This window comes from Bidens hawaiensis, unplaced genomic scaffold (assembly GCF_021521415.1).
Source record: "Bidens hawaiensis isolate Kalapana, Puna unplaced genomic scaffold, B.hawaiensis_p1.1 tig00017574_1, whole genome shotgun sequence".
NCBI classification, from domain to species: Eukaryota; Viridiplantae; Streptophyta; class Magnoliopsida; order Asterales; family Asteraceae; genus Bidens; species Bidens hawaiensis.
This window is the reverse complement of record NW_027492659.1, coordinates 80,380-152,468: the sequence shown is the minus strand read 5'-3', so window position 1 is coordinate 152,468 and position 72,089 is coordinate 80,380. Positions and strand designations below refer to the sequence as shown.

The window sequence follows — 72,089 nt, the reverse complement described above, 5'->3', positions numbered from 1 at the left end:
ACCCGCAAGGTAATGGTGAGGTGGAAAGAGCAAATAAGAGCATCGTCGAAGGCATCAAGAAAAGACTCTTGGAACACAGATCCGGCTGGGTGGACGAGCTTCCGCACGTCCTTTGGGCAAACAGAACGCTGAAGAAGGCCAGTACGGGAGAAACCCCGTTCAGTCTCACTTATGGCACTGAAGCCATGGTCCCGGTCGAAATTGGTTTACCCTCACCAAGGGTCTTGATTCAACCAGAAGACAATGATGCGGAAAGACGGTTGGACCTTATGCTAACCGAGGAACGCAGAGACTTAGCCGCAGTGCGTGAAGAGAACTACAAGCGACAAATGCAAAAGTACTACAACACGCGGGTAAAACTCTGCAACTTCAATGTAGGAGACTACATATTGCGTAACAACGAGGCTTCGAACCAAGAACGCCCGGGAAAGCTGGCCCCGGTCTGGGAAGGGCCATACATTATCAAAGAAATCCTGGGAAAAGGCGCATACAGGCTCGAAAGGCTCGATGGCACTCCCATCCCAAGAACATGGAATGGAGCTCAATTACGCAAATGTTATATGTAGATCAATTCCAAACTTGTAAAGAAAAGGCCTAGAGCCACTTCTAATGGAAATGATTCTCCTTTCACAATGTGTTGATAGCCTTACCTTTATACTTATGAACTTCCCACACTGATGTGCCGGTATTCACCGCATAAATGGGGGAAGAAGTAAGTCGTCACGTATGGAAGACGGGAAAACCCGCATAAACACAACGCTAGAAATCTCAAGTTTTAAGGAAAACCTACACGCAGGTCAGATGTAAGTAAAGTTTAGCCATCCTTGTAAGTGCAAGTGACGGTCTTACCCGCACAATCACGAACAAGGAAGCAAAACTTCAACCTATCATCTACCACGTTCAAAGGTTAACTTATTCTGAACACTTAAAAAATTTCAAAGGAAAAGATGAGGAAAACTTCCACGCAGGTCAGATATAAGTAAAGTGAAGCCATCCTACTAAGTGTAAGTGACGGTCATACCCGCACAATCATGAAAGAGGAAGCGAAACAAACTTATAATTTACCACGTTAAAAAGTTAACTTATCTAAGTACTAAAGAAATTGCTAAGTTAGATCAAAACATGCGTAAAATAAACAAGGCAAAGAACTAACACAATCTTTATTCCATCAAACTCAAATATTACAAAGATAGCTATACAAAAGCAAAAATCTACGCTAATGGTGGAAAGGGATCTTCAGAATCAAGCTTCAGGACCACTTCCACTTGGACCCGCTCCATCGGTAGAGCGTGGTGGTTCAAGGAAAGCTTTAAGGATAGCTAGCCCATCATCAGCAGCAGCGACTTCGTTCACCTTCTCCACCACCGGATGCGGGAAGGCGGCATACTGGTTCACTGCTTGGTCATAAACAGCTTCAGTATCCACATCATACAAAGGGAAGTTGGAAGGCGGGATGCCTTTCTCAACGAACCCTAGACCAAGCAGGAAGCCGGCCTTTTCCCCATCCTCATGAGAAGCGTTGAGGGCTGCGCTCATAGCATCGTCATAAGACGTCTCTGAAAAGACCCGATGCACAACCTACAAAGAAAAAATACATCAGAACCTTTTCTATTTACAAAGAAAAGCGTAAAGACATGAAAAGCTTACCTGAGACAACGCTTCTCGAAGAAGCCATTCCTTGGCAACCAGAGCTTCTTGGAGGGCAGCTTGAGCTTCGTTACGGGCGCGTTCGGCTTCACTCTTGTTGAGGTTGGCAAGCAACACTTCTTTAGCCGCAGCCTCTTCGACGCCCTTTAGCTTCTGCTCAGTGTGGTCAAGCACCCCCCTCTGGTCCAAGATCTCTTGGAGCTTTTTGGCGTCTTTCATCGCCAAGGCATCATGAGCCTGCTGGAGAGCCTCTAATTTGGCTTTAAGCTCTTCATTCTCCACGCGTAGAGGCTCAGCAACAGCTTCAGCCTTGGTGGCCCTCTCGGTTGCGTTCCTTGAAGTTTCCTTAGCCAGCCGAAGCTGTTCATTAACAGCTTGGGCAGCCTTGGAACGGGCCTCGAGCCGGGCCTGAACTTCAACCTCGAGGGCCTTGAAGGCCTTCTCCTTTTCCGCAGCCACTGCGGTAAGCCTTTGGTTCTCCTCCCGGACAGCCCGCGCCTGAGCTACTTCTTTAATGCGAGCTGCTTTTAACTTGTCGTTTTCACGACAAAGCAGCTCGACGCGCGGCTGCATCCGGGCCAGGAGAACCCAAAGCTCATTGGTTAGCCTACCCTCCTGGTAGCTAGCCATGGCTTCCCCCAACGCACCACTGGGAGCAGCGTGACGAGCCCACTCCACGCACTCCACAGGGGTGCGAAGGGTTGTTACTCGGCGGATGTTCCATCGTGGAACATACACTTCATTGGAATCCGACACTGCAAAAAACATAAAGCAGTTAGGAAAAGATGATAAAAACATATAAAATAGGCCAAAAGAACCCTACGCACCTGTAGGGTCAATAACAGGCCGATAGCCGCCAAACCCATCACCTAAACCCAAGGGAAATCCATCCAAGAGGTCAGGCAGATGGGAAGGAGGCAGAGGTTGGCGAGAAGCCCCATGCATACCTGACGGATCGGCCGTCGTTGCCGATGACGGAGGCATGGTAGAAGCCGCCGCGGTCGCCGCCGCGGAATCCGCAGCAAAAGTAACCGCCGGCTTAGTGAAAGATGCGGTAAAAATAGCACTCACAGCCGGCGGTGACGTCATCACAGCTGGAACAGTCGGCTCAACGGAGTGAGCAACTGAACCAGTGGAAGCAGGCGCAGGCGCAGCCGCCTGGGTCGTCGCCTCAGGTAGGCTGACCAAGCCTACCGTCATGGGCGGAGGGGTGCTCCTCTGCGCTCCACCCTGGAATGCGTCAACATCCACGCCTGCACAAAGAAGACAAGTGTTAATGATATTAAGCTATGAAGTTAAAGATAAAGGAAGTTTGTACTTACGGGTTTTCTTGAGCCTGAAAGTGCGGACAGGCGGGGATGAACCCGATGGAGCCGGCCTCTTTGCGCCGCTCACCGTCGTCGTCCGGGGCTCTCCGGAGGTGACAGTCGTCACAGCCTCCGGAGCGGTGGTTTTCTCACCACCGGGGTTCCCCGCCACCTCTTCGCTCTCGGCCTCGGAGTCAGACCGAGGCACCGGATCGGCAGTGGAGGCCACCTTATCCTTCCCCTTCCCGCCGGCAGCCTTCTTCTTTCGCACCAACGGAGGACCATCTGCGGATTCCTCATCAGAACATAAGATTAGAGGAATTCCAGCAGAGGTTTCAACATTGAGGGGTCGAGGGTTGAATAGCGCCTTACCTGGCCGCCTGGCGCTCAGGATCTCGTGGCCTAGCGGGTAGACCTCCACGAACCGATCCGCCGTTTGTTCTAGGATGGGCAACTCGTTCTCGTCTAGAGCGCGAGTACCCATCCGAGCGGGACCGTCAGCCTCCCGCGGATACAGGAGCGACTGCAAGTCGTACCCCTCTGAAATAAACAGGAAAAAAGTTAGAAGAGATTCTAAATCAACAAAAAGAAACAGAGCATACCATAAGGAACAGAGTTCAAACCGTATTCGAGGATGATCGGGATCTTTCGCGCATCCGCATCCTTCCACACCCGGCTCATCCCGAGCATAACCATCCCGGACTCCGCAAACCGGTAAACCGGAGATTGGACTCGGGATATCCTCGAGAACCATTCCGCCTCCTGGTAGTTGGAGGCGTGAAGGCTGGGAAGTGCTTGCCCATTTTTGAATTTCATGGCAAGGGGGATGGCACGGGCGGAGATGAAGAAGAACTCCCGTTTCCACGCGCGAAGACTGCGCTCGGTTGCGCAAATCTTCAAACCCTTTATCCGGGTTATCAGGGTATACCACCCCTGGATGCACCTCCAAGAGTAGAAGGTCATCAGGCGGTCGACAAAGGGCTCAATGCCCAGAATCCGGCACACCCACTCGAAGTGCCGAATCTTGGCAATCGCCATCGGGTGCACCTCGGTCAGGTGCACACCGTGCCTCTCCAGGACACAGTACACAAACTTTGTCAATGGGAACCTAAGATTCCCATAAACAAAGAATGCAGCATATACCCCGATCTTGCCTCTGGGGGCATCGTACACCGTCTGATGGGGTTCAGGAAACTCAGGCTCGAGAGACTCGAGCATGAACTTCCTGACGACGTACTGATACAGATCGACAGGCAGAGCACACTGGCACTCACCAGCAGTACTCTTGTCATCGGCTGTAGCTTCGACATCGTGAGAAGACATCTTGCAGATGAAAGAAGAAAACGATTTCAAGAGAATGCTCGACTAAGAAAATGTGAGTATTCGCCGGAAATCGTTAAAGATGAAGAGAAGTGAAAGTGTGAATTGAAAAGACCCTCTCCCCCTTTATATACTAATCGCAATTAATGCGATGAATTTAATGCGGAAGAGAGAGAAATCGAAGGTGCAATGAAACTATGACACGTGGCAAAAAGCAAGCTGGCAACAGCTGTTGAAACGACGCGTACCATTAATTTCGCGGCCACGCGCCCGAAAAATCGCGCCCACGCGCCTGAAAAAGCGTCTGGAATGACCAGGTACTGTCACGTCACCATAACTTCCTGCACGTCCTGACACAGTCAGAAGAAACCGTCGCACGATGTTTCAGAGGTTTGGACTGTTCTTATCCTTTCACCAACTCTTCGAATTTCAAAAAAATTCAAAAAGATTCAAAAGTAAGCGGGAAAATACCCCTTACCTTGGCAACCAAGTAACCATAAGACGGGTGCGGGTACAGTGTCAAGGCAAAACCCTTCACATACTTAGCACCCGCAGGGAATTGACGCCAGGAATACCTTGGAAGTAAAGTAACCGTAAGACGAGTGCGGGTACAGTGTCAAGGCAAAACCCTTCACATACTTAGCACTCTGCAGGGAATTCAAACCAAGAAGGATCTTCTGGGCCATGCTTGCGGAAACGGGAATAACATCCCCGCATGACGGGAACGTCGAGAACTATATTGTTTGAAACTCCATGATGGGATTGGTGGTTTTAGCATAATTGATCAATATGTTGAAAACTACCAAAACCCCATGGAGAATCCACAAGTGGGACTCAACGCTCCTGACTTGCGAGGAGGTTACAAACCTACCCGCTTCACACCCAAAGATCAAGCAGAAAAGTCGGGAATTTCTGCGTGACATCAGGAAAACCGCGGGAAGAATCACCACGGAAAACCTAAAAACTAAACCCTTTTCAAAACCCCTTGCTAAGTCCAAAAGTTCACCTCACTTATTAATAATTCATGAGAAGAACATTGGACTGGGGGGACTTGAAGAGGTAGGTCCCAGCAGAGCCCAGTTGGAGCCGCAAGACTCACCTTGAACAGGGACGTCTGCGCAACGACCAACTGCTCCCGCAGGACCCACCATGCTCAGAGAAAACCTTACGCGCAGTACGCCAGCTCTACCCGCAGGGAAAGCCTCCCAATGGTGAAGTACCCCGCCTGTTCCTGCAGTTGCGGATACAAGCCATCAGGGAAGGCTACCCGCACTAACAGCAAGGCTACACGCACAAGGCACTAGCTACTTCAGTAGTCACATGAAGGAATGAGCAAGGCGGGAATACTCCCGCCTAAGTGAGCCAGTCCGTATGCTTCTGGAAGATCTTTTGTACTATACCTACTAAGGTATGGACAGAACAGACGATTTGACCAGAACAGCCCATGAACCAATCACAGGGTGACAGCTCACCGAAAACAGTACGAGGAGGAGCACCCTCTAGTACTGTTTGTCACTATTAGCCGCTGCCTACTCACCAACCCTTACGATGGGACGTGCGCAGCCTACAGTTGGTAGAACAGTGCGTAGCCGGCAGTAAAGGAACAGTGTACAGCCGACCTTGTTATTGTTGGCCGTAGCCTATCCACCAACCAGCATGGCCTGTGCGTAGTCCACTGTTGGTGGAACAGGAATACTATTCAGCCGGCTGTACCTTCTAGGAAACCTACCTTCGGCTATAAATACTCCAACGCCTTGGAATGGTAAGGACATCATCTGATATCTCATCTTATCTAGCAATCTCTTAATATACACTTATATTCAGAGCAATCTAGTCTGATTCTCACGCCGGAGGGTGGTCACAAGGAGGAACCCCCCTTCTCAGTGACGAGCTTACGGTGTCTGTTTTGCAGGTCATCTGAAGAACAATCTTCTCTGCTGAACCTCATCCTCGTCATCTGAAGAACAATCTTCTCTGCTGAACCTCATCCTCGTGGGAAACATTACTTAACCCCCAGATTATCTATAATCTGCCCAGGGTTCACTTAGTGTTTCTTCAGTTCCTTGTTTGATGCTCACTGATGCTTGTACCTCAGCTCCGTGTACTTATTTAGTTGAGTTGTGTTTAAAGGATATCTACTATTATAATAAACAAAAATGATAGTTCAATCAAATATCTTTTAGTTGGCTTAATATTTTACCAAGTGACACACCTATTTTTTCATTTTTAACTATTAATTATTTTATTGAAAAAAATCAATTAAAACATCCCATAACTTATCCATATATCACATCAAAGCATTAGGAGGGACAGGGTGGTCCGTGATGGCCACCCCATCACGTGTTATCACCTTTGGAACACCGCCGCCAGTCCTCCATCACGCACCGTGATGGCTATACACGTGATGGGCGTCCAGATGATTGCTTTTCTCATATTAATCGTCCAAATAAAAATAATAAAAAATAAATAAAAAACTTGTATTCAACCATATGATTGCGGGTGGTGTTTAATTGCTGCTGGTGTTCAGATGATTGCGAAAATGCCTTTTAGGACATAGTTAAGCTATGTGCTTTTATATTTTATATGGGCCTACAAATAGGCTTATTATTTTGGTTATCCATGTATGACATTTCAAGTTTATTGTTCACATTTTAAGTTCTATATCTATGTTCTAATAATAGGATTTAAGTCATAAAAAAAAATAATAACCAAACCATCACACTATCACCTCCACTAAATTTTCATCACTAGTGATGAAAAATGGTGGGGTGAGGTGGCACACCCCCATTGGGTGTTGCAAGTGATGGGTTTTGAACCACGACAACCCCCTTAGAATTCTAACATGTTTTTTTTATAATATTTAATTTTAACAAAAAAAATATTTGTTAATGATGTTCTTCTACAATAATTGTTTTAAAATTTTAATATAATATTCCATTATTTTTTACCATTTAATGACTTATACAAAATGTTAGTCTTAATAATTTCAAATAAAAAAAGTGAATGCTTTAAATTTTATACTTAATCTTATTTTTAATTTAAACTATAAATTACATTTAACACTTTAATTCTTGAAAACCTTTCATGATTTTAAAAATCTTCACTTTCTGACTATAATTATAACTTCTGTTATATTTCAAAAAAATATATTATAATAATAACATACTCAAAAGCTTAAAACTATTTTTTTATATAATTTTACCATCCTATATTTTTTTTATTAAAATTGGTTTATTCAAATAAAAAAACAAATGTTTAAATGTTATAAGTTTTGTACAACCATCCAACGACAATTTTCGTCGTCGGTCATGTGCTGTTACATGGTCATGTGGATCAAATCTAAATAAATACCTTTTAGGAAAATACATGTGAATATGACCAAAATATCTGAGATCGCTGCTATCCAAAACCTATAATGGTTTCATGTTGTTTAAGATATTTGCTGCTTTAAAAAAGTGAAGCTGTTTTTTATATTTAAGATAAATTTTTAATGTTTTAAAGTACTTTTTTCAATTTTTGTGTATTAACATTGTTTTAAACTCTTAGTATCCGGTGTTTTGCTTATATATATATATATTTGAATGTTACACAAATATTAATTTATATTACTTTATAATATAATATATTTATTTAAACTTCGTGTATTGTTTATTTAAACATTTCTATGAGTTGTATCAATCTTTTTTTAAACACTACTCTTCTGTAAAATATAAATCCCTTTATCAAATTAATATTATTATTAAATGATTTATTAGTTACAATCGTGTGTTATTCACAAGAAAAGTTAAATAAATTTTAAACATTATATACAAGGTAAGTTTTACAGATTTATGTCGCACTTTCTAGATTTGAACTAGAGATGGAGTCAATTTTCTAATATTCAATGAAGAAAGTAAACTACAAATGTTGTATACGAAGAAATTTTTTAAGATTAATGAAAATTTACCATCTAATTTTTTTTCTTTTTTATTTTACAAAATAGTTTATTTTATTCAATTCTGTAATACATATTCATATTGTTTCATATAATACCAAATTAGTATAAGTATTTCAAATTGTTTTGTTCTTTTATTAATATAGTTTACCTAACTGTGTATACACGGGTATTTAACCTAGTTATGTTAATATGTGAAGATAAAGTAGATACATGAAGCCATGATTTTTGGTTAGTGGGCATAAACGTGAGTATGTTAAAATTTAGAGATCAAATTATTACTTGCTATGCAAAATTGTTTTATTTGTTATATAATAACCAAATATGAATAATTTGATTAAATGTAAGTTCTAAAAGAGTGGTACAAACTACCAACTGAATACTGATCATGTGCCAAGTATTTAAGCAAGCAATTTCATCATTTTGGATGGGAAAAAGGGAAGCACGTGTGCGTTGATTTGACAGGCGTGTCCCTCCTCGTTGGGCTACGGGACCACGGGTTTGTGGTGGGTCATGCGATAAACAAGGCAGAGGCGGGTAAAGTAGCTAAGCACGAGAAAGCTTGCCTTGAGAATCAGCACGTGTTCGTACCGTTTGCTTTTGACACCTTTGGCGCTCTCGGCTCTGACGCGGTTCAGTTCCTTAAGCGGGTTAAGCAGGTGGTCAGTAGTAATTCCGCCCATGCTAAAGGGAACGTTGTGTTTAGTAGGATAGGGTTTGCTATTCAGAAGGGGGGTAGCGGCACAGCTTGTTGCCCGTCTATCTGCCGTTAGTCTGGAATTGTCCCGGTGTAAAAGTTTATGAAACATAGTTTTATCTTAAAAAAAATAAAACTTTTGGGCTTAACGTTTCAAAAAATTTAATTTAGTGGGCTAGTGTTGAGTCCCTCACAACTCACAAGTAGGGCTATTCACGAGCTGAGCCGAACCAAGCGAAGGCTTGCTCGTTGTCTGGTTCGTTTAAAACTTAACCGAACTGAACGGCTGAAATTGAACCGATCGAAAACCGAAGCGAGCCAAAATCGAATCGAGCATTTTTTCGATCGAACATCGAGCGATTTCGAGCATTATTTATTTTTTTTTTCACTTTAAAATTTTCAATAAGAAGCAAATTTGAAGGTTGTAAATAATATTTTATATAAATAAGTTAGTAGACAAACGTGCAATAATTTGTAAATTTTTATTATAAATAAGTTTGAAGTGAGATACAAAACAATGATCATATAAACAAACTTCTGGTATTCTAAAACTTGAAGCGAACAAATAAAACTATAAAATTAATGGAATATGAAAAATTTAAAGGGGTTGTAAGCTTATATTTATGTGTTTTGCCTATGTATTTATATATTTGTTCATACATAATTATATATAAAATAAATTTAGAAATATTCGAGTCGAACCGAACCGAGCAGACCTTTGCTCGCTGCTTGGCTCGTTTACAAACTGAACCGAGCAGAGCGGCTCGTTTTCAATCAAGCGAAAAAACGAGCGAGCATTTTCCGAACGAGTTCGAGCGACGAATGGTTTGGACGGCCCTACATACAAGTCACAATAGTGCTTCACCTGAATCCTCTCCTCCTTGAAAATATTTTCATATATGACAAGATCATAAAAATTAAAAATCAATACAAATACAAATAACTAGAATAACTATTATTATTCTACTGTTTTGAACTACAATTATTAAGCTACAAACACTATACATGTATGCCATAACAGTTCAGTCAAATTATTTATTTAAAATAAAAACCATATATCAACGTTCAACGGTTGTAATCATTAACATCGTATGTATAATGTATCAGTTTGGTACCAATGGTAACGGGAATTGAAAAATTAACGTTAAAAATAGACAGAATTACAAATTTTGTCCTTTAAAATAAGACGAATTACGGTTCGTGTCCTTTTCTAAGTTTCCTTGCAGGCGGTGTACTTTAAACTTTTTTTTCCTACAAGTTTTGTCCTTTACGCTAACTGGGTTAGAAAAAGTCAGATAAGTATGACATGTGCCAGACATGTGATGGGCATAATTGTAATTTTATCCTTTCTCTCTTCTTTCTCTCTAAGCCACCACCATCACCATAAACTCCGGCCACCATAAACTCCGGCCACCGCAAACGATCCCTATCACCCGAACCCGACCCATCCTTTTCCAAAACCCGTATCCCTATCACCCGAACCCGACCCATCCTTTTCCAAAACTCCGGCCACCATGAAGCCCAAACCCACAGCTACCGCCACACACCAACCAAATTCCGGCCAGCCACCGTCACAAATTCCGGCCACCAGAAACAACCACACCACCATACCGCAACAACTACTACACAACAGCCAACACCTGCAACTGCCACCACGAAGCCCAAACTTTTTAAATCGACCACGAAACCCTAAAATATTAACCCGGATCTCAGATTTGTTACCGGGTTCCCTATCAGAACCCACAGCTACCGCCACACACCAACCAACAGAACCCACAGCTACCGGATCTCAGATTTGTTACCGGGTTCCCTATCAGAACCCTAGGTGGCGGTTGTGGTGGTTGTCTGAGTCATTGGCGATGGTGTTCTCCGATGGGGCAAGTTCTGATGATCTTTTTTAAGGCATAGGAGGTGCTCCGGCGACCCTCGGTTTCCCAGTGACACCCCTTGCAGCAGCACTGGGTTTTTGAAACCACCACCGCCGCTCTGATTCAATTATCTGCATTGTTTTTGAAACCACCGCCGCCGCTCCGGCTCTGATTCAATACACGCACATCCACCAACGGCTCCATAGATTGATATATAAAAATTAGGGCTTGCAACTACAATGCAGATAATTGAGAATCAATAAGGGATTTGGGTTTGCAAACAGTGAAATGATTTAGGGTTTGGGTTTGGATCTTTAGTGGCCTCCCAAATCTCTATTCAATTTCAACCTTCTGCTGCCGGTGGAAATTAGTGGTCGCAACAGCAGGTGATGGGTGGTGATGGCGGTGGTGGCATGTGGTGGCTGGTTGGTGATGGTGGTAGTTCTGAATCTTATGAATGTTATAGAGAGAGAGAGTGAGTGAGTGAAGAAGATGAATGTTATAAGAGTGTGTTGAAGAAGTTGCAGGTACAGGTGAAAAGACAAAAATGCCCTCACATGCGTCTCACGTGAGGGCATTTAACTGAGTTTTTCTAACCCAGTTAGCGTAAAGGACATAACGTGTAGAAAAAAAAAGTTTAAAGTACACCGCCTGCAAGGAAACTTAGAAAAGGACACGAACCGTAATTTGGCTTTTTTTAAAGGACAAAATTTGTAATTCTGTCTTAAAAATATCAACAATTAAAATAATTAACATCGTATGAATAACTACCACTACCAATACTAAAAATACCAAATACCGAACTGAAAAAGGTGGTACCAAATACCGTACCGTATGTATCAGTTTGGCACCGGTATTCAAGAACAAAAATCCCATCCCTATCTCACTAAAAACCCAAATACCAGAATTGACTTGGAAACGAGATTACACATAAACAATCACTTCCAACATTAAACACAAAAACAATGTATTAGAAACTTGATCTTTCACTTACTATGATGATGTATTATTTTGATCTTGTATAATTAAATGTACATACAAAACTATTAAAAATTACAAAACACCGAGCTGCTCGCTCAAGTTGAATAGAAGCTCAGTTTTCGATCTGGATCAAAGATTACAAGCGTATGTATTTTCTTCTTAGCTACTTAAAATGTATTCATTCTAACCAGTAGCTTATAATTCAAGTAATAATTTTATAAGATTGAATTAATATTGTTACAGAGCAAGGGGAGATGAAGAAAAGAGACCATGAAGATCAACGTAATGATGGTTGGAAGGTTGAAGCAAGGAATAACCACCACTAATGTTTTTGTCTCAAACCTAGGCTTCCTGAAGGGGTTAGTGAATCATGCTTGAAGATGAATTTTGGTAGGGGTGGATCTTCAAAACCACATCAGTCAGGTGAATTATTTATCTATAAATATTAGAGGTAGGTAAGCCTGTTCGCTTAAAAGAATTCACAAGACATACTGGGGCAGCACAGCACCCCATTTGAGTTTGACTTTGTCGATGCTACGGGTAGATCAGGGGGGATTATTTCAATTTGGGATCCAAATGTAACGGATTTGGGTTATTTTTGGCGATTTTAATGCAGTTCGATGCCAGGAAGATCGTAAAAATTCAGCTTTTAACCCGAATGAGGCTAGGGATTTTAATGATTTTATTTATAATTCCAACCTCTCTGAATTTGCTATGAAGGGCAGGCGCTTCACCTGTGCCAAAAAGAAAGGGGCCAAGTTGAGCAAGCTTGATCGTTTCCTGGAGGAATGGTCTGATGCATGTCTAACGGCTCTTCCGAGATATTTTTCGGATCACTCTCCTTTGGTTTTAGCCATCAATCCTTTTGATTTTGGCCCTAGTCCGTTCCGTCTTTTTAACTCATGGTTGGAGAAACCGGGTTTCATTGATTTGATTAAGAAAGCAAATGATTCTTTTAGTTTCTCCGGGTTGCCTGACATTTTTTTATCAGAAAAAACTAAAACACTTTAAACGTGAAATAAAGTTTTGGATTGGGGAGCACAAAAGAAAACATGATAGCTTGTCTAAAGATTTGTTTCATATGGACGAGTTATTGGAGATCAGATCGCTTTCGGAGGAGGAAAATTGGATTCATTCGGAATGTTTGGTAAAATTGTTAGAGTTGGAGGCTCAAAAATTAAAGGATGTTAAGCAGAAATCCCGAGTGAATTGGGCTTCATTTGGGGATGATAACTCTGCGTTTTTTCATCGGATTATAAAAGCAAAATCTTTGAAAAACAAAGTTCATAGGGTTTTTGTGGAGGGCAACTGGTGTAATAATCCGAAGATTGTTAAAAGGGAAGCCCTCAAATACTTTGCATCTAGATTTAAAGAGCAATCTACTCGTAGACCGTCGATCACCTGCCAGAGCATTAAACGCTTGTCGTTGTCTGATGCAAATATGCTAATCGCTCCTTTCTCTCCTTCGGAAATTAAGGAGGCGGTTTGGGATTGTGGAATGGACCGCGCTCCGGGCCCGGATGGATTTAACTTTAGGTTTATAAAAACTTTTTGGGATATTCTTGGATTGGATTTTATAAACACGCTGAACCATTTTCACAGTTCCGGGAAGATTTCAAATGGTTGTGGTGCTTCTTTTATATCCTTGGTTCCAAAAAAGAACGATCCTATCGGTTTCAACGATTACAGACCGATAAATTTAATTGGTTCTATTACCAAGGTGATTTCAAAAGTGATGGCAAACAGGCTGAAGGTGGTAATTGGTTCAGTTATTTCTGAAAATCAATTGGGTTTTCTCAAAGACCAGAACATTATTGATGGCCGCTTATTATTAACGAGATCATTTCTTGGCTTAAGAAGACCAAATCCAAAGCGTTTCTATTCAAAATTGATTTTGAAAAAGCTTTTGATCACATTAGTTGGGATTTTCTTGACTCAATTCAGGATCAAATGAACTTTCCTGACCAATGGCGCATGTGGGTTCGTGGCATCCTCTCCTCGGCTAGGTCTTCCGTTCTTGTAAACGGATCCCCTACTTTTGAATTTACTTACCAGAGGGGGGTTCGTCAAGGGGACCCTCTTTCCCCTTTCCTTTTCATAATCGGTATGGAAGCTCTTTCATGTATGATAAATTGTGCAATTGACAAAGGAATTTTTAATGGCATTAAAACTCCAAAAAATGGCCCGATTATGTCTCATCTTCTCTACGCGGATGATGCTTTGATTATTGGAGAATGGAACAGTGAGAATGTGATTAATATGAACCGCCTGCTCAGGTGCTTCTTCTTGGTGTCGGGGCTTCAATAAATTATAACAAATCAAATCTCTTCGGCATTGGTGTTGAAGCCGATTCGGTTAGTATTATGGCACGTGAACTGAGCTGCAACCCGGCACAAATGCCATTTACTTTTTTGGGCCTAATCGTAGGGGCTAACATGAATCGTATTGCCGACTGGTCTAAGATCATTGATACGTTTGATACTCGTTTAGCTCTTTGGAAATCTTCTATTTGTCCTCAGGTGGCTGGCTTACTCTTTTAAAATCTGTTATGGAAACTTTGCCAACATACTTTTTCTCTCTCTACAAAGCCCCTCAAAACATTATTGATCAACTTGAAGCAAAACGAAGAAAATTTTTTTGGGGCGGAAATGCAGATTCATATCGAATTTGCTGGGTTAGTTGGGACAAAATCACTTCCCCAGTTGATAAGGGTGGTCTCGGCCTCACCCCTTTGCGGGATACAAATATTGCTTTATTAACAAGATGGTGGTGGCGCTTTAAGGTGGATCGTGAGGCTCTGTGGAGAAAAGTAATTTTGGCTATTCACGGTTCGAATAGAACATGGCCAGTCTTGCCACACGCTAAGCGTTTTACTGGTGTTTGGAATACTATAGCAAAACTAGAAAATCATTTGGCGGTTTCAATTTTGAATTTGGGAAACATGATCAAAGGAATTGTCGGGAACGGGTTGGATATCCGTTTTTGGATCGACCCGTGGTTGTTCACATAGCCACTCAAACAGGTCTTTCCAAATTTATTTAATAACGTCCAAAAAAAGAATTGTGTTGTTGCATATTGTTTTGATGTTCATGCGCAGTTTTGGAATTGGCAGTGGAAAAGGAGTTTAGACGGGACTGAAACGTCCGAGTTGGTTGATTTAGTAAATATGTGTAGCCAGGTGGTTTTATCTGGCCATAAAGACAAATGGGTATGGATTGAAGATAAATCAGAAAGTTTCTCAGTTGCCTCAATGAAGCGAGTTCTATTCAACACGATTGGTCACAACGCTCCCTTCGTTATGGCTTGGAACAACTGGGTCCCGGAAAAGGTTAACATCTTCGTTTGGCTGGCGGAGATGGATCGTATTGCTACCCGGGAAGGCCTCGCGTTTAGGAACATTCCTGTTGACTCCATTTCTTGTCTACTTTGTGAGGATTGCATTGAAAATGCAGGTCATCTTCTCACTTCTTGTCAGGTTGCGGTTCGGGTTTGGCACGTGATTAGCTCATGGTGTAAAATTCCTATCATTGAAGCTCTCTCGGTTCGTGATCTTTTATCCATTCACAAAACTGCTCCTTTGTGTACTAAAAAGAAAAAAGTTGTTCAAGGCATTATCATGACGGCGTGTTAAGAGTATTTGGAAAGCAAGAAATGATGTAGTTTTTGAAGACAAAGCATATTCGGTTTCAAAGTTGTTGGAGGACATCAAATCCTTGTCGTTTTTATGGATTAAAAATAGATCTTCGTTCCTTAGCTTAAATTGGAGAAAATGGTGTAATTTTTCGTTTTAATTTTTGTGTTGTTCTTTGGCTCTAGCTTCTTGCTTGGGTTCTTTTAATGAAAGTTGCCGTTCGAAAAAAAAAATTAATATTGTTACAACAACAATACACCATCTATTCAGACTTCTCAATCTCTCTGAATCTCCTATCCCATTCCTGCTTGTCATAGTCTTGCTCGAATAGGTCTCTTTCGGTTGTGTACACAATCCGATCCTGACCTATCACGGTCTTTCGAGACATGTCCCGAGCGCTAAGAATCTGTATTCGATACAAAAACAATATTATTAGCAATAATAATTAAATCCTTCGAATAACCGTATACATTAAAAAAGACTCTGGAGACCATTCAAGTTTCAACCCCTTTGACAGATTCTCCCTTTTAGCTAAATTTGTTTACAGTTAACACTAAACCTAGCAAAACGGTCCGGTAGGGTTGAGTAACAAACTCGGGCCAAAATGGGTTTGGGTCAAAACGGGGCGTTCGAATGCTCTATATGCAATTGTCTAGAAAAACATTTGTCTAGAAAAAGTGAAAAAACGACCCAATCATGGAGATTTCAGTCAAAGAAAGTCAAAATACTGAATAACCTTCATACATACCTTCCGTCTGAGGTTGACATCTGGCAGTTCAAGAGCCCGTGCTCGTTGTTCTCTAGCTCGGTTCCTCTTTTCTATTTCAGCATTTGTTCTTTGAGTAATAAACCATCGGACCAAAGGTATAGCAAAAAATGAGGCAGCATAGATCTGTAAAATTTATTATGTTAATTCAAATATAAGTTAAAGAGCATATAGGAAGTTGTAAACGCTTCATATTAACCCGTACCTGTAGAAGAGGAAATATTTCAGATACAAATGAAATGATACCACTTGGTGAGACCGTCATATTCCTTCAAATACAATCACATGAGTTCAGAGAACTGAGGTTGAATAACCACTTAATTAAATATGGATTGACTGGAATTTGATAATCGATTTATTATATATTAATATACGTACTTCAACATGTTACCGAGAACAATCACCCCGAATAGATTAAGAGCGCCCAAACCACCGACCATTGCCTTCTCTGTGTTACTAATTTTACTGCATGATGAGAATCAATGTTAAAAGGTGGAAACTTTGACCGGTCAGCCTGTCACGTGGACAAAATATGAAAGGAATTAAATGATAAGACCTGAAATCCCATTTTTTCTCCTTGAAGAATTTATCAACTCCTCCAACCCATTCACTAAATTTTCTCCCCACATATTCCTTCCTGCCACTTCTTTGTGAAGCAGCTGTACGTTGAAGTGATGGAAAACGATACAATATGTTTCCCTGAATAATGAATTGAGATTAGATTAAAAATATAGAAAAATTTTTAAAATTATAATTGGTATGTATCACTAGACAAAAAAAAAATCTTTCAGGACGCGTCGGGTCTGTCAGGCCTGCAATTCTGCATACACTTCTATTTCCTTAAATACAAGCTTGTAAACGAACCAAACAAACATGAACGGGTCATGTTCATGTTCGTTCGTTTAACTTTCACCAAACAGACGATTGAATACAAAAAGTTCAACGAACGGGATTTTCTTGTTAGAGTTCATTCGTTAAAAAATGAGTATGTTCATGTGCGTTTGTTAACAGTATAAACGAACGGTTCACGAACGTTAACGAACAAACACAACTGAACATAGCTAAAACCGGTTAAAGGTAATGCAAAGAACGTGTTGAGCCTAAAATTTTATTAAAACTAGACTAAATTGTAATGGGCCAAAAATGATTTAGACAGTTTCTTGCATGAAATTCTGTTTATAACAACTTTCAAATGCACTGTGCACACGGTTAAATAATTATTCATCTAGTAACATACCTCTTCATCCACTTCTGGTTGTCCATCGAAACGTAGAAGAACAGGTAATATGTATGAATCATCATCCTGTATCCAAAAAGACAAACGACTTGCTTTTTATAATATACTATGATTATGCCGTAAGATTTTTAATATTATTCTTATATCATAATAAAGATCATACCGTATTTTCTGTAGTTTCTACATCAAGATAAGGAGCAAGTTCCTCTGCTGTAACAACACCACCATTTGAAGCAATGTACTGACCAATCTGCAATAACAAGATACAATGTTATAAGATTATCAGTACAAAAACAAGAATATAAACTTATAATACAGACACAAAACACAGACCACTAAAATAGTGCTGAGTTATTACCAACTTCCACCTTTCTTCTTCAATACCTTCGTTTGGATCACCATCACCGAACACAAATGAAAAAACCTATAAAGATTGATAAATTATACTACTTCATTGTCCACATCAGCAAATAACTAACATAAATGAAATGAAAAGTTATTATTTTCTCCTTACAGATTCAATGAAATTCATTCCCTTATCTTCATTTCGAACCCGACGCCTTCTGTAGTAATATGGATCCCAATACCTATATGATATAGCAAGATTAATATTAATGTGACAAAACCAAACATTATAAAACAATGTGAAAGAAGTCAAGAACCGTTACCAAAACAAATCAGATGGACTAAGATAAAACGAGAAACCAGAATCAAAAGATCTTCCTCTGCGTCTTCCCCGATTATCTTCTTCACTGTCATTAGCAATAATATTTTAACTACCTCGATCAGAGACACCATTATCAAGTACATTCAAAGAGAAAGCACCAAGTACCTGCTACTTGATAGAATAGCAATGATTGTTGTATAAACAATAACAATGGAAGCAATTAATGCGGTTCCAAAAGTAACCCTGATCAAGTATTCACCAGCAGACTGTAAAATGATCACGTTATGATTAAAACAGTAAGTTTTGTGAATCACATTGATCAGTTAGGATTTGGAGATATAATGTCATATATTACCTACCTTTGCTTTCTCAAGATAAGGTTCTGTTTTTATCCGAAGCGATTTGGCTGCAAGCTTTGAACGATAATCTTTTGGAAAAACATACAGAACATCACCTTCATCTGAAACCTGCAGAAACAATCATGAAAATGACTGCACTCGTTAAAACCTCAAATGAACAATCTAAATGATAGTCTATGTATATCTATTACAGTAACAATTCTCAAGAACATAGAACATGCACATTGAACCCGAAATCAGAAGATTCAAGTCCTAAACATAGGGCTGCAAACGAACCGAACAAGGTCTTGTTCATGTTAACAAACACCAAACCGAACAAAATTTTATGTTTGTGCTCGTTCATTAAGGAATGAACTTGTTCAAACACAAAAGAAGAGAAACAAACTTTTTATTTGATTTAGCTAACCGAGAATGGTCATTGTCAATGATTCGGTCTGGCTACCAAGTTTATGTGGTGTTTTTTCTAGCAATCATACTCCTATGTTAACTCCAGATATAAATGACTCACATAATACTCCTACACATTTTTGTTTTATAGCTAATAATTTTGCTTAAATCTATATGATATGATAAGATTAGAAAAGTCAGTAAAAAGTATTAAAAAACCTTTAATGAAGAACATAGATAAACGACGTTAATGAACGTAAGCAAACACATTATCAAACGTTCACAAACATAGCCTCTGTTCGTGTTCGTTCATTTAGTTAACTGAACAAACTTCCTTGTTCATGTCCACTCATTTATAAACAACCAATCACAAACAAACTTCCCGCCGAACCGTTCGCCTAACGTTTTCAATTAACAAAACCTATATATACCTCCAGAAAACCATCACTATCAGCAGCAATCGCCTGCAACGCTTTGGAAGCTTCAGTCAACTTAATCCCAGCCTTACTAGCCACGTCACCAACCGTAACTCTCCGTCCACACTTATCCACCGCCTCCATCGTCCGCTTCCTCACTTCCGCCGGCAACTTATCACTCTCAATTATCCTCCCGGGTCTAACCCGACCCGCCGTTGCTTCCATATCAAATTTAGCCCTAATTTCCAACACAAAACGCCTATTTCCACTGCTGATTCCACTACTCTGTCTTACTAATCCATTACTGTTTGCCCTGAGTGAGTAGTTGAGTGATTTTGAGTGGAATTTGGGCGTGAGTGTGAAGCAGGTGGATATGGAGGCCATGAATTGGAGTAATTGAATGATGATCTGATATTTTGTTATTATTATTATTTGTTCATTGAATGTTTGAAGGTTGGATGGAGACTAGTGAAGAAGATTCAATGGAGTTTGCAGATAGGATTGATTGATTGATTGATTGGTGTGGAACTACAGAAGAAGAAGCTGTGTAATGTAAGAGATTTCTGTCTAATTTACTATTTTGCCCTTTTAACAGTAACTAAAGATAATGTGTTTTCTTATTAGCTTGAGCTTGACTACGTTTGACATCTGCTTTTTTTAACTTAAGAGAGATTGATCTCGGTCCGTTTTAAGCTCTTTCTCTAACGCTAGTTTTTCCTTTTTATTTTTTTCCTGTCTTTTCTATTATTTCCAATTTGTATTTAAAGTTTTAAAAACTTTTTAACATAAATTAGTAAAGTTTGTTAGATTTCAGAAAAAAAACAACAACAAAAGAATGCTTTTATGTAACTCTTAACAAGTTCTTGATATAGGTTTTTATTTTAAGAGCTAGAATGGAGTCCACAATAACACATGAGCATATACACAAAATGATATTCATAAATCATAACTACACAACAGAATTAGGTAATTAAAGTAGTCAAAATCCTAAAAATGAATATTTTTAGTGTATACTTGTTTTGGAAACTCCTAGTTCTTAATTGTTGGCTTATTGCCTATGCATCAAAATTCTCATAGGTGGGGTGGGGTTGGGTTGGTTCCTCTAAGGACTCTGCATGAAACCAACTGTATCGAAAACTTAAGAACTCGTCAACATCCGTCACCATCAACTGCCCAACCCATCTCTCTCTCTCTCTCACTCTCTCATTTTCTTCCGGTGACCACTAGCCGATTCTCCATGCTTCAGCAGATACCCGTATAGGTGGCGGTGGTGTACCCACTCTGCAACCCTTATATGTGAAAAGGGGGGGGGGGGGCATTAAAGGTCCCCATGAAGCATAAACACATATCATACGGTTAGTTTTACAATCTATATGCGTGGGAGGATTGGAGTTTACTACCACTTGGTTTTGAAAAATCAAAAGATTCGCGGTATTAATGACATTCCATGTCAAGTTTCAAGTTTTAAAAATACTTATTGAAATTATTTTAAATTGATAAAACAACTTATTTAAAGGGAGTAATAGTCCATTAAAATAAAATAAAAAAACACAACAATTTAATGGATGTCTATTTTAGGGATTTAATCTAAAATACGAAAGAACTTTGTAACTTAAGTTTGGATAATCGGATTCAAATAACTATATATATAACCATGTAATCAAATTTATAACTACACCATAAAGAAAATGCAATTGTTCCATGCAAAAATAATATTAAGTTGTAAAGAAGTTAATCTAGCTAGCTAAAATCATGTGTATTTTATACAATCAAAATGTATTTTATATTCATGCTTGTGAATCTATTTTTGACCAAGTAAAAGAAACACACATTCAAGAAACTATATCATAACTGAGTTTGTGATCCAAAACATACCAAAATACAAGTAAATTTAAGAACAATATTAAAACCCTGAACAAAGTTGACCGTCACTTTTCTGTTGTTAAGCTCTATTACTCCATACTTCTTTTTACGTCATAAACTCAAAAGAGATTCAATGCTTGAAGGATGGCAGCCTGATCTCATATGTATCCCCTCTTTCCGACCCACTCGCGCAACTTCTTAAACTTCTTGTCTCCTTCAACGTCTCCCTTTGGCCTTTGCTTAGCGCGATTAAACACTTCGAGGCGTGGCACGTGGTAACAACCATGAAAGAAAGGATGTTGAAGCGCCTGCATGGCCGTCGGCCTATCACTTGGACACCAAGAAAGAAGTGAAGCGATCAGATTAACCGCATCAGGGCTTGCACTCGACAACAACTCAGAAAACCGCACACCAGGGAAGTCTTGAAACTTGTAACATATGTTTCTAGCGAGATCCAGTCCCGACGCCCATGTAGTATCTGTCGGAGTGCCCAACACACTACAGATTTTAACCAATACATCTCCTTCATAATAAAACACCGGTTCATTGATGTATAACTCGGTCATTATGGCACCAACCGCCCACATATCTACAGAAGAGTCGTAAGCAGGCGCACGCAGAAAAACCTCGGGTGCATTATACGAAAGCGTTGTAACTTGATATGGCTGTGCACTATTCGCCTCACGGACCGAACCAAGATCACCAATCTTTACCACATTATTCTTCGAAACAAGAATGTTTGCGGGTTTTAGATCACAGTGAATGTAGCCGTTGTGGTGCATGTACGCAAGGCCTTGAAGGATTTGGAAGCACATGTTTCTGATCTCGGGTTCAGAGAACGGCTCTGTTCGAATTTCATCCATAAGTGTGTCGAGATCATATTCCATGTATTCAAGTACCAAGAACAACATGCCGTCTTCTTCGTCTCTTATTGTTTCTTTAAGCTTAACGATATTCGGATGATTGTTCATCTTGGTGAGTGATCTCACTTCTGGAGGGTTAATGCTGTCTTCCATCGTGTTGTATTTATCGACTTTCTTGATCGCAACCACTTCACCGGTCTGCTTGTTCATCGCTTTCCAGACGACACCGAACGTTCCTCCTCCAATTAGCTTGATTATTTGATATTTCTCCATTGTACGTGTATAGAGAATCGAAGAATATGTAACGTGATATTTGAATATCGACAGTAGTGTGGTGGTGAAGATATATGAATAATAATATGATATCAAGTTAGGGTTTGTTGTTTATTTATAACACTAGTTGAATATCGGATATGTAGCGGATTTAAAAGTTATCTAATCTAATGATTTATGTATTACCAATTTTAAATCTCAATGTAATAATTTTTACTGCAAGTAAAGTATATTTTTTTTAAAATTCTGATATTATAAAAGATTATCGTTTAATTTATAAAGATTAATTACATTTTTTTCCCTGTTTGTTTGTTAGATTTAACTGTTGTTTTAGGATTTTGTGAACTTTTTAGATTAAATTTGTATGTTTTTTAACCTTTACTTAGGTAACATCACAATAAACTTCTAAAAATAATTTCTTGATTAATTATTTGAATTTTAAATAAAGCTCTTTGTTAGTGTTAGATGTCGTAGAATATAGTGTTTTGTTTCGGGTCAGGCTAAACGTACCCCCTCTCTTGCTATCCATACCCCCCCCAACTTCTGAACTTTCATTTTCTCTTAACATTAGTAATTAACATGTTAGTCCCTTTTATTTTATTTTATATTTTCTCAAAATATCAAACAAAAAACTATTAAGTTTTTATTGTACAGTTTTTTTTTATATATTTTTGTTATTGATTTTATTATTTTATTTCTTTAAGATCTTATTAAACGTTTCTTTATTTTTTTATAAAGGCTTTTAAATATAAACAGAAAAAAAATTGTTAAATAAATATAGAAAAAAAATGCTTTTATAAAAATAATAATGATAATAAAATATAACAAAATGACAAAAAAAAATAATAAACAAACAAAAGGTCTAAATTGTGTTAATATACTTGAGGGAGGGGGTATGTTTAGTAAAAATGAATTAAAGAGGGTTCTTTGTTTCTTAACGATTTTATTTGCATATGTTTTTTCAGGTTATCTCTTCATTCTTTCAATAAATAGGAGCTTCTCTATATTATAAAGATAAGATAGAAACTTATTAACACATACCTAGCAAGATGGTTCCAATTAGCCCTTAAGAGAATGGGGTGGTGTTCTCATACATCATTCACCATCCTTACCACTCCTCCACTCTTTCGGGAACAACTTGTTCTTTATTGTTCCAGGATTTAAGGTAGCCATGCCAATCGGGGAGGTTTTCTTCAAGCTCGAACCACCCCGGGCGGTGTTTCCCACGGAGCCGAACAACCTAATTCTGCCCCGAGGGCACTCCCACCACCCTTACATTTAAATTCATAGCAACTGTTGCTACGGGTCCAACTCTTATTATCAGTTTATTTATTATGGATTTTAGCTAGTTATGTGGTTTATAATAGTGGTTTGCAAACGCTTTTATGATGAATTTGTTGTACGTTATAGGGTTTCGGATTAAGGACTGCTAACAATGTCCATGTAACTCTGTAAGAAAATTGATTGACTAGTAGACCCTATCCCAACGACACATGTCTTCGGTATAAGAGGTCTCTAGCGACAACTAGTCATCGGTATATGGTACGTCAATTTTTTATTTATTTTGTCTAGATTATCCTGATGACTTGTCACTGAGACTGGTATGTATGTATCCTTTTTCACTTGTTTTTATCCTTTGTAATTGCAACGTGATTTTTATTTAAAATAGAATAGCAAATGAAGGTTAAAAAGGACAAAACTTTAAGCAACGATATGGTTCCTCAAATTTTTTTGAAAGAACTTTCAAATACATGTAAATCTAAAACTGTGGAGACGACATGTAATCGATAAAATATGGTTTTTGTTTTATTGGAGATTAATTTTAAGTTTTTAAAAACAGTTTTGACAAAATATTTATAGACAAGGTACCATTATTGACTTGTTATTAGTGGCGTGAATTACACCGACAACTATCACACACCAACCTAAAGCGGAAATGTCAGGGCGCGAACTGATTGTTCACATTCTTGGTAATTACAACGTGATTTTTGTAAAGAAATAACAAAAATGAAAGTTAAAAAAGAAAAAAACTGTAAGCAACGATATGAGTTCGTCAAAACTTTTTGAAAGAACTTGAAAACACATTTAAATCTAAAACTACAGCGACAAGATGTCAGTAAAATATGAACTTGAAAACACATTTAAATCTAAAACTATAGCGACAAGATGTCATTAAAATATGGTTTTTATTATATAAAAGATTACAATAACTAGATGATTAAATACATAATATCTAAAATAAAAGTAAACTAAATTTTAAAAACTGTAAAAACATAGATTGCATTATCTATACGACGGATTTTCTTTTTAATTGGATTCTATAGAATTGGTTTTTTTATCGGGCCTATTAATATTGATATTCAGTTTTTTCAAAATAAAAAAAACCCTAAGGGGTTATTATGAAAAATGTATTTAAATTTTAAGGTAAAGTTAAAATACAAATTATAACAAAAATAAGAAAAGTGAGAATAATTCTTTTAGATTTAGATGGTGGAGATTAATTTAATAATAACAACTGATAAGAAAAGCATTAAAGTAATAACCCACTTATAATAACTTTCTCTCTCCTTATGCAAAGCATATGTCAAATCCTCCATTATCATAAAACGTCAATAACCTTTTCATTTGACATTTTTTTAAAAAATGTTCGCCATAATAACAAACGTTTTTTTATCTTTAATATTGATATCATATTGTATTATTGTTATATAAAAATAAAAAAAATTAGTGGGTTTTTATATTGTGTTATTTGGTTGTTCATTGTGTTTTTAATTGGGTTTTTCTATGCATTGTGTTATAGTTTTTGGTCATTACGCTTTTCAGTTTATACTCATATTGAAGATAAAAATTAAAACAAAGATTACATCATTGTGTCTTTTTGTTAGTCATTGTGCCTTTGTGCTCCACATTTGCATTTCTACTTATCATTTTGTTTTAGTCATTTCTATAATACGTTCATTGTCTTTTGTTTGGAATTGACATGTAGCATTCACTTAATTTGAGACAAATAGTATTGTGTTCATTATGTATTACGCTTAAGTCATTGTGTAATATGTAGTTTCCATTGTGTTTTACGTTTCAGGTTATTGTGTTATATGTATTTACCATTGTGTCTTACGTTTCAGATCATTATCTTATATGTATTCATCAAAGTGTTTTACGTTTCAGGTTATTGTGTAATATATATTAGATAATTTGATGGTATTTTTCCATTATATCTACATATTATTATTACACAACGTTGTTATCAGTATTTAAAAAATCACAATGATAAGCTGAAAGACACAATGACGAAAAAAAAAACACAATGACAAACCAAAACACACAATGATAAAAAAAGACACAATGGTAAGCAAAAAGACACAATGACGTAATTTTCTTTTAAATTTCTATTTAACAAAATTATATTCATATTAAAGATAAAAAAAACGTTTGTTATTATGGTGAATTTTTTTTTAAATATTATATGGAAAAGTTATAAACGTTTTAAAATGATGAGGGTATTAATATGTGACTTGCATATTGAGAGGTAAAATGTGTATAATTATTTTTATATCATTTTTCCCTTAATCCTGACTTGACGTATGCCAATTAATTATAATTTCTCACACTTCTTATTTTTGTTGACATTTGTTTAATAACACAGCCCTTACTTAATTTATTAAAATGTACTTAAATGAGTGAATAATAAATGCAAATAAATAAGTCATTTTTGAATTAAAAGCAAAATAAGTTATAAAACTATAAAACGTAGAATTGCATTGAAACTTTCGATAATAAACATATAAGCCTTTCAAAAAAAAAAGATAAATAAACAAATAAAAACTTTCAATAATATTAAAATAAATTTTACACATGTAACAAAATGTCTTATCATTAAAATTTGAAGGGTTGTATACAATTTACTTCAAAATAAAAGGGGTGATTATAAAACTTACAATAATAAAACAAAAACCTTTATACTTTTCACCTTTATCAGTCATTTTCTTCCTTAAAATTTTCTCCATTATTAAAGCTGAATGAAGGTTTCTAAAACAAAGCTAAAACTTTAGTTGAAATATAAAATGAAAAATAAAAGCAAATGGCTCAAACGTTGGCACAAAAACCGAAATACTAGCGCCCTTGCATTCGAATCTCCCGTGTGGGTCCTTTCCTTCGGATGACCTTCAACGCGCCTGAAAGTATGGATATTTACCACATCATCACAGGAGGAAGGAGTAGCGGCGCATTGTGGATAGTCTTAAAGAGAAAGGAGAAATAAATAAAAGTTTTTTCATTTCATTTCTTTTTTATTTTCACTCTATTTTTTCAATTTGGAAAAAAAGCAACCTCTAAAAATGTAGAGAGAGAGAGAGAAAGATTTCCGACGAGGTCGGTAGGGTGCAAGACGGTTGGTAGTGGTTCAACAGCGAAGACACGACGGTCTAGCCAATTTCCGGCCACCTTCAAACACTAACTTTTTTTTATGGATCAGTAGATTGTTATGTTTATCATCTCTTCAACAAGTTTCATCAATTTGGAGAACCAGCGAGATTCCATTCATACTCCAGCATGCTCCATTGTGAAGTCTAGTTGTTTAGATTGATAGACTGGGGTATTTGGAGACTACTCATGTGACTCACATGAAGATTTGAGCTCCAACCAACCTATTTTCAGTGATTTGATATTTTTCGCAAAAAAGCTTACTTCTTGGTGATGTTAAAATTTGTGGTTCTTTTTTCTTGAAAAAACTTATATTTTCGGGCTCCTAATGACCCGATCTATTGATAAGAAAGAGTTTGGTTGCGAAACGGAGATATATTTTCAGGCTCCTAACAACTTCGAAAACCAAACTGCTATAATAATGGCGTCATCTTATTCTTCTGATGCTCCACCTGGACATCAATGAGACTATAATTCAGCATGAAGCTATTGTATTAAAATTGATATAAACAGCAAAATGTATTACCTTAAGTGCCTAGAGTGTGGTGATTGTTCAAAACTTGTAGAATTGGAAAAATCTGACTTCACATCGCTTGTGGAAAATGTGGTGTCGTCGGTAAAAGTCTAAAATCAAGCGCATAAGCTATTAACATGATGAAACAGAGCATGGCCGAGGAAGAAGCAAATAATGCCAAATTGGCTGAAGAAATTGCAGGAATCAAAACAGTGAGTCTCTTGTTTCTTTGCAAAATCAAAATCATAATCAAGTAGAGGAATGAATCAATGGTTCGCTTCTGGTCAGAAGCAATGCTCCATTCGGGCATACAATTGGAAAACTGAATTTGATGTAAAAGGTTTATCACGTTGAAAGTAACCATTGTGGTGCATGTACGCAAGACCTTGAAGGATTTGGAAGCACACGTTTCTGATCTCGGGTTCAGAAAACGGCTCTGTTCGAATTTCGTAGATATGTTCTTTTTGAGTATTATTTCTTTTAGCTTTACGAAATTCGGATGATTGTTCATCTTGATGTGTGATCTCACCTCTCTGCTCAGCTTCATGCACTCTTCAATCGTGTTGTACCTTTCTTCTTTGAGTTCTTTGATCGCAACCACTTCACCGGTCTGCTTGTTCATCGCTTTCCAGACGACACCGAACCCTCCGCTTCCGATTTTCATGAGTATTTGATATTTCTCCTTTGATGGGAATAGAGACCAGACAAAAGAATATAATATGAGATCAAATTAGGGTGAGTTGCTTATTTATAACACTAGTTCGATAGGATAATTAGCGGATTTGTAGTTATCTAATGACTTTTAATTAATATTATGTAAATCATACCAAATTTAAATCACTTGTAACTAGTATTGCAAGGAAAGTATATTTGTTTAACTTCCTTGCAATAAAAATTATAAGATTAATTATAGTTTTTTTTTTGTTAATTTGTTGGTTTTCCCCAAAAATTGCTCCTTTTTATTAATAAAAGCTAGATTATCCAATATGTAGAAACATAGATATTACATCAATATAGCAGGTAGGCGGGCAACAAGCTGCGCCGCCACCCCTTTCTGAATTGCAAACCCTAACATGCTAAAGACATACCACTGCCCCTTTGGAGTCGACAGATTGCTATGCACAACCTGTTGGACCCTGGTTAGAAAACGGATAGCTTCCGGTGCCAAGGAGCCAAATGTATCAAAAGCCAGAGGGACAAAAACATGTTGGTTCTCTTTGCAGGCTTTAGCATGTTTTTCCACCTTCTTCGTTTCAGCCCTTTTCATTGCTTGCCCAGCTACAAACCCATTATCCCTCAAACCAGCTAAGGGAGATACCCCTGTGAGGTCAACACAAGCGTGTTTTCCCCCGGCCCAACCAAAGATGAGCAAATCTGCCGGTCGTAGAGTGGATCTCCCTTCCGTGGGGTCTGTAAGGAAGTTTACGGGGGCTTCCTTTTTAGCTGATATCCCAGCTCGCCTTAAGATGTCCCAAAGAACGTCCCGCACCCAATCATGTCGGTATTTGAACCCAGGCATCTCCTTGCATTGAACCGCATGCTCTCCGAATTTATTCAGGCAGGTCTTACGGCAGATCGGATATGTTTCGTCTTCTGGGTACATTGGGACCATCAAACGGTACTTAAGAATGACCCTATACTCGACCGCAGACATGCTTTGGCCCAAGCCATCAATCGGGATAACGGTCAGAAAATCTTGGGCTTGAGGACCTTGTAAGCATTCAAAAACCGCCTTCTGTCGGGGGGACAATCCAAAAACTTCTCCCAGGCTCTGAGCGATTTTTCCAAAAAAGGCATTCGCCAAAGTTTTTTGAGGCTTTGGTGGGGCGGTGTCCATATTAGAGAAACCGCCAATGTCAAAGTCTGGGAGAGCGCCATTTAGGCGTTCCAGGGCCTGCACGTAGTCTGGGTCTAGGTCGACAACTCCGCTATTCCTTAAGATGTGATTCTGTGGCTTCCAAGACTGAGCCCTCGACGCTACAAAAGCGTAAACCCCAACATCATGAGCCGAAAGAAGGCCTAAACCCCCTAAGCACATCGGTAAAGATGCAAGTCGCCATTGAAGATCACCAAAGAACGGGCCTCCACATACAACTATGTCTTCGATGGCTTCTCGTAGCCCCTTATCAAAACAGGATACCGCATCATCCATCATATGGGGGTGGCATGTTCGTAACCCAAAAAGCAACTTAGCAACCCCCATGCAAGACCTAAGCAGGAGGAGTTTGCTCTGGGGATCCCTAAGGCAAGGTAAGAGTTTCATAAGATCAACCGCACGAGATGCTCTCCGCCTCGCCAACTCCTTAATAAAGTAGGGATCTCGACTAACAGCCCCTCCAAGGAGCTTTACCCCTCTCTCTGGTCTACCAATCCCACTAGGGAAGAACCCATCTTTGACTTTCACCCCATTACACGCTGGCCAAAAAACCTCGGTTTTCTTAATATTAAGTTGCAGCCCCAATGATGGCCCTTCCGAGTTGATAATGTCTAGGGCTTTAGCGACTTCGTTGGCACCACCAATAATAGTCCCATCATCCAAGTACCAAGCATGAAATGGGAGGTTACAGTCATTTTGTACCCGGAGAACAAGAGGGTGTAATGCTAAGGCAAAGAGGAGGGGCCCAAGGGGGTCTCCCTGCTGAACCCCAGTAGTAGCCCCTATACAGTCATCACCAACGTACAACCTAGCCGGCTGGGCATAAAGGAACTGGACCCATAGATAGATAGACGGGCAATGATGATGAACCTCTCGGAGAAGGGCTGTGCGGTCGACCATATTGAAGGCGTTGGAGAAGTCCACGGTAAGCATAGCTAAAGAGCCGTCCGCGTGAAAGGAGTTAAGAAACCGGTTCGCGCTGTGAAGCACCGCCTCTGCCCCATTAGGGGTCCCCACCCCAAACTGAAAGTCCCCTAAATACTGAGTCATTTCCTTCCCAACCATCTTCATAGCCACTTTAGAAACAAACCTACGCCAGATAGCCCCCACAGCAATGGGCCGAATTCCATTATCCGGCTTTAATAAAGGGGTAAGGGGGGCCGAAGCAATAAACTCAGCGAGCACCTTGGGGCACAGACCCCCTAGCCATAGGTTGACGACTTCAGTGATGGCTGAGAGCAGACCCATGGAAGTCACTGATCCCTCACCACTAAGAGCGTCCAACAAGTGTTGCGCCCGCATCCCGTCTCTCCCGCATGAGGTCCCTTTAGGAAATGATCGGATACATCTAAGCACACAGTCCCCATCCACAGAGAGAGTAGGCAGGACGACAGAGCTAGAAGGCAAGGACGGAGGCGGCACCACTGGGTGTTTATCAATGAGGGCTTTTATGGTTGAATCTCCGAGAGGGGCAACCCCACTTGAGCATAATACCTTGACTGCAACTGTGAAATGACCATCCCTGACTTTCCTGAGACATTGTTTAATATTGAGGCTGTTTTCAGAACCCTCCTCCCCTCCGACCTCTCTTTTAGAAAAAGTGCTCCCCCACGTTAATAAAGAGAGAAAGAACCAAGTCAGCAAAACCAGATCCATCTTTCCACACCGCAAGTGCTTGTTGGTTAGACACATTGTTGTTTTAGGACTAATTACCGGATTTTCTTTTAGACTGAATTTGTTAATTTCGCATGATATTTAACCTTTATTACATAACATCATAATAAATTTAGTGCTTCGTTTTTTAACGATTTTATTTGCATGTGTATTTACGTTAGTTTTATCATGTTCTTACTAAACAAAAGGAAGCTTCTCTTTAATATAAAGACAGAAATTTGTTAAGGTATACCGAGTACTTTACCGGAACATACAATCTCAAAGAGGACAAGGTGGTGCTCCCACACATCTTTCATCATCATTCTTGCTCCTCCACCCGTCATGAACAACTTGATCTTTGTTCTTCCAATACTTTCGGGGTAGTTATGCCGACCAGGAAGGTTTTCTTCGGCCCCAAATCACCTAGGGGGATGTTCTCGGCGGGCCAAATCCACCCTTAATTCAACCCCGTGAGCACTTTTGTCACACTTCGATATTATTAACTTAGCAGCGGAAGACATAATTAGTTAATTTTGACGATGTTGGACGTTCATCCAATAACATTCAAAATTTCAAACACAATATAATAAGTTGTTGGACTTTAATTTAATATTTAAAACATAAAATTGAAAATGTGTTCATAAATACACAAATTATTTAAAAACAAACTACTCCAACTATCGAGTGTCATGAATAATACAACATTTTTCCCACGTTTTCCGTCGTGAATCTTACGATCTTCATTTACCAGAAAAAAACACGTTTAAAATACGTCAATACAAAGGTTAGTGAGTTTTCTCAAATAAAATAATATCATGTTACAGAATATTAAATATGTGCGTTGGTTTATGCTTAGATTGACCAATTAAACTCATCAATACGACAAAATTTACACATCCGATTTAGCGATACAATGATTTAATTTATATCAATTGTATGTATGTATGTATATTAAAACAAGATTCCTTTCCATAAATAACATGCATTATAATTTATTGCTAATAAAATAATTCAAAATTATAGTAATATAATTAATCAAAATTAATTCATTGTTTTAAATTTCATCTCCATTCACTCATTTTTCAAGCCACAAGCGAAACACTCTTAAAATATCATGTTTTCAAACCTCAAAAGACACTCTTAGAATTTCATTTGACAAAAATAGACAGAGTTTGTGATTGGACGAGAATAACAAGCTAGTCTAGTAAAATCTCAAGGGTCCAGTGCACTGGTGCTGAAGTTTCAAGGGTCATTCAGTAGAAGTTGGAGTAAGGCTTGATTGGTAAAGCTGCAAAGATAAAAGGCTGAAGTGATAGAAGTGTTGAAATCGATCGGTGTGATTGCTAGCTGCTTTGACTTTTCAAAAGTCTTGGTATATATGGATCAATGGATGAATTTATCATTCCAGTCTCATCTCTTTACAACTAATTATATCGCCTCTGAGTTCATACTAGTTCAAAGCGTTTGTTGCGGTCTTGTTCTTCGTGTTGAGTTGTAGGCTAAATGTGATGTAGAGATTGTCGACACTTTATTGTGAGATTTTGTTATTGTTCTAGATACGATTTGTATTTCTTCATTCTTGTATTGTGTTTAGGTTAAACATTTATCAAAACATATATCAGTTGAAATCTATTTATCATCACAAAAGGCTTGCAAACGAATTATTTTTTTAATCATAATATTCAATAAGAATTTATGACACCAAGAAGAATTAAACATTATATTTACTGATCTATGAACATTAATTTCATCTGATCTATGAACATTAATTTCATCTGAAATGTCAAGCTAGATGTTACGATAATACGGGTTTTGTGCTTCTCAACTAGGGCTGTTCACGAGTCGAGCCCGAGTCGAGCCAGAGTGGTTTCGAGCTCGGGCTTGAAATTAAATGAGGCATCTCAGCTAAGGCTCTACCTTGAGTTTGAAGCTAAACGAGATTTAAATCGAGCCAACGAGCCGAGCCATGATCGAGCCGTGCCTAGGTCGAGCCGAGCTTGATTACAAAAATGAGCCAACTCAACTCAGAATGTTTCAAATCAAGTTTTTTTAGCCAGGCTTATTCGAGCTTTTATCGAGCGAGTCACGAGCCCGAGCTTCAAGCCTCGAGCTTTTTGAACAGCCCTATTCTCAACTACAGTTAAATGAGTATTTATAGTTTTCACCTATTGGCTGAGTTGTTTTTTTGTATTTTTTAATGAAGGGCTTTAATGGCAAAATTACTTTTAATTATTGTCGTTTGTGGGACTTGAACCCAAGATCTTCCTTTACCAATCTCAGGTGTAGAAAGGCTTTGCCTTTGACGTTTGCCAATGAAGCGTCTCCTCATTGATTAATAAAGATGTTATTGAGAAGTAAAAGTTTTCTTACAATGGGCATTATTTGGGATTTAAAATAAAAATAATTTCTCAGTCTCATTTTCTTGAAAAGCTTGAATCTTTTTCATATAAGATTAGATTTTAGCAATGGGTATTAGCTTTTTTTTAGATAACATCTGAGTATTTCAAAACTGCTACTACGTGCACAGTAGCTGCCAAATATCATGTAGGAGAAAATAATATACATTGTTTAAAAAATTAGAAATGGTACAAGCTCGGTAATTTGGCTCATTATGTTGTTGCTAGTACTCAACATGTCTGTCTTTGGGAGTTTTTTTTTTCCAAACTAGTGTGAGGTGGAAAAAATATTTACCAAATAGATGTTCTCTATAAAGTCTTTGGGAGTTTTTTTTATCCAAACTAGTGTTGGCGATTTTTTGTGATGTTATATATATATATATATATATATTAGTTCTAGACCTTGCAAGATGAGTGGGTCGGGTCGGGTTGGGTTGGGTAAACAAGTCAAAATGGGTATGAGTCAAGATTGGTAATTTAGAAACAAGGTCAGGATGCGTTTACCACAAAATGGGTTGGGTTAAAAATGCGGAGAGAGAGAGAGACTGTAATGGTGGTCTCCAGATTTCAGAGTTGAGCTAGCGTTTGGCCGGATGCGGTTGCGGAATTTTAACCCGAGGGAGTTGTTCAGTATTGTTCACGGAGTCGGAGTCTTGTGTTGCTGTGTGATGACGTGAAAGTTGAAGACCCGTTCCATTTTTAGGGGCACCCATCCTGACATGTTTAGTATATAAGGGCGACCCATCCTGATCCGTAAGGTTTGTTCTTAAATTTTTAACTTGCGCATCATAACCCCTTTGGAAAAATAGCTTAACCCAAGTGAACCCATCAATTTATATTTGTTGTCCAAATCAACCCAAAATTACTCACATTACAATTGCCAGGTCTACATATTAGGGTATTCTTGTGATGTCATCAATACAGCATGTCTAAACTGTCAAATTATTATGTTAGCAAAATCACTGTTTCTATATGATTTCTGCCAAATTGGGTTTTTATTTATATATATATGTTTCTATGTTAATATGTATGCTTGCATTTAACATGACCGAGATGTAGATACCATTTGAAAGATTTATGAGGTGTGGAAAAAACTTTGAAACACTTGCTCTTATCTCATCAATGAACATGTCTAAACTGCCAAATTATTATGTTACCGTTTCTGCAAAATTACGGTTTTTGTATGTTTTATGCCATATTGGGGGCTTTTTATGGCGTTAATAGGTATACCAAATTAGGGTTTTGTTGTTACATCATCAATACGGTCTAAAACATGTTTATAACTGGCAGGAACCTCCGATCTTCTGTCCGATCTGCCCCTTGAGATCAGGACTCAAATCCCATCATGTATACCATCACTCACGGCAGTTCAAACATCTGCTCTCTCGAGTGACTGGAAGGAGAGCTGGATGAAGTGTTTCAGAATATACTTGGAGGACAAACCTTCGTGTGATGACAATGAACACCTTGCCGGCTTTGGTAACCAGCTGATGAGATCCCTACAACTTGTAGGAGGCCCTTTAGAGAAATTCTGTGCAACCTTCAGACTGCCAAGACAGGTCCCTTTGGATGAATAGGTGGGCATGGCCCCGTCGCGACACATTCATGAACTCGTTCTCGAAGTGGACGAGCTTCGTTGCCTGCAAGTTTTTTCAGTTGCACGTCGATGGTTAAGCTAAGACTGCATGTTCACAAGTTCATAGGCGAGTGGCAAAAGGATTGTCTTGTATGTCTTCCAAGGTTAAATACCATCAACTCGTTAGCTCATGCCCACGTCGCTAGTAGAGTGCAACATCATAAATGAGGCGCCTTTGTTGAATTGTTTGAAGCTATATGACTGCTGTTATGTAAGCTTTCCATTTGTCGTTTTTAAGTTTTCTTTTTTTCTTTTCTTTTTCACACAAAATCATGATTAATGTTTTTAACTAGTTACATCGTTATGCTCCGGTGCTGAAACCTTTACTGAACCTAACGAGCTTGGTGTTTCTTGGCGTGAACCGTCGTGGCTTGAAAATTGTGTTCCATGTCTTGGACAGCTGCCCAGCTCTAAAGCATTTGTCGTTTGGGAAGGTTTGTATCCAAAACTGTTACCCCGCCTCAATATAGTTTTCTGCATTTATTTTGGTTGCTCTTAATCACGTTCTTTCATGATCAAATAACACTAGTTAGGGGATTCTGACTGGGGGAGAGGCGGTATACCCAGATCCTTGATAGAATGTTTGAGGACATTGGAGGTTAAAGATCCTCATGATCTTTTTGATGGGCCAGATAAAGAGGCACTCGATTGTGTAATGGAGAATGCAAGAAGGTTGAAGACATTGCGAGTGAGCTACAGCAGATTTCTGCCATCTATAAAGCTGCTGATGATTCAAAAGATGCTACAGGCCGTTGGACGAGATAATATGGCCTGCGAAATTTTGTTATTCTATAAAAATGAGGTTTACGATGTTGGAACTTGTTGACAAGATTTTATGTATACTTATAAGGAAATTTATATGCCGATCTGAACTTGATACTAAATTGCAGATTGAGAGCTACAAAACAGATGCTGGACTAGGTGATGAAGGAGCTGAGGGTGATTTTCAGGTAAGTTGCTTAAACTAGAGTCTAATGCACAAAACTATAAATATATGCTATGTTTTCAAGTTGTTTCTAATTACTAGTTTATCATATATGCTGTTAAGGAAATTTATATAGAGAGCTAATTCTGATACTAAATTGCAGATCGAACAATCTTTCTTTCAACTCTCAAACCCTGCACATTGAAGGAAATTCATTTTACAAAAATATGGTAAAAATAAATAACCTTCAAAAAACTCTAAATCATCAAGGTAAGAAAATTCGTTAGTGGTGGTATCGCCAATCACAACAATGTGGGCCTCGCGGGTTTTGTTTCTCATCAAACTTAGCACGTTGTTGCGGTTGTAAATAAACCGTGTAAGCGACCTGCCCTCGCAACAATCATGTATACCCAAGGGCGTTTCCTAAAATCTTCTAGTATAAGGCTGACTTATTCCTAGGTGCATGGGGTCCACAGAATACTAGGAAATTGTGAACGTGTCGCTTCTTCACGGTAGGTTCTAGTAACAATCTGGAAAACTTTTTTAGAGCCGACTTTGTGAATGGCCTTGTTGAACAAGGTTAGGAGGTCATGGGTAGTGAAGCTGGTGATGTCGGTGTGACCAAAAGAATCAAGCAGCATCAGCCCTTGCGGGCGAGAATAGAGCGAGAAAGTGATTAAGTTTTTACCATCCAATTTGGATGCCAGAATGGAGCATTGATTTTGACCGATTCCATTGATGGATTGCTCAACTTCAGTTTTAATTGGATCACAAAGGCTTTCAACATGTAAGGCCCCGAACCCGGTGGCCCTACTTTCGTGTCGGATTTTGTGACACCCGGTAATTATTTCACACTCTAATCTATATACTTGATTTAAATTATGTGTTGATTATATAAGTTATATGACGTATAAACCATAGTATACTTGAAATGTGAACGAGAACAGTCGTAATGCCTATAGGATTGTATAAAGTGCCGATGAGAACGACTATATGATAAAGACAGCCCAGTAATAGTCAGAGGTGACAAACATATCAAGCTAAATATATACCTATGATCCAATATAAGGGGTAATGGTAAGACCATGCCCAGTAATGTTCTAATACTCTAATTAGGACCAAAACGCCATAAACGTTTAAATAATGGAATATAGTCGCCGAACCGGCCAAACCAATGATACATTATACAGTGAGACGACCAAGATATGAAACTATGAAGGAATTAAAGGTATACTAGTAAAAAATAATATGAAGTTAATAATTTAAACAATCCATAAAGGATTACAATATGGAGCACTATTTAACCAAATATAACTCCGGGCTAAATTTAAATATACATCATACCGGGAACCAAAATAAATACGGGTTCCATATCATCTATAATATACCCAAAGTTCAAACAGAATAGTGGAAAAACTCTGCGTGACATTGGGAAACCCGTGGGAAGAATCCTTGCGAAAAACCCTAAAAACCAAAAATCCTTTTCAAAGACCCTGTGCTCAAAGTGCTCAAAGACCCTGTGCTCAAAGACCCTGTGCTCAGACCCTGCGGGAAGACCTGCGGGAAGACCCTGCGGGAAGACCTGCGGGGAAGACCCTGCGGGAAGACCTGCGGGAAGGGAATACTTCCGCCCAAAATGAGCCAGTCTGCTTCTGGAAGATCTTATCTTTTACCTGCCAAGGTATGGGCACAATATTGAAAGTACTGCAAGATCAAGCAAAATCTTCCTAACCATTCCCTATGGCCGCCTACCCCCATTCCATCAAATAAACAACAATAAAAACCATGCTTTGACTAACTATTTCACTTTATGGTGTATATATATAGTCAAGGAATGGTTACGAACTCATGTATTCACGTTACACTGCAAGTCATGGATATTGCATTCATGACGTTATGAGAATTATATTAGAAAGCATTTTACCGAGTCACAAAACTTGTGAACTCACTCAGTTTATACTGATTAAATTATTTTACGTGTCTTTCAGGTATTTAGCCACGTGGAGAGGTCACGGTGTCTCACTACGGTTTTATGTTTAACTATGGAAATTTCATGTATGAGGATTTTATATTTTGGAGTTTTCACGGTTATATCTCCCTTCGGCAGGACATAACTGTGAAATCTCAATATGTTATATGTAAACCTTTTTATGGATATTTTTGTAAAACTTATATTATGAATGAAATCCTCATGTATTTAATCATATAGTTGTTGCTTAACCGCGCTCTCGAAAACCTTTCATGAGTCGCACACCGGTTGTTTCCGCCTATGGACCGGGTGTGACAGACTGGTATCAGAGCCAAGGTTATAGCGAACTAGGATTCAACCATGAGTCTAGACTATAACCCCTTAGATTCCCTCGTGAAAACGTTTTTCATGCATGACATGTTTTCAAAACTTGCATTACACGAGAGTGCACGTGTCTTCACGACACCTTTATCGCAACTAATGGTCTAGTATAGGAATGACCAAAATAAGGGATAGGAAAAAAAAAAAAAAAAAAAAGCGATATTATCACTAATTAAACCTTAATCCTTTCAGCGATGGCCTTCCCGAACAATGATCCATATCATAGCCTAGCCATCACTGACTCCGACTCCGGCTCTGACTCTAACACTGATAGCAGCAGTGTCCATATGAGCGACGTTGTTCCAATTCCTGATGATCCTATAGAGATATCCGATGACGAGCCTACCGAGGTAATCAGGCTCGATGAGGACGACAAGGTAACTTATGACGACGACGACCTTGAGGAGATGGAGGAGCTGGCTGCAGTGCCCTCCGAGGAGATACGAGCCGCCGGGCTGAAAAGGTATGCCACGGACTCCGACGACGAGGTGCCCCGGACTATACATGAGGTAGGCAAGTCCTCACGCCTCCAAGGGCGCGCTACCTCCGATGATACAGAGGTCCCCGTACCACCGACCGCAGCAGCCGCCGAGGCTGAGAGAAAGGCCCTTGAGGAATGGCTCATGGATTGGGAGCAAAGGGTCGAGGTGTTTATGGAGAGCGTGAAAGGCAAGGCCTGTGAGACCAGTCTCCGCCTTGATAATCACTATGACTTGATCTCCGATGCAAGGATGAGGATACTGAAGTTGGAGCATATGGTAGGGGATGCATTGCACTTAGCTGATGTGGGAGCGAGGCGGGCCGCTGCCGCCGAACAAAGAGTGATGAGATTGGAAAATGAGGTTAAGACGATTCAAGCCTTTTTGGGAGACATGTTTCCACCACCGCCACCACCGATGCCATGAAGCGACTATAGACTAGTATTAGCGGGTAGTAATCATATGTATGGGAAGTAATATATTACGGGCTACAACCCGATCTTTTGGCAAAACGCTTGTATGTTGTAGGAGTGTGTAGTAGACTTAAACATAAACTTATGTAATCAAATCTTTTGATGTAATGAAGTTATGTTTATGATATATGAGTATGAGTATACGATGTGGTATAATGAGATGTAATAATAAAATCTATGTATGCGAGTATATGATTGATAAGTATGACTATAAGCAAATATATGGGTGTGAATGTAATAAGTATCGAACCCTACAACTACTTACATACAAGCGTGATGCCAATACTAACCGATCCTTCTTATTCTCAACTTGAAGGAAAATGCCAAGGAGAAGGAACGACAGTTTACCTAATACACCTGCGCAATTACAAGAAGTCATAGCGCAAGCGATAGCCGCCTACGAAGCCAGTAGGGGCGACTCAAGTCAAGAACGAAGGAATTCCGCAAACACTGAAAATGTAGCTCCAGAGACTGGCGGTGAGGAACGAGGATGTTCCTACAAAACTTTCATGACATGCAAACCGTGGTCCTTTAAGGGAACGGAAGGAGCCATAGGAGTTATCCGTTGGATCGAGAAGACAGAATCTGTGATAGCAATCAGTGGATGCACAGAAAAACAGAAAGTGTTGTACGTGACATGTATGTTTCAAGATGAAGCCCTATCGTGGTGGAATTTACAAGTACAAACCCTAGGCCGAGACGTGGCCTATGGTAAGACCTGGAAAGAGTTAAAGGAGATGATGGAAAAGAAATATTGCCCAAGGACTGAGATGCAGAAGTTGGAAAATGAGTTCTGGACGCTCACCATGAAGGGAGCCGACATCACAGCATATAACACGCGATTTCACGAGCTATGCCGAATAGTTCCTCATATGGCCACCACTGAAGAAAAGAGAGTTGAAAGGTACATCTGGGGATTAGCAACAGTTATCAGGGGACCAATCACGGCCACTAGGCCTGCGACCATGGCCGAGGCTGTTGAACTAGGTCTGAGACTGACAGAAGATGCAGTACGAGCTGGCACCCTAGGAAAGCCAACTCAGAAGGAAGCAAGCCAACCATTCTCCCAACGCAGCAACAGCCGCCATAACAATCACAAGAGGAGCTGGGCCTCTCGTAATCAAGGGTCAAGTTCCAAAGAACCCCCTGTCAAGAAACAAGAAACTGTGAAAGTGTATGCCGCCCAGACCACGGATCAACCACGGAAGACGTATAGCGGGTCAAACCCGTGGTGTGACAAATGCAAGTATTATCATGTTGGTGACTGCTCAAGTATTGTGTGTAAGCATTGTCACAAGAGAGGGCATGTGGAAGCTAAGTGTAGAATTAAGAATGGTGCAGTAGTTGTGAAGCAAGAACCGGGGAAAACGACACCACGAGCTTGTTATGGGTGCGGAAATACGGGTCATTTTATCAAGGACTGTCCACAGATGAAGAATACAGCTCAAGCTAGGGCTTTTGTTATCGGGGCGGGTGAAGCTAAGGAAGACCCAAATGTCGTCACTGGTACGTTCCTACTTAACAACCACTATGCGTCTGTGTTATTTGATACTGGTGCGGATTTAAGTTTTATATCCACTGAATTTAAGGACCTACTTGGTTTAGCACCTAGTAAATTAGCAGCGCCCTATACTATAGAATTAGCTAATGGCAAACAGTTACGATCAGACGATATAGTGGAAAGTTGCGTACTAGTGATGGGAGAACATGAATTTAACGTAGATCTGTTGCCGATAGATTTAGGAAGTTTTGATGTCGTTATAGGCATGGATTGGTTAGCAAAGAACCATGCTGAAATTATTTGTTATGACAAGCAAATCCGCGTACCCTTGGCAAGTGGTGAAACGCTGACTATTCAAGGGGAAAGACGTGGCACTGTGATGAAGTTAATTTCGTGTATGAAAGCACGAAAGTGCTTGCGAAAGAAGTGTCAAGCTTTCTTAGCCCACGTGGTGGAGAAGAAGGATGAAGAAAGGAAGATAGGAAGTATACCTATAGTGAGAGATTTCCCCGAAGTCTTTCCAGAAGATCTACCAGGGTTACCACCTCAAAGACAAGTGGAGTTTCGAATCGATCTAGTACCAGGAGCTGCACCAGTAGCGCGAGCACCTTATCGATTAGCTCCCTCGGAAATGCGAGAACTATCGAATCAATTACAGGAGCTACTAGACAAGGGTTTCATACGCCCGAGCTACTCACCTTGGGGAGCCCCGGTACTATTTATCAAGAAGAAAGACGGTTCGTTCCGTATGTGTATTGATTACAGGGAACTTAACAAACTGACCATCAAAAATCGGTACCCTTTACCGAGGATTGATGATTTGTTTGACCAATTACAGGGATCTAGTTTCTATTCCAAGATAGATCTACGATCCGGGTACCATCAGCTGAAGATACACGAGGATGATGTACCAAAGACTGCGTTTCGAACGAGGTATGGTCATTATGAATTTCTAGTCATGCCTTTTGGGCTAACGAACGCACCTGCCGTGTTCATGGACTTAATGAACCGAGTGTGCAAACCTTACCTAGACAAGTTCGTGATAGTGTTTATAGATGACATATTAATTTATTCCCGAACGGAAGAGGAGCACGAGCAACACCTTCGATTGATTTTAGAATTGTTGAGAAAGGAGAAGTTGTATGCAAAGTTTTCAAAGTGTGATTTTTGGCTAAGAGAAGTACACTTTTTAGGCCATGTCGTCAATAAGAAGGGAATTCATGTTAACCCTTCAAAAGTAGAGGCCATTAAAAACTGGGAAGTGCCGAAGACACCGACGGAAATACGACAATTTCTAGGGCTAGCAGGCTACTATCGGCGATTTATTGAAAATTTCTCGAAGATAGCACAACCCCTTACTGCGCTCACACAGAAGGATAAACCTTTTAATTGGGGAGATAAACAAGAAAAGGCGTTCCAGTTGCTAAAACAGAAGCTTTGTAGTGCGCCTATCCTAGCTCTACCTGAAGGGACGGATGACTTCGTAGTTTATTGCGATGCTTCGCATCAAGGACTTGGTTGTGTCCTTATGCAAAGAAATCAAGTCATCGCGTACGCGTCACGACAACTCAAAGTGCACGAGAAAAATTACACCACTCACGATTTAGAATTGGGCGCAGTGGTGTTTGCACTTAAGATATGGCGTCATTACTTATACGGCACCCATTGCACAATCTACACCGATCATAAAAGCCTACAACATATATTTGATCAAAAAGAATTAAACATGAGGCAACGACGGTGGGTTGAATTATTGAATGATTATGATTGTGTAATCAAGTACCACCCTGGAAAGGCGAACGTTGTAGCAGATGCTTTAAGCAGGAAAGAAAGGGTGAAGACATCACGTGTTAAAGTCTTAGGGCTAACTATAAGTACGAACCTCACCACCCTTATCCACGAAGCCCAACGAGAAGCTTTGAAACCTGATAATATCAAAGACGAGGGTCTCCGTGGTATGGTTGACAACTTAGAATCCAAAGAAGACGGTACCCTGTACTTTGTCAACCGAATATGGGTTCCTCTCAAGGGAGGATTACGTGAAAGAATACTTGATGAAGCCCACAAGACGAAGTATTCCGTGCACCCCGGTGCAGATAAAATGTATAAAGATGTAAAGGGATACTATTGGTGGCCTAATCTTAAGGGTGATATAGCAAATTATGTGGGAAAATGTTTAACTTGCGCAAAAGTCAAGGCGGAATATCAGAAACCATCCGGATTATTACAACAGCCCGAGATTCCCATGTGGAAATGGGAACAAATCTCGATGGATTTCATTACGAAGTTACCTAGGACTCCAGGAGGTTATGACACCATATGGGTGATAGTCGACCGGCTAACCAAATCCGCGCATTTCTTAGCTATCAAAGAAACGGATAAGATGGAGCGGTTAGCTAGACTATATATAAAAGAGATCGTGTCAAGACATGGAGTCCCAGTCTCGATTATTTCTGACCGCGACAGTCGATTTACGTCTCATTTTTGGAAGTCGTTACAAAAAGCTTTGGGCACGCGATTAGATATGAGTACCGCCTACCATCCCCAGACTGACGGCCAAAGCGAACGAACTATACAAACATTGGAGGATATGCTAAGAGCGTGTGCAATTGATTTTGGTGGTAGCTGGGATGTTCACCTTCCTTTGGTGGAATTTTCATATAATAATAGCTACCACACGAGCATAAAGGCTGCACCGTTCGAAGCTTTGTATGGTCGTAAGTGTAGGTCGCCCTTGTGCTGGGCGGAAATAGGCGATAGACAAATGACGGGTCCCGAACTAATTCAAGAAACTACTGACAAGATATTTCAAATAAAAGAACGACTGAAAACGGCCCGCGATCGACAGAAAAGTTATGCGGATGTGAGACGCAAGCCTTTGGAATTCCAAGTGGGAGATAAAGTTCTTTTAAAGGTCTCGCCATGGAAAGGAGTTCCGAGGTTTGGAAAGCGGGGCAAGCTCAGCCCAAGATATACCGGACCGTTCGAGATCCTGGAAAGGATAGGTCCAGTGGCCTATAAGTTGAAGCTACCGGAAGAACTTAACGGGGTACATGACACATTCCATGTGTCGAACCTTAAAAAGTGTCTATCCGATGAATCTTTAATTATACCTTTAGATGAAGTACATATTGACGATCAGTTACACTTTATTGAAGAACCGATAGCCGTTACCGACTGGAAAGAACAAAAACTACGAAGAAGTCGGATTAAATTAGTAAAGGTCCAATGGAAATCTAAAAGAGGACCCGAGTTTACCTGGGAAAGAGAAGATCAAATTCGAAAGAAGTACCCACACCTTTTCCCGGACCCAACTATAACGGATAACTAACAACAAATTTCGGGACGAAATTCTTCCAACAGGGGGAGAATGTGACACCCGGTAATTATTTCACACTCTAATCTATATACTTGATTTAAATTATGTGTTGATTATATAAGTTATATGACGTATAAACCATAGTATACTTGAAATGTGAACGAGAACAGTCGTAATGCCTATAGGATTGTATAAAGTGCCGATGAGAATGACTATATGATAAAGACAGCCCAGTAATAGTCAGAGGTGACAAACATATCAAGCTAAATATATACCTATGATCCAATATAAGGGGTAATGGTAAGACCATGCCCAGTAATGTTCTAATACTCTAATTAGGACCAAAACGCCATAAACGTTTAAATAATGGAATATAGTCGCCGAACCGGCCAAACCAATGATACATTATACAGTGAGACGACCAAGATATGAAACTATGAAGGAATTAAAGGTATACTAGTCAAAAATAATATGAAGTTAATAATTTAAACAATCCATAAAGGATTACAATATGGAGCACTATTTAACCAAATATAACTCCGGGCTAAATTTAAATATACATCATACCGGGAACCAAAATAAATACGGGTTCCATATCATCTATAATATACCCAAAGTTCAAACAGAAGAGTGGAAAAACTCTGCGTGACATTGGGAAACCCGTGGGAAGAATCCTTGCGAAAAACCCTAAAAACCAAAAATCCTTTTCAAAGACCCTGTGCTCAAAGTGCTCAAAGACCCTGTGCTCAGACCCTGCGGGAAGACCTGCGGGAAGACCCTGCGGGAAGACCTGCGGGAAGACCCTGCGGGAAGACCTACGGGAAGACCTGCGGGGAAGACCCTGCGGGAAGACCCTGCGGGAAGGGAATACTTCCGCCCAAAATGAGCCAGTCTGCTTCTGGAAGATCTTATCTTTTACCTGCCAAGGTATGGGCACAATATTGAAAGTACTGCAAGATCAAGCAAAATCTTCCTAACCATTCCCTATGGCCGCCTACCCCCATTCCATCAAATAAACAACAATAAAAACCATGCTTTGACTAACTATTTCACTTTATGGTGTATATATATAGTCAAGGAATGGTTACGAACTCATGTATTCACGTTACACTGCAAGTCATGGATATTGCATTCATGACGTTATGAGAATTATATTAGAAAGCATTTTATCGAGTCACAAAACTTGTGAACTCACTCAGTTTATACTGATTAAATTATTTTACGTGTATTTCAGGTATTTAGCCACGTGGAGAGGTCACGGTGTCTCACTACGGTTTTATGTTTAACTATGGAAATTTCATGTATGAGGATTTTATATTTTGGAGTTTTCACGGTTATATCTCCCTTCGGCAGGACATAACTGTGAAATCTCAATATGTTATATGTAAACCTTTTTATAGATATTTTTGTAAAACTTATATTATGAATGAAATCCTCATGTATTTAATCATATAGTTGTTGCTTAACCGCGCTCTCGAAAACCTTTCATGAGTCGCACACCGGTTGTTTCCGCCTATGGACCGGGTGTGACAGATTTACTCATAAACACAGTTCTTCAAATCAGAGTTTATTAAAACTTTTCGCGAAATATAAAACATCAATCATTTGTTACAAAACATTAAATCTTTTCTTTGATACCATAACACAAAACTTTATATTTAAAACATCTTTACTTCTTTCTTCAGATGCCAGCCGTTCAATCCATGCCGTGTGTCATCCTCATGCTAACTCTATAATCAACTCACCTGCGTGCATACTAAAAGTCAGCTACGCTGAGTGAGTTCTAGTTAATCATACAATACCATACAATACCTTATTACATACATACGTACTTAACCTCATAACTTTCTTTCATACACACATAAGTACTCATACCTTCATTCTTACTTACATACTTTCTTTCTTACTTACATACTTTCTTTACATTCATAATCATACGTTTTAAAGAGCCTTTCGCCCTATAACCTCACAGATATTATAAGGGTCTGGTCCCTAACATCACAGATATTATAAGGGTCTGGTCCCTAACATCACAGATATTATGAGGGTCTGGTCCCTATCCTCACAGATATTGTAAGGGTCTGGTCCCTAACATCACAGATATTATAAGGGTCTGGTCCCTAACATCACAGATATTATAAGGGTCTGGTCCCTAACATCACAGATATTATAAGGGTCTGGTCCCTAACATCACAGATATTATAAGGGTCTGGTCCCTAACATCACAGATATTATAAGGGTCTGGTCCCTAACATCACAGATATTATAAGGGTCTGGTCCCTAACATCACAGATATTATAAGGGTCAGGTCCCTTGTTTTCGAATATTAGTAGGGTTCGATTCCATCTTCGTTACCATACAACCATACATCATACCTCGAGTATTATTAGGGCACGGTACCCTTTTCGTAACCATACAACCATACAACCGTCATTTCCTTCTTTTATTAACTTTATTACGTTCATACACATAAACATACATATCATACTTACCATATTTATAACGTTACAACCTGACAGTACGTGCAATATCCGAAGATCGTTCACGTACCATCAAGCAATCATTCATACATATCACATATATCACATATGGCATACACTTATCACTTAGGATAAATGTATTAACAACACATCAAGTATGCACACAGCCCCGAAAACATAACAAGGAATGGGGCTAGAAACTCACCTGAATTCTGCTTCTTTTTCTGATAGCTGTAAATCCCTTCTCTATCTGAGCTCGGCTGACTGTAATCTGGTGGTCAGTATTAGCTTACACGTATCAATACTCGTCTGATCTAATCTGGTGGCCTAGTATTAGCTTACTTTAACTTATCGCTTTATAATTTATTTTCTAATCAAACTTGGCTTTAGGCGAAGTTAACCCTCGGGCGAACTTAGCTTCAGGCGAAGTTAAACCTTAGGCGAACTTGGCTTCAGGCGAAGTTAAACCTTAGGCGAACTTGGCTTCAGGCGAAGTTATCCTTAGGCGAACTTAGCTTCAGGCGAAGTTAAACCTTAGGCGAACTTGGCTTCAGGCGAAGTTAAACCTTAGGCGAACTTGGCTTCAGGCGAAGTTATCCTTAGGCGAACTTGGCCGTAGGCGAAGTTATCCTTAGGCGAAGTTACGCTTGAAGGCAAAGTTACGCTTGAAGGCGAAGTTCATCAGGCGAACTTAATCTTGCAGGCGAAGTTATCGCGCTGCAGATCTGTTTGCCCATAAATCCTTCGTTTCTTAGCCAAATAACTCGATTTTGGTACCCACGGAATCGTATGATCGGCGCCTACAAATCCCAACCATCAAATCGGCCTAAAATCGACGTTTTAGGGGTCCGATTTGGGCAGTTTGGGTTTCGGGTCCGGTTAACCCATCCAATCCTAACCATTTTCAGTAATATTAGCTTTGTTGGATTAGTTCTTACCTTACCAACTTAGATCTATCAACAAAATCTCGGGTCTCGGCTTCGAATCTTGATCGGTTAGAATGTGTGTTTTGAGTGTGTGAAGAAATAGATGTAAAATGAAGATATTTTGGGATTTTGGGGGTATTTATATCCCTGAAATCCCATTCTCATTTAACCCATCTCAATTAATCCAAGTCCATAACCCACATCCATTACCCGACACTAGCCCGACCCATACCAACTCCTATTCTTTTATTTATTTCCTGATAACCCGAGTAAACTTTCCCTCTATTATCTAGTAATATAATTAATATTATCTTGGAATTTTGGGATGTTACACAACAGGGTCTTGAGGTCTTTAGAAGACGGTATCAAGAGGTCTTCTTTTTGGGCGAGTGCACTCATGATCATATCCTTATATGCCCGTATATCAAGTTCATATACTCCTGTACATGAGCACATTCACCCGTATATAACCTAGTCCAACTACTCCCGTATATACAAAATTCCATGCATCGTATATGAGTCTCCCCATATATGGTCGTACCGTATATGGGTATCCCCTTATACGCACGTATATGGGTTCCCCCATATACGACGGATATGACATATTCGTTGGGAATGGCATATTCGCTCGTTAAGTACAGGTCTGGTCATCTTTTTCGCGTTTTTAGGATTTTTTGGCGATTCCGGCACCGTCAACTGCCACGTTTGGCCGAAAAATGTTCAATTTTGACCCAGGAAGCTTCGGGTGGTCCAGATCTAAGCTAAGGTGACCCTAAAGCTTGATTTTGATCCAGTAAACACCCAATTTTTACTAGATCTAGATCCGAACAACCATAAACGACGTATCGGAGTTGCGGTGTCAGGTTCCAACAGTTTCTTACAGTGAATAATAATTATCCTTACCTTCTTATGGTCTTGGTTTGTGTTCTTGAGCGTTGTAGAGAGCATTTGGCTTAAGTGTGTGTTTTTGAGTGTATAAGTATGGTGTGGAATGAAAGGAAGATGGAAATGGTGTAGGGTTTAGGGTATATATACCCCAAGCGCATAGACCTTAGGCTCATTCCTTCCAAGTGTATAACCATTCTCCAACCCATTCCCTTCTAGTCGTTTCTCTTGCTCGCTATTTTATTTATTGCAAACCGACAACTATTCTAACGAAATAATTTATTAATCCACATCTTAAAATATAATAATAATATTTTATTATTATTAAAGTAATATTTCGGGATGTTACGGTAATGCATTTTTTTCTTTTGATCTAATTTAATAGCTTTGTTGCTTTGACTATTTTAAATGGTTTTTAATATGATCAAACTTTCTTTTAAGATTTAGCAATGTAGTTACTAAAACACCTAAACACTCATTTCAACATGTTTTTGTATTTTAAGGCTTGAACTCTGTGACTAATAGGGTTTTACTTAGGTAAGGTTGTTATGGTAACTTGGATTTCTTTCTTGATACAAGTTCCTTATGTTATTTTATGTTTCATGTTTTTGATTATTTAATTTTCATAATTTTTGTTTCTTGGTAACGGGATTTTTTTGATATGATGTAATAGCTTTGTGGTTTTGACTGTTTTAAATGTTTTTTTGTTATATGATCGAACTTACATTCGAGATTTAGGAATGCGATTACTAAAACACTTAAAACACCCATATCAACTAGTCTTTGTACTTCGAGGCTTGTACTTTGCCATTGTTTGGGTTTTATTTAGGGTGTTTTGCTAACTTGGATTGCTTTCTTGATATAAATTCTTATTGTGATATTCTATTTTTGATGATTTTGACTAAGTGATTTTCATAGAATTATTTATTGTGTGATTTTTTTGTTATACTTAATATTATTCTGGTTTGATCGTCTAATATGATATTTAACCTAAAAACTATTGTATCTCATCCATCATAATTGTAACTCATGAAATTTCCTTCTTCAGTTGTCGATTTCAAGATTATTCAAGTTCTTCAGAGCCTCTGTTGACTTTCAAGTCCAAGACCCTTTGACCTCGTTTATCACTCTGTTCCTTAATCTTTCCGGGCAAGTTGTCTTCTAATAAAACATGTATTTTCATCTAAGTAACAAACCCCTCAATCAATTTCTCTGATCGATGGAGTCTCGGTGGTCAATTTGATCCCAACCCGTTAAGGGTATTTTAGTCAAACTTAATTGATTTATCGATATCTCTACTTTCTGGCCGGAACTAGATTTTGGTCCAATAGACTTTATGATTCATCATTAAATTTTGAGTGTACTGGTCAAAACCCGACTCCTGAATCGAAGTTTGGATTCTAAACAGTACCAGCTCGTTTAAATCTTTAAAATCCCATAACTTGAGTTTTATACATCCGTTTAATCCGATTCCAATTGAAATATTCTCGGTTTTAATTTATTTTACTATATCAAAGTTCCAGGTCAGTCCATGTTGGATCATTTAGCTTGCTTAAAGCTCGGGACTCATTTAATATTTTTATTATATCATTTAAAGTGGTTAATTACTAAGGTGATTAATCACTCCCCTATTTTAATATTTTCAAATACTTTTGGGCACTTTATGCGTACTTACTTTTATTTTTCATACTAAACATTATTCATACTAGCAAATCATAATTATTGTGTGTTGATTCAATTAAATGCTTATTTGTTATTTGCTTGCTTGCTTATTTGTTTGATTCTAGCATTCGGATAGGTCTATCATTGATTCTAGTATGTCTTCATAGTAGCCATAACTCGTTTGTGAGGCATGGTCAACTGACACCAATTACTCGCTTTCATATAATCGTTGATACTTATGATATTGATTTGCAGTTTTCATCTTATATTATATTTAGTGCCAAAAACTAGTGATTTTCTCACTCAACCTTGTGTTGACAATGTGTGTGTATACACACACACACACGCATATTGCAGGTTATACTTTGGATTGAAGCTAAGGTGAAGAAACATATAGAAATACCTTAAGATAAAATAATAACAAGACTGTTTGTGTTGATTTAGGATTAAATTGTAATTTGCTTGAACTTGTGTACTTGTATAAAATTTTGGATTTAATAAATATTTAATTAGATATTGTCATATTTACATTGCATGATAGTACTTTGTAAGCTGTGAACTCCGGCATTCCGTCTTAGGTAGGGGTGTGACATGTACTTTGCGGTTGATTGGGTTTTGTTTAGGATGTTTTGCTTTCTTGATGCAAGTTCTTTATGTTATTCTATTTTGATGATTTTAACTATTTAATTTTTTATAACTTTATTTCTTGGTAATGAGTTTTGCCTTTTGATCTAATTTAATAGATTTATTGTTTTGACTTCTTCAAATGGTCTTTGATATGAGTGACGGTACATTCGAACAGGACCGGCTCATTAGCTATAGTAACCAAAGCTCAGGCTTTGAGCTCCCAAATTAAAGAGGCCCCCAAATTCTTACTAAGAGGATATACATGAAAATCTGAATTATATTCGATATATGAACTATTAAATGTGAACTCGTTAAATGTTATCATTTTTTGTAAGCTCTCTATTTTTTTTGTCATGTTTAAACCCAAAGTTAGCCTCACTTGACCCAACCTCCTTTCACAACCCACCCAACATAATCAAGTGTCATACTTTTGGTTAGTGAAAGTTGGTCACATTATGCAAAATTATTATCCATCAACCCAAGTTAGTGGCAACAATAAAACCGGTGCTTTTGACAGCAGCCTTTTTCCCATCTAAAATTGCATCATAAACAGCACTTTCATTAGAGTAATAAGAAACTGAAGTTGCCATCTAGCCGTCTAAGACAAGTCAAATTGGAGTATTGATTTCAGCTTATTTCATAGTAATATTAATATCCACCCCCCATTATCTTGATTTATAGTATATAAGCAAACATACTTATGCGGATAGTACCTATTAGTTAAGGTACAATGATCTCAATGGTGAGCGATTAGTCAATTATAGACCAAGTGTTTTATTGTTTGACAGAGTATATAGGGATTTTAAACAAAACTTTTAGCCCAAGTTTGTTTTGGTTATTAATCGAACTGAAAACCAACAAACTCATCGAATAAACCGAAACTAATTAGTTAATAAAACTGATTCACTGATAACTTCAATTTCAGTTTAGACTAATAACCAAACTGAACCGTAAACAACTGCACACTTGTAAGTAGAGGTGAGCAAATAAACCGGTTAACCGACCCGACATGAAAATAACCGAATCGGTTTGTAATATTCTCTACCAAAACCGGTTCCAAACATGTTAACCGAACCAAAACCAGTCAATTTCCGAACCGAAACCGATGGTAACTTGGTCAAGAAACCGGTTGCAACCCGAACCGAAACCAATCATAAATCGGTATTATCTTTTATTGAGTGAACCGGTTTCAACCCAAACCAATTTTAAATTTTAAACCGATTTGTGCAACTAAAGTTGTAAGACCATCCGTAGTCAGCCACAATTGTTGCGTTTTGAGGGTAAAACGTCGAGGGCACCCCCCCCTTTTGGCTAGGCGTTTTGGGCCAAACCTTTTCTACAAAACGCGATCACGGCACAAATTTTGAGGGTTTGTGGGAGAGAGGTAGAGAGAGGGGGATGAGAGAAAGGCGTTTGGAGTATTTTCTCACTACACCCACTTTTTACAAATGTTCAAAAACTGACTAAACGTCATGACGTAAAATGTGAGTGTGCCTAGTTTTAACTACGCATAATATAAGTAGAAGAGATTATAGGTTCCTAATGCTACAGCAAACAAATCATGGTCCCAACAAATTGCACCTTTTATGTGGTCTACAATAAACTTAAACCAAAATCCTAAAAACTTATTATTATTCAATTTTTTATTGCAGCATTTCGTCGAACACTTGGAGTGCAAAACCCCAATCACTCGCCGGATAACCATGGCCGGCGTTCTTAACTTCAAACCATTACCGTCAGCTTTTAAACCCATTTTCCATCACAAGAAAGCAAAATTATCAAGGGTTTGTGTTATAAAATCATCAACAGAAGTTGAACCAAAATTAGGGGTTTCTGCAATTACACCTCCGGCTAACTTTAAGCCGCCGGAGCCGAAGCTGTTTACTCCTAGAGGAGATAAGATTGTGGACCTTGTTACTGCTAGCTTGAATCTGTTGTTTCGATTGGGGACTGGTGTCTTCGTTTCTGGGTATGTTGTTGTTAGTCATTTTAGGGTGTGCACGGTTCGGTTTGTGTCGGTTTTGGGTGAAAGTATTTTGTTAATTAGTAACTGATTGATTATTATAAGATTAGGCTAAAGAATTTGTGTTACATATTTATTAAATTCTTATACATTACTTGAAATAAAAATAGAAAATTTATAGATTTGGTTTGGTTCGGTTGGTTTCAGTTACATGCGAGACCAAAACCGAACCGTAAGTTTGGGTTTTACTTGAAAATAAAACCAAACTAGGGATGAACAGTTGGTACCTAGTACCGGTACGTACCAATATATTCTGTACGGTATTCGGCTGCCACTTTTCTAGAAATTCAGTATCATTATCTTAAGTACCGTACATGTACGGTACCAATACCATAAAATGCCAAATTTTTGTAACAACTGATATATTGATATAATTGTTATCCACTTTTCTAGAAATTTGTTACTCGTACGGTACCAACACCATAAAGTGCCAAAATTTGTAACAACCAAAATCCACTTTTCCAGAAATTTATTACCAGTACGGTACCAATATCATAAAGTGCCAAATTTTTGTAACAACCGATATATTCGTTATCCACTTCTCCAGAAATTTGTTACCAGTACGGTACCAATATCATAAAGTGCCAAATTTTTGTAACAACCGAAATATTCGTTTTCCGTTTTTTCAGAAATTTGTTACCGGTGCGGTACCAATATCATGAAGTGCCAAATTTTTGTAACAACCGATATATTCGTTATCCACTTTTCTAACAATTTGTTACCGGTATAGTACTAATAGCATAAAGTGCCAAATTTTTGCAACAACCAATATATTCAGTACGGCATTTGGGACCCACTTTTCCATAAATTCGTACACGGTAGGGATCTCATCCCTAAACCAAACCGTTGGTTTTTGTTTCAGTTTGTCTTTTTTCGGTTTTGGATCGTTTCATGTTCACCCCTAACTAATTTTCAATATGAAAATATTAATGATTCAAGTAGAATTTATTTGGTTTGTAAAATTTGAATCTAACATTAATAACCTATTTTGTAGCTGTTTAGATTCAATACCACATAAAGATAAACACTTACATATTATTGATGCTGTAATTGTTACTAAAAACTTAGAAGTTATTATATGTGATCAATTAGGTACTCTGTTTCTTTAGTTTCCAAGAATGACATTCCTCCTGGCCAATATGGTCTTGGAGTTGCAGGTAATAATATTGTTATTTAATTAATCTTATGTTTAGATATTATAATCACTGATATTAATATTCAAGGTATGTTATGCTTGCAGGCTTTGTAGCTAAAGAGAGTTCAAAACTCGGCCCGAGACCCGCAAAACCTATCGAAATATACGAGTTTGAAGGGTAATCATAGATTTTGTTACTTATTATGTTTTTTCATTCATCTTAAGTTTTGATTCTTACTAATTGTTGCGTTTTCATGGAACATGTGGAAACTTCAGCTGCCCGTTCTGTCGCAAGGTATGATCCACATTCTTGTCGTTTTATTTTTAAATGATACCGACTTGTTATAGTATTCTTAAAAACTTAAAAATACTGGGAAATGCAATTAAATTAATGCATCACGTTAAATCTTTTGTTTTATTGATTTACAGGTGAGGGAAATTGTTGCAGTGTTGGATCTTGATGTGTTATATTATCCTTGCCCGAGAAACGGCCCTAATTTTCGTCCCAAAGTTGGTCAAATGGGTGGAAAACAGATGTTTCCTTACATGGTATGCTACTTAAATACCAACCTGATAAGTTGGCCAATAATATTAGATTTTATAAAGCGAAAATATACGCAAATAAATACTGATTATTTTTCTTTTTTGCTTCAGGTAGATCCGAATACAGGAGCTGCAATGTATGAATCAGATGACATTATAAAATATCTTGTTCAGAAATATGGTTAGCATTCTTTTATCACAACACACTTTCAAGTTTTATGATAATTAACTAGTGTATGGAACATGAGTACAAAACTATGGTATCCCAATGTTAGTCTAATTACTTGAATAAAATAATTTAGGTGGTTTTGTTTATAAATTTCATATTTTTTGCCATTAAATATTAATATTAGTTAATTTCTTTTTTCAGGAGATGGAAATGTGCCACTAGCTTTAAAACTTGGTCTGCTGACAGTAAGTAAATATAAGTATAATATCCAACATTTAATTTTTCATATTAAATCATAGTTGTTTCTTAAACATCATTTTAACTAATTTTTTTACAGACTTTGACAGCAGGATTTGCCATGATTGGTCGTGCGGGAAAGGTACGTTTTAAAACTTTTTGAATTTTTTAATGTATACCCTTTTCTAAATATTAACACTCACATCTCACGCACATTTTCGAAATAATGGTGTCATCAAATATGCATTCAACAATCACATACTTTTGCAGGGGAGCATATATACAAAGGCGAAAATGCCACCACAACCCCTTGAAGTATGGGCGTATGAGGTAACATGGTTTCCTTAAATCTGATATGTTATTACAGAACTATTTGAATGGAATTGATTTAGTGCACAAGACGTTTATTTTATAATTAGCAACAGCTTCCGTAATCTGATACCGCGTTTATTATCTTTAGGCATCGCCTTTTTGCAAACTTGTGCGTGAAGTACTTGTAGAACTGGAGCTTCCACATATTCTTCACAGGTAAAGTCTTGTACTTATAAGCCTGTCTGACAGTTGTGTGTTTTTGTGATACATTTAATTGTTTCCACATTGTTTTCAAGATTATTGTCTAATATTTAATGCTAATGTGGATATTAGTTACATAGTGTAGTTTTTCTTCTTAATAGCATCGACAAACACATCATATATAATGATATTTATAGGTAATAAATGCCAATGAATCAGTAGTTATAATACAACTTTCTTTCTTTCAGTTGCGCGCGTGGCAGCCCAAAACGACAGGAATTGTATGAGAAGATTGGGCACTTTCAGGTTCTCTTTCCTTCTAAGTTTAGATTACAAGATTCGGTTTTTATTGAGAAGTTGAGTGGTCACACGGGTCGGGAAACGGACCAAAACGGGTTGGGTCCGTTTGACCCGTTTCCCAAAACTTTACTTTTTGGAAACGAGGTATGTCGAATAGTCAAATATGGAACAAAACACTTAGAAACTTTTTGACGCGTTCAGCATGTTTCCTTTTAAGCTAATTTTTTATAATTTTACCTTTTGACCCGTCAAATATTAAACATAACCTGAGTTAATTATCTGAGTTAGTTGAATTTTAATGGCAGGTACCTTATATAGAGGATCCAAACACAGGGGTGAAAATGTTCGAGAGTGCTGAAATAATCGATTATTTAAGAGCTACATACGCTCTTTGAGAAGAAAACTAAAAGTGATTCAAATGTTTTATTAAAGTTATTATTCTTGATCCTTTTTTATGTATATTCATTTTATAGACGTTAGAGAATACTATGTTATAAAGGTGTATTGCAATAGATATATATACTCACATTGATAACTCAGGATCCTATGTTTGATTGTCATATATGGATGGATCTCAATTCCATAGTTTGGCAGCTGACAATCATATTGGTTTCGTTGAATTGATTAGTCTGAACGTGACCCATGAGTTTATTTGTGTTAAACGCATTAATACGGACCTGAAAACACTTAAAATTGTGTAAACATGATCCATGTAACACATTTGTCTAGACAGATTAGATGGGTTGATGGGCTGTGATCAACTTTTACGATGATTTAACTTCCACCTCCCCCCCCCCCACCCCAACAAAAAAAAAGAAAGAAAAGAAAAACCCTCCTTCCAACTTCAAACTTTACCTCCACAACGTTGGTGGTGGTGGTGGTGGTGGTGGTGGGTGGGGGGGGGGGGGGGGGAAGGCTTTGTTTTGGTTGTGTTTTCTCCTATGTTTATTGTTAACTCTAAAACTGTGTATCTTATTGACATATATTAAAAGGTATATTGGAAAAATGAAAAGTCTACAGGAATTATGAACTAGAGTAGACCAAATTGAAGAAACTCTTCTTCCCTAACCCACCAAAAAAGGAAAACAAATAGTCATGGTGCTTTATATATAAAGCCACAAATTAGGATTTTTCCATAGAAAAAATGAGTCAAGATAGTGGATCTACATTATTCGTTTTGACCAAAGTAGGTAGACTGTAATGAAACATGATCAAATACATTTTATTCTTAACATGAAAATGGCGAGAATCAATTTGTTGTTATTATTAGGTTTATTTTTATTGGTGTTTGCTGTTATATTTTGTTCGTATTTGCTAATTTTCGATTATGAGACGTTATAAGTATTTGCTGATTTATATTTTGTTGTTATTATTAGATGTTTTCTTTTGTTGTTATAAGTATTTGTTGGTATATGCTGTTATTATTTTGTTCTTGATTTTGATTATTTTGTTATAATTTTTAGGTTCTTTTCTTTGTTATTATAAATCGTTGTTTATGTAGATTGGTATTGCAGTTGGTATTGTTTCTTACGTTCTCATTTTTTTATAAATTGATATGATTTCCTTCGTTCTCATGTTAAGATTAAAATGTACATGAACCTTCCTCAGACTGTAATAAAGTATATTGTTATTTGAATATGCTTGAAGAAATAAAAGAACCTAGCTTTCAATGAAGTTCTAAGAGTGTGTTTGGCATGAGGTTTGACAAAATAAACTTGTAAGTGTGCTTTGTTTGATGTTTGAACAATGAGGGGATAAGAATGAAAGGAGATACGTGCTATGTTTTAACTTTTAAGGTGATTGGCTTGAGAATTTGGTTAATATGTTTTTTTTTCTAATAAGAATGTTGGTAAATATGTGGGCCATTGTTATATCTAAGGAACTTGAGAATTTGGTTGAGTTAGCCAATTGAGGTTTGTGTATATAAAAAAAAACCTTGTAACGCAAGTCATATAATACCCTATGACATGAGTGTCCAACGAGTGATGTGTGTATCCCTGACAAAGCCACTAATCAATGTGGCTGACATCAGTGCAAACAACAAGAGAGTCATTCAACCATTTGTATATTAAGGATATAATGCACATCTAACAAGATGTCTCGCATGTATCATAGACGTGTCTTAGTCTAAAGCCATGCCTTATGATGTATAATCAACCACGTAGCATTACAATATTATGTGATCCTGGAATATTTGAGTCAAATCATGAGCGAAATTGCCTCTAAGATCCTTGTTAACTTTCAACATCTAAGAGTCCAATTCAATAAACGAAAGTAAGTCACGTGACAATATCATAATCAAGACACATTTACAAGGTGAAGCGTTGTATTCACTACTCATTAGAGGGAATGGGCGATGCACCATCCTTACCATGACTTTATCATGTGTCCCCACCTAATAATTCTTACTATATTAAGAACATGGCCGAGTTTTAAAGGAACATAACACATACCTTTAACTATCACATTGAAATATTAGACATTTGATATATCTTTTTCATATATGACATAATCACTATAGCTTATACCAACCGTCTATAGTATTCAACTATCTAACGTATATCTTTACGTATATTTTTCTCATAACCGCCTTGATCAGCATGGTTATACTTTAAGTCTATAATCTTTAACCATCTCTAGATAACTAAACGTATATCTTTCCATAACCTACTTGATCACATAACTTACATGATAACCGCTTAGTTTTAATACGTCTACTTTGATAATGTGAGTTCTCATTAAATGATTAGTAATTTGCACATTACAAGAAATTAAATACAATATTTTAAATTTTTAAGAGTAATTAGAGTGACTTTTACTTTTTTTTTTTAAATAATCTTTTCTGATTTAATTTTGAACATTAGCTGTCAAGACGTGTTTAACGGGGCAATTAATAGTGGATATGTTTGGCAACCTCATTCTTCAAAATTGGATCGGACTTTTCTTTTGTTAATATTCTAAAAATATTTAATTAAAATAAAATATCACACACGCACTAAACCTAACCCATAGCTTATTCTTAAAGTAAGCTAATTCCATATTCCATAATCTTGCATACGCATTGCCAGCTCTAGATATAAACTTATTTTTATTTTTAAAACATTTAATACAAGTTTTGTTACTTTATTAAAATTTTCGAATATATTTGAACGCGTGTTAGAAAGATTCTGGACTCAAAACAAGATCCAATTTAAAACTGGTAATTTTTAATATCTAATATTTTTTTAAAACTAAAAAACGCATTTGCGTGTTTTATCTAGTGGTGTAAACAAGCCAAGCTGCCCGTGGGCTACTCGAGATTAGCTCGCAAAAATATTGATTGAGTCGAGCTTAAAAGAGCTAGAGCCTAAATATAAGCTTGTTTAACAAACGAGCCCAAACACGAGAGCCGACTCCAGAACCTAAGCGAGTCCAAGTATTTATATATTTTTTATTAATCACACACATTTATGATGAAAATAAGTAAATAATATACACTGGTATATAGAAATTTATAATTAAACACCATATGGATAAATAATCATAAATAAACATTTTTTTAACGAAAGCTTTAAAATCTATACTTCTGAATAAATTAAGAAAATAATATATGTATTGTTATATAACAATTTATAATCGAATAGATCAAGAGCTTAGCTCAAGCTTGATAAACCATTAATGAGCCAAGATCAAGTTCTAAAAATAAAGCTTGAAACAAGTTGAACTCGAGTCTGATTAAACTCAGGCACTATAGGCTCGTTTACACCGCTGGTTTTATCTAATCTCATTAGTTAATAGTTACAATAAACATTCAAATAGCAATTAAGAAAAACATATTTGAATATCAAACTTTATACTATATTGTTTATAATAATTTACAAACACATAACCGAAAAAAAATAGCAAACAATCAAACATCATGTTTTGAGACTAAGCCATTTCTCCGGGGTAAAATTTACAAAATATTATATAAACCATGAAAAATCACAACTAAAAACATCCATATATTTATATAATTTTTTATAATTATAAAAAATATATTTAAAAAACCTTATATAAATTTGCTAATCTTACTCCGGAAAAAAAGGTTATATCCCAAAAATCAAACCTACCAAAAATATAAAAAGTAAAAAACTAATTTTCTACTATCCACGTCAGCTTACACTTTAGTCAACGGTCACGGTCACATCTCTTCCACGTCATCCACCATTCAATCAGTCGACCGACGACCGGCGTTATCAACATCATCAGTCCACGTCACCGACAGGCGACCGGAAGCAAACCGGTTCATACCTCCTAAAACCGGCGGATCCGGCGGCGACGCCGGTTCACTGTTCACCGGATTCACCGTATTCTTCCTCGAGTACGAATTCTCCAACTGCTCGTTGACTTTCTCAGATTTGTTGACTTTTCTCCTCCGGTTATCTCCGGACCGGAATAACGACGTTATACGAGAAATTAAACCGGTTTTCTGCACCTTACCGGTTTTCTCTTGCTTAATTACTCCTTTCACCGGTTGATTTGACTGTACGGACTTTTTCCGGCGGTTAGGGCACCGTTTGGATCTCACTCGACCGATACACGAAACCTTCGGAGACGAAGGCTCCGTCACCGTCGTACGTCCGCTAGAGCCTGACCGTTTCGGAAACATCCGTACAGTCGCCGGCTGCTTACACTGTCTCCGATTGGAATCAACGTGAGTGTTCCGTTGCGTCTTCGGTAAGCCGATAATCGCCGGTTTGGACTTCAAATTCACCGTAAACTTCTGCGAGTTAGATCTGGAGTAGCTTCCGGTTCCTTTGGTTGATTGCTTCCGTTCTAAGAAAGCGTTACGGTCAAACCAGTCGAATTCGAAGTCTTTTGACAGCCAGAAGGATTCCGGTGGAACGAACTCGGAACAGTACGGGATATCGTCGTCTGCCGGAGCTTTGTTCCGGTTGCCGGAATATTCATCGTCGCCGGAGTTCATTGTTTTTCTGTTACTTTGTTGTAACTGATTTGTAACAAATTAGGCATTTGATGAAATGGAGAACGAAGGAGAAAATATAAAGGGGGTTTAACGTTTGTTTATGTACAAGTGTTATTGCGTAAAGAACAAGTCGTTGAAAAGGTATTATTTATCATTTTATCTTTTTAACTATTTTGTTACCAAATAATAATAGGTGGTTTATGGTTTACGATTATGTTTTCTTGACTTGGTTGTTATTTACTAATTTAGATTAGGGCTGAGTTTACTTGAGTTAGTTGACTTTACTTTCATAAATAGTTAAGTCTGGTTAAGTTTAAGATATGCCTATGTTTTCAATTTGTAGTGAGATGCGATTAACAAACAACCCATAAGTTTTTTTGTTAACATCGTGCCAGTGTTAGTATTAGATGAAATGAGTATATTTCATTAATAGTACTATAGAATTATACCTTATCTGTTGAAAACGTGTTAAATAATTAGCGGTTATATCTTATATCGTGACAAACAATTGACGGAATTAAATAGTTTTTTTTGTCACATATAAGGAGGAAATAATCACATATATGCGCTAATTCAAGCCGTTAATACAAGCCGTCTAAGGTGAGGAGGATCGTGTCCACCTAACATGTAAATGTCTTAATTATAAAATAAAATAGTAAACAACCGTTTAGAAACCCTTTGAAATTTGAAATATTTTTAGGTGATTAGTTGGAGGGTTCTTTTCAAGTACTTTGATTGAATTTGGTAAATTTTAAATTATGTTTTAATCCAAAAACAATGGACCGATATATTAAAGTATCAAGTTTAATTGTGATTTTTATATGATGCTTTGTTTTTTAGTGCTTACTGTTATTTTGTAAAGAATCAAGTTATGACCGGCATAAGTTATGAGAGATGTAAATCTCATAAAATAAACTCTTTTAATATGTTAAGAAATAGCTTAATCATTGATGACGGGGTAGCCCAAGGGAATAATAAAATGGCTGGAACACATTAACACTAAGAGGGTTAAAAGGTTAAAAGCTTCGTTTTTCCACCCAAACTTATGTAAACAAGTATCCACGTGCTACAGTACGATGTCACATCACTGTTCACATCCTTGTCCCCTCTGAGCAAAGGACATACTCAGACAAAGTAATATTATTTTAACTATGGACCAGCGGTCCAAACCTTCCCGCCCAAAAAGGTCAACTCTCTAGGCAAACTGGAGGGGAACTAGTTTAGTTACATCTGGACGAAAGGCTTAAATCTCTTCCCCTATATAAGAGAGACTTAGCCATAAACATGAACACAACAAGATCTGGGCAGATAATATCATCTCCCTAATCTTCTCTTCTTCCTTGAGAAATATGCTCTTAGCTTATTTCTTTCTTACTTCAATAACTTCATAGCTTTACCAAGAACATCATCCTAAAACCGATTTCAAACATCACGGTTCCGATCCTCGGTGAATTATAACAACCAACTACAAACTAGTGAACCTCCTTCTACGTTTTGCAAACGTAGAGGGACACCACGACCTGCGTTAGGTTAACCGGAACCCTTGAAGCCTGTTAACCTAACCAGTCCATTCATTATCATTGGTCTTATCTTTCTTGTAGCAACAATCATCAAACTTCCTTTTTATGCTATATGGCATTTTATTATTTACATGCTACTCAATTTGTTTAATAAACTATATATATACATTTATCAAATAAGTTTTAAGGATATGAGTAGAGAATAAATATGTATGTTTTCTCAAATAATATTGTTGGTGAATATCGAGGCATGAGATAGATGGGCCATTCATATAACTACTCTATATGGTCACCTACTGGTGTGGCGCACCATAACAGAGTATGGTCACCTACTGGTGTGTGAGTTCATGACAAGTCATGTTAGTACGCTACATCCGATCAAATTATGTCTTGTATGATAACTAGTAAACTTTACATAAAAATTAAAAGGATGCTTGTTCATATATTTACGTACACTAAAAGACTATTTGGTTATTTGTCACATAATTCGTTTCAACTTTTAGATGTATATTCAATTTTAGCGATTTTACTAAAACAAACATTTAATTGTTACAATTTCAGTATAGGACGCTTTACGTTTAGGTTTGATGATTGAAAGAAGTTTAACTCTTAATCGTTGGTCTGCCATTTGTGTTATAACATCAAGTCATGGATATAGCCTGACTCATAACCTAATTTGTTACTACTTACTAATAGCATGATTAATCATATAAAAGTGGTTACGAATCTCGGCCAACTATGGTGCGTATCAATATGTTCATTCGTTATTAGCCTAACCTGCATAAAACTACTACTCTTTTGCGGTTGTGTCTAATCAGTGCAAAAGTAGCATATTAAAACTGTGCTTGTGTTTTAATGTCCAGTATATGTTTAGCAATAAAATGGGTCCCGCGTTCAATTTAGGGTTAATTTAAAAAATAAAAATGTCGAATGTCGATTCTTTTTCTTATAATATATAATTTTATGTCTTTTAATTTAAACTTAACGTGTTTTACCAACTAGCAAGGCTTCCAAGTTAAATGTGTTTTATGTAAATGTTCATTCAATTCTTCGTGTTACTAATATTAATTCTTATTGTTAAAGCTCATAATCTCATTAACTTAAACCAATGTGTGCGCGCGTGATGTAGATTTATGCAATTATGCATACCGGCAAATGACTAAATGCTCAAGACTTGATAAGTTTCAATAGACCTCACGAGTTATTGATCACTTTCTGTACAAAGAACACATGATGACATGATATAAAGTATAATAGGTTTAATGTTCTACTGTAGATGAAGGTGGATGAACTTTAATGCTTACACCACAATTCTAGATACCATGTTATTAGGGAGAATGTAGTTGTTCAATATCCGAAGGTGTTTACTAACAAAAATAAAGGCAAATATCATAAATAAAAAACCAATATAACTTTTGTTTTTCTTGTAAAAGTTACTTAACAACTTTTTACACATTAAAACCTGTAAAGGTTAAGTTGAACATACATAAGTGTGTGCGTGTGGGGGGGAGGGGGGGAGGGGTTAAACTAACTTAGAAACAATACTTCTTATTGTTTTTCTTATGCGTCCTTTTTTTTTCTTTTACATTACGTGGCTTGATTTTTATTATTTTTTTAACCATTTTGGATGTGACCCGGTTCTAAGTTCTTACTAAATAAAATTTCATAACATTGTTCAAATTTAACATGTTGAGTGACTTTTATGTATAAAAGATTTATTTAGTGATTTTAATGAAAACATAAAGTATATTGGTTTGGTTTTATGTTATTAGGCCCAAAAATATTGGTTTTTTTGTATAAACTGCTAGTACAATATTAGCTTGACCCGGTTTCACTAAGTATATATATTAAATTTACACGCTTTGTGTCACCAAGTCCAAATTTTACGTTTATGTAATAATTTTATAATTAAATTGGAATCGGTGTAAAATTCCCATTCAACTGGAAGAGAATTTCAAGGTTTGGTTGGAAATATAGTCTTATTTAGATAAGAAAAGAATTTTTCAGAAGGTTTTAAATTTTTAATGCCAAGTCTTTTGCTTTTGAAATACACATGGTTTTCAAACGGTGAAAGTCTAAATTTTATAAAGTATGCGAATTCGTGTATAATAAAAATTGTTAGTGTATATTACCATATTGTTTAAGTGAAGGGCAATTATGTCATTTTAGTTGTACATGTTATTTTTTTAACGACTACCAAACATAGTTAGTCTGGGTACTCCATACGGGGTGACTCAATGACAAAAGGTCACCTCCAGCTAACCCAATCCAGACGTGCGGAGCCCTTAAGCTCCTCCAAGTTATCTTCAGTTTTGGGGAAACCCGCCCGCCCGAAGTCCCACTTATGGTAAAACCCGGACGCCCTCAGGATCAACTAGAGATCACAAATATCTCAGTCTTCATTAATTGAGCTAATCATGCTCCTTCCAAAGCGTTGTAAGTGATGATTGAACTTAGAGTCTCCATTAAGAAGCTCATGTTTCTCATCACTGCACCACATTAAAAAAGACAATTATTATTATTATTAGGGGAAAGTGAATACGGTGCTGTTAAGCGTGTAACCTTATACGAAAAACCAATCAAAACTACGTAGTTTTGATTAAAAATCCATTTCTAATTAAATACCCTTCCATATTTATAATAATTCCATAACTCCATTAACAGATTGACTGCAATAGAAGGTGACAAAATGTCAACTTAGTATGTTGATTATAATGTTTTTTTTTCCGAAGATTTCCATTACAAATATTCAATGTCTCAAGTTTTTAGAGGAATTATATTAGCAGGTTTTTCAAGATGGAGTTTTCTTTTTTGATGAATTTGTTTTTTTGTTTATTTTATTAACTGGAGCATTATGTGTAATTAATACAGGTTTTCAAATGACTTTTTTTTTGGATGAAAATAGCAGGGAACTCACAACTTACTAATGTATTGACAAAAGTTGCAGGTTTTCAAATGACGTTTTTGTTTGTTAAATATATTTATTTATTTATTTTTTAACTATTATATATATTATAACCTCATTGTAGTTAATACATAACTTGACGTTCAAAAGAAAAAGATAAATTAATCCAAGTGTACAAGTTAGATCCAGAAGCTTGAGAACTAAGGGATTTGATTAAGATAGCAGGCAACTAATTTTCAAATTAAGACTAGTAAATAAAGATTTTCTATAAAAGAGGAAGGTATTTTAGTTAAATGAGGGGGTTTTTAATCCAAACTACGTAGTTTTGATTGGTTTTTCGTGTAAGGTTACACACCTAACAGCACCGTATTCACTTTCCCCTTATTATTATTATTATTATTTTTGAATGACAATTATAGACGTTATTTATTAAGAAACATATATATATCAATCAATAAATTATTTTTTCATTTATTTCGTTTTGCAATATACTAAATAATAGTCTAGAAGTGTGTTCGTATATTTATGAATATGAAAACTAGGTTATTAAAACTCAAGTACCACACACGCTGAATAAAAAGTAACTTAAAAATATCAATAAATTACGTATTACATAAAATTATAATTCATGTGTTTGAGGTTGACTACATATTTATAAATATATAAGAACCAAAGTCTATACAGCTTTACAATTTATTATGTTATCTAAATGTATGCTTACATGATTTTCCATCATTGACACATAGCTAGATTATATTAAAGATGATACATGACCTTCACTTGATTCAAATTAATTTGAATATTTTCCCTCTCGATTAAATCATCCCATTATAGTATTAATGTGAGAATATGTTCAAATCATCTCATTATAGTATGATTAGGCTGAGGGGTGTGGGGCTTCAGCGGGGGCGCGAGAGCCCCTCCGCTCGCGCCCCCAGGCGCGAGCACCACACCACCGAGGCGCGAGAGGGGCGCGAGCGCGGAAAAAAAGGCGGGCGCAAGGTGGGTCGCGGGTGAGGATGGGCGTAAAGGTGCATGGGAAAGTGTGATCTAGCCGTTGGAAAAGTGCAGGTTGGTCGGAAAACTGCTACGACAGATTTTGAACGTAACTATGTGATCGAACTAACACGATCAATATGAGATTAACAACCGGTTCATCGGAAAAAGTGCAGGTTGGTCGGAAAGGGTATTGTTTTGTTGTTGGGTTTCATATCGGTTCATCGGAAAAAGTGCAGGTTGGTCGGAAACCTTCTTTCAAAGGTGGCGGGGTGGGTTATGGAGTGAAGATGGTAAATCAAGGGTATTGTTTTGTTGTTGGGTTTCATATCGGTTCATCGGAAAAAGTGCAGGTTGGTCGGAAACCTTCTTTCAAAGGTGGCGGGGTGGGTTATGGAGTGAAGATGGTAAATCAAGGGTATTGTTTTGTTGTTGGGTTTCATATCGGTTCATCGGAAAAAGTGCAGGTTGGTCGGAAACCTTCTTTCAAAGGTGGCGGGGTGGGTTATGGAGATTATAATAGCAAGGGGTATTTTTTATTTATAAAAAAATAAAAAAAAAATCCGCTGGAGCCCCTGCTGGAGCCCCTCCACACCAGGGCCAGGGGCTCCAACGGGGGCTCCAACACCCATCTTATCCAGTTTCTCTCTCTGCCACACGTCACAATATTATTGGCTGGAGCCCCCACTCGCGCCCTCATTAGAGCCCCCCACACCCCTTAGCCTTATGAGAATAATTTAACTATGGAATGTGTAGCTGTATGTCATTATGTTAATTATCATTCCTTGTATATTTATACCCAATGTAAATGTAAATGAAAATATAACTTGCATTTGATATTTCAATATTCTCTCATCTTCATATGGTATCATTGCCATCCTAATCCCACGATTTTCTTTCCTCCCTGTGAAACCACCGCTTCCGCCACTCACTCCCTCGCCGATCAATCTTTCTCTTCCAACACATCCAACACCTTGACTAATAACAATGAGCAACCTCTCATCATCAATACCACCTCTAACAATACCTCCACCAATCTCACCATTGTTAGTTTTCCCACTTCTCTCAAGCTCACTTCTACAAACTACCTCGGTTGGAAGACTCAAATCGAGGCTCTCCTACATGGACTTGACCTCTACAAGTTCATTGACGGATCGCATCCTCCACCTAAACATACCACCGCCACCGATGGCACGGTTTAGCCCCGTGCGGACTATCCGTCTTGGTTCCGACAGGACCGGTTGCTCTTCGGAGCCCTTATCGGTAGCCTTTCTCCTCATATTATACCTATTGTAGTTAATGCCGAATTATCTCTTGAAGCTTGGAAAATATTGGCGGCTACATATGCTTCCGCCTCAAGAGGACACATCAAACAACTCAAACACCGCTTGAATCAATGTCGCAAAAGCCCAAATCAGTCCATTACCGACTACCTTCAAGGCTTAAAAACCATTGTCGACGAACTCTCAATTCTTGGTACGAAAATTGACCAAGAAGATGTCACCGATACCATCCTTAACGGGCTTGATCAAGAACTCTACAAATCCACCATTGAATCCGTTCACGCCCGCGATAACCCGATCACTTTCAATGAGTTGCACGAAAAACTCATTAACCAAGAACTCGCCATCACCCAAGCCGCAACCAACAAACCTGAACTACACCAACCGTCTTCGGTCTTTGTGGCCCAAAATCGCCCCAAGCAATGGGCTGGCCGTCACAACAACCAGGCAACCTCCAGCTGTGGTTTACTCCCAACACCTACACCCAATCAACAAATTGTTGGAAACCGACCCTTTCTTGGGCGATGCCAATGGTGCCACACAAAAGGCCACACCGTTGCTACTTGCAATGCTTTCAAAAAGTTGTTTCCTAATGCCACTATGCCACCTTTCAACCGTCCTATGCAAGGGAAGCAAACTCCACAAGTGAACATGATGGGTGTTCAAAGCAATTCTTCAACAAACTGGTTATTTGACAGCGGGGCATCACACCACGTAACCAACGACCTCAACGCCTTGTCTCTCCATGCTCCATATGATGGAATCGAGGAACTCGTAATTGGTGACGGTTCGTCCCTTGCTATCACTCATATTGGTTCTCTTATTATTCACACACAATCTACCCCCCTTATACTAAAACACGTTATGTAACATCCTAAAATTCGAATAATAATATTTTATATTTATTGTTATGACGGAAAAGTTTACTTGAGTTAATAATTAAATGGTAGAATAGTAAAGGTGGTAAGATAGGTAGATAAATTAGTTGGAGGTAATTATGGACCAAAAAGGAAAGATGGGCCTTAGGTACATGGGCTTAAGGGAGTATAAATACCCCTTAAACCCTAATCATTTCCATTTCCATCCATAATATCCATCTTATTCTCTCTACACCTTAAAAACACACACACAAGCCTCCATATACGGCCGCGAGCTAGAGGAAGAAGAACCGAGATCAAATCAAGTCTTTTATTGATAGATCTTTGGTGTACAAGCTATATACGAGTTAAATAGAAGATCATAATTCATAAACAAGCTAATCCGTAGCCTAGTAACGTCCAACGGTATGTTCTTTATGATTAAAGGTTATGTTTTTTATGAACGGTTTGCCATGAAACTTAACCCTAGAGTAGATCGGGTCTAGATGTTTCATAAAAATGCAAACTTGATGGTTTAAAATGAATCCAATGGACTTATGACAACATACGGCTCACAAATGAACCCTAGACCTAGCCTAGAACGTTTTAAATGTGTAAAGATCCGAGCTTTATGGCTAAAACGAAGTAGATCTAGATAATGGGTTAGTGACGGGTGTAAAACGGTTGGTATGAATAGATAAGGTAGTTGAAATTCTGGTTATAAACCATAAAACAGTAACGGTGATGAGAAAGGAATGATTAGGATAGAGAAATGAATTGAAAAATATTGGACCTGAGTGTTTTCGGCCAAATTTGGGAACCCTGGGTCAAACCTTATGGTTCTCGGTCAACAGGCGGACACCAAGAGTTCTCGGTAAGGGTTCTCGGTGGCAAGATTTCGGTCAAACATGTTTTCGGTCAAACATTGATTTCGGACAGATATGTTTTGGGCCAAACATGTTTTCGGCCAAACATGGATTTCGGTCAAACATTATGGTTCTCGGTCAACAGGGGTTCTCTGCTTAGAGTTCTCGGCTGACCCAGTCTCTGTTTGGGCCTGATCCTAGTGGGCCTAAGTGCTTTAATGGACAGTTTGGACCTGACCATACTGAGTCCACAAACTTTAAGTCCATAATTCATCAAAACTAAGCAAGCCCAACTTAGAAAATAAATTAAAATCCTAATGAAAAATGTGTTAAGACAACTAATAAAAATAAAATTTTTCAAAGCTGACCTGGCAGCTTAACCCCAGCCAGGGGCTCTGCTCCTTGGACCCCGCTAGGGGCTGCCGCCCCTAGAACCCCATTGCCAGGGGCGCTGCCCCCGGACCCCCGTTCGTTGTGGGTAATAGCTAAGACTAGAAAGATGATATGAGTAGTGATAGTTAATTGATACGTGTAATTATTATACAGTCAACCGTGCACAACTGAAGAAAGGGATTACCATTGACGGTGAACGTAACCGCATTCAGGTGAGTTTCTAGCCCCATTTCTTTGTTATGTTTTCGGGGCTGTGTGCATACTCGATGTGATAGTTAATACACTTACCGTGTATGCCTTATATGGTTTATATGTTATGTATGTATATCTTAAATGTGAATGAAAGCTTGTCGGTACGTGAACGATCTTCGGATATTGCACGTGCCAACAAGGGAGATATGTTTATGATGGACGAATGTGTATGATAGATATACGTACAATATATGAATGTGTATGATTGATTAAAGAAAGTATGTATGTTATGGGTATGTAAAGATAGTATGTACGAAGATTAAGAAAGAGGGACCAGACCCTAATAATATCTGAGATAGAGAAGGAGGGACCAGACCTTTATAATATCTGAGATAGAGAAGTGAATAGGGAACAGACCCTAATAATATCTGAGATAGACAAGAAAGGGACCAGACCCTAAAATATCTGAGATAAACAAAGGAAAGAGGGACCAGACCCTAATAATATCTGAGATAGACAAGAGAGGGACCAGACCCTAAAATATCTGAGATAGACAAAGGAAAGAGGGACCAGGCCCTAATAATATCTGAGATAGAATGGACAATATCTATATAGTACGAAAGTAATAAAGTATGAATATACGTATGAAATTATGTAATGAAAGTAAGTAGCAAAGTAATAATTATGTATCTTCGGATGCATGATTGGAGGTAAGTGTATGTATTGTATTATGTTTGATTAACTAGAACTCACTCAGCGTAGCTGACTTTTAGTATGCACGCAGGTGAGTAGAATGAGGCAGGTAGCTTGAGGAGGACCCATGGCAGATTTGGACGAAGCTAGCATCTGAGGATTTTGCTATGATGTTTTATTTTAAGTAATGTTTTCAAAGACAAAAATACAGATGTTTGTAATGAGTGGTTTAAGTTATTATATTCCGCGAATGTTTTTATTAACTCTGATTATTAGAACTATGTTGATGATTAAATCCAACGCCCAAATGTGAGGCACCGGTAACGGGGCCTTACACGTTCTTTGTGTACCTTCGATCTCTCGAAACATCATATCTATTTCTAAACTTTGTCACGATAATAACTTTCTAATCAATTTTTTTGATTGTGCTTTTGTTATTAAGGATCGAAGTTCCAAAATCCCTCTTCATAAGGGCACGGCAAGTAATGGCTTTTATGAACTCCGGTCCTCATGTCAACCATCTCTATTCTCCTTGCACAAGATCGACTCCAACCATTGGCATCATAGATTGGGTCATCCGAGCAACAATATATTTAAACTTTTATCATCTCTTGTTTCTTGCATTTCTCATTCCGCAAATAATTGTAACTCTTGTCAAATAAACAAGAGTCATAAACTGCCATTTTATCAATCTACTTTATCTTCAAACACACCTTTACAATTAATTTTTTCCGATGTTTGGTCCTCACCCGTTACATCCTTTGATGGGTACAAATATTATATTATTTTTGTTGATCACTACACTAAATATATATGGTTATATCCACTCAAAAATAAATCGGATTCTCTCTCTACTTTCATTCGTTTTCAAAACTTGGTTGAGAACTATTTCCAAACTACAATCAAACAACTCTTTTCCGACAATGGACGAGAATATATAAAACTCACTTCTCACCTCCAACCAAAAGGCATATCTCACCTCACATCTCCCCCTCACACACCCGAACACAATGGATTCGCCGAACGGCAGCATAGACACATTGTTGAAACCTGGCTATCTCTCCTCACACATGCTAAATTACCCACTACATATTGGCCTTTTGCTATTACCACCGCTGCTTATTTAATAAATAGACTCCTTACACCCACCCTTCAAAATGTTTCTCCCTACCACCGACTTTTTAACAAAGCACCAAACTACAATAAGCTTCGAAGCTTTGGGTGTCTTTGTTACCCTTGGCTTCGCCCATATTCTCCACACAAACTACACCCTCGTTCCAAACCTTGCATCTTTGTCGGGTACTCATCCACCCAAAGTGCATACTATGCTCTCGAACCACTCACAAATAAAATATATATCTCTAGACATGTCACTTTTGTTGAACATGAATTCCCGTTTCCAACCCTTACCAACCAGACAACTTCCCAACCACCCAATCTCACAACATACCTTTTATCCAATCACCCACACCAAATAATCCTCCCACCCAACAAACAGAACCAAGTGACGTCTTACATCCAAATATTTTAAACCATACTATTAATTTACCTCACACCACAAATTATGAGCCCACCCCACTAATTTCACCTACTCACTCAACACCTCAAAACACTTCTACAATTAATGAGCACCAACCATCTTCACAACCAAATACCTCAACGCCACCATCTTTTGCATCCACCCCTATTCCCAGCTCTCCATCGCAACCACAAACCCGTAAACCCAACCCTCGTTAACACAACCCCGAATTCCACCTCTACACCGCCACTACTGGCCCAATCAATGATCCAACCACTATAACTCAAGCCCTCAAACACCCTTCTTGGCGAAAAGCCATGTCTGAGGAATTCGAGGCACTTCAAAAGAACCACACATTGTGTCTAGTTCCGTCCGAGTCTGCCTCTAATCTTGTCGGGTGTAAATGGGTTTTTCGTACAAAGTACAAATCCGATGGACAAATAGATCGTCTAAAGGCCCGACTCGTTGCCAAAGGTTTTCACCAATGGCCCGGCATAGATTATGCTGAAACCTTTAGTCCCGTCGTAAAACCCGCTACCTTACGACTCATTCTTTCTCTCGTTGTTTCCAACAATTGGAACCTTCGCCAACTCGACATAAATAACGCCTTTCTTCAAGGCACCTTGACCGAAGATGTTTACATGGCACAACCCCCGG

At 38.0% G+C, this 72,089-nt stretch overlaps 3 protein-coding genes and 1 pseudogene across 3 annotated transcripts; 1 reads left to right on the top strand and 3 right to left on the bottom strand.

Moving 5' to 3' along the window:
- Positions 1–15,621: 15,621 nt before the first annotated feature.
- On the bottom strand, positions 15,622–19,799 carry LOC143554266 (uncharacterized protein At5g03900, chloroplastic-like). The gene is made up of 13 exons (XM_077044065.1): positions 19,233–19,799; positions 18,415–18,522; positions 18,221–18,321; positions 18,057–18,140; positions 17,903–17,975; positions 17,747–17,812; positions 17,552–17,638; positions 17,389–17,454; positions 16,708–16,850; positions 16,530–16,616; positions 16,357–16,420; positions 16,134–16,277; positions 15,622–15,791 (listed from the first exon to the last, which is right to left on the bottom strand). Exons 1-13 carry the CDS (start codon positions 19,599–19,601, stop codon positions 15,648–15,650), a joined length of 1,536 nt encoding a protein of 511 aa, XP_076900180.1. The 5' UTR covers positions 19,602–19,799; the 3' UTR covers positions 15,622–15,647.
- Positions 19,800–21,150: 1,351 nt separating this feature from the next.
- LOC143554262 (cyclin-dependent kinase F-4 pseudogene) lies at positions 21,151–22,466 on the bottom strand (annotated as a pseudogene).
- Positions 22,467–51,927: 29,461 nt separating this feature from the next.
- On the top strand, positions 51,928–55,795 carry LOC143554261 (uncharacterized). The gene is made up of 12 exons (XM_077044063.1): positions 51,928–52,309; positions 53,456–53,520; positions 53,604–53,676; positions 53,775–53,793; positions 53,928–54,047; positions 54,153–54,222; positions 54,412–54,455; positions 54,548–54,589; positions 54,718–54,777; positions 54,908–54,975; positions 55,209–55,266; positions 55,566–55,795. The coding sequence occupies exons 1-12, from the start codon at positions 52,044–52,046 to the stop codon at positions 55,653–55,655; spliced, it is 975 nt and encodes a 324-aa protein (XP_076900178.1). The 5' UTR covers positions 51,928–52,043; the 3' UTR covers positions 55,656–55,795.
- Positions 55,796–59,449: 3,654 nt separating this feature from the next.
- LOC143554273 (uncharacterized) lies at positions 59,450–60,208 on the bottom strand. The gene has a single exon (XM_077044073.1). The coding sequence runs from the start codon at positions 60,206–60,208 to the stop codon at positions 59,450–59,452; it is 759 nt and encodes a 252-aa protein (XP_076900188.1).
- Positions 60,209–72,089: the final 11,881 nt, after the last annotated feature.

Excerpts from the sequence above, each read along its gene's own strand:
- LOC143554266 (XM_077044065.1), bottom strand. The coding sequence starts at position 19,601 with ATGGCCTCCATATCCACCTGCTTCACACTCACGCCCAAATTCCACTCA. Across the intron at positions 18,322-18,414 it reads CTTATCTTGAGAAAGCAAAG|TCTGCTGGTGAATACTTGAT; the intron begins GTAGGTAATATA and ends ATCATTTTACAG. Across the intron at positions 17,639-17,746 it reads AAGAAGAAAGGTGGAAGTTG|ATTGGTCAGTACATTGCTTC; the intron begins GTAATAACTCAG and ends TTGTTATTGCAG.
- LOC143554261 (XM_077044063.1), top strand. The coding sequence starts at position 52,044 with ATGGCCGGCGTTCTTAACTTCAAACCATTACCGTCAGCTTTTAAACCC. Across the intron at positions 54,048-54,152 it reads AACAGATGTTTCCTTACATG|GTAGATCCGAATACAGGAGC; the intron begins GTATGCTACTTA and ends TTTTTGCTTCAG. Across the intron at positions 54,590-54,717 it reads TGATTGGTCGTGCGGGAAAG|GGGAGCATATATACAAAGGC; the intron begins GTACGTTTTAAA and ends ATACTTTTGCAG.
- LOC143554273 (XM_077044073.1), bottom strand. The coding sequence starts at position 60,208 with ATGAACTCCGGCGACGATGAATATTCCGGCAACCGGAACAAAGCTCCG.